At 35.5% G+C, this 72,089-nt stretch overlaps 6 protein-coding genes across 10 annotated transcripts in view; 2 read left to right on the plus strand and 4 right to left on the minus strand.

The window, feature by feature from the left end:
- LOC110111002 (nuclear transcription factor Y subunit A-9) overlaps positions 1-3,220 on the plus strand; it is an 8,167-nt gene extending 4,947 nt beyond the window's left edge. For all 5 annotated transcript variants that reach the window (XM_020842682.2, XM_028698746.1, XM_020842679.2 and 2 more), the window contains 2 exons: positions 84-248; positions 2,333-3,220. In XM_020842682.2, coding sequence (XP_020698341.1) covers positions 84-248; positions 2,333-2,725 — 558 coding nt within the window. In that variant the 3' untranslated portion in view covers positions 2,726-3,220. The remainder of the gene's footprint in view (positions 1-83; positions 249-2,332) is intronic.
- A 2,442-nt stretch (positions 3,221-5,662) lies between these two features.
- LOC110111045 lies at positions 5,663-17,058 on the minus strand. The gene is made up of 5 exons (XM_020842740.2): positions 16,812-17,058; positions 13,358-13,672; positions 11,579-11,780; positions 7,202-7,430; positions 5,663-5,983 (listed from the first exon to the last, which is right to left on the minus strand). The coding sequence occupies exons 1-5, from the start codon at positions 16,893-16,895 to the stop codon at positions 5,770-5,772; spliced, it is 1,044 nt and encodes a 347-aa protein (XP_020698399.1). The 5' UTR covers positions 16,896-17,058; the 3' UTR covers positions 5,663-5,769.
- A 3,934-nt stretch (positions 17,059-20,992) lies between these two features.
- Positions 20,993-22,748, minus strand: LOC110110999 (remorin 4.1-like). Its single transcript, XM_028698736.1, has 2 exons — positions 22,443-22,748; positions 20,993-21,321 (listed from the first exon to the last, which is right to left on the minus strand). Exons 1-2 carry the CDS (start codon positions 22,722-22,724, stop codon positions 21,124-21,126), a joined length of 480 nt encoding a protein of 159 aa, XP_028554569.1. The 5' UTR covers positions 22,725-22,748; the 3' UTR covers positions 20,993-21,123.
- Positions 22,749-32,180: 9,432 nt separating this feature from the next.
- LOC110111021 (chaperonin-like RbcX protein 2, chloroplastic) lies at positions 32,181-41,971 on the minus strand. The gene is made up of 5 exons (XM_020842705.2): positions 41,507-41,971; positions 33,050-33,141; positions 32,877-32,934; positions 32,619-32,684; positions 32,181-32,513 (listed from the first exon to the last, which is right to left on the minus strand). The coding sequence occupies exons 1-5, from the start codon at positions 41,774-41,776 to the stop codon at positions 32,388-32,390; spliced, it is 612 nt and encodes a 203-aa protein (XP_020698364.1). The 5' UTR covers positions 41,777-41,971; the 3' UTR covers positions 32,181-32,387.
- A 4,432-nt stretch (positions 41,972-46,403) lies between these two features.
- LOC110110998 (cation/H(+) antiporter 28-like) lies at positions 46,404-50,802 on the minus strand. Its single transcript, XM_020842675.2, has 2 exons — positions 49,297-50,802; positions 46,404-47,203 (listed from the first exon to the last, which is right to left on the minus strand). The coding sequence occupies exons 1-2, from the start codon at positions 50,800-50,802 to the stop codon at positions 46,478-46,480; spliced, it is 2,232 nt and encodes a 743-aa protein (XP_020698334.1). The 3' UTR covers positions 46,404-46,477.
- An 8,921-nt stretch (positions 50,803-59,723) lies between these two features.
- LOC110111038 (protein OBERON 3) lies at positions 59,724-71,484 on the plus strand. The gene is made up of 2 exons (XM_020842730.2): positions 59,724-63,163; positions 70,639-71,484. Exons 1-2 carry the CDS (start codon positions 60,049-60,051, stop codon positions 71,205-71,207), a joined length of 3,684 nt encoding a protein of 1,227 aa, XP_020698389.1. The 5' UTR covers positions 59,724-60,048; the 3' UTR covers positions 71,208-71,484.
- Positions 71,485-72,089: the final 605 nt, after the last annotated feature.

Genomic DNA, 72,089 nt, shown 5'->3' on the forward strand with positions numbered 1-72,089 from the left:
ACCACATAATACTCATATTAGTTGATTAATCATATTCCAGCCCAGTTCTTCTATTGCTAATAATTAAAGATGTGTTCCATCAGGTGCATCCTCAATTTCTTGGAATGCCACATGCTCGAATGCCTTTGCCCTTGGAAATGGCAGAGGAGCCTGTTTATGTAAATGCAAAGCAGTACCATGGAATTTTGAGGAGAAGGCAGTCACGTGCCAAGGCCGAACTTGAAAAGAAGACTGTAAAGTCAAGAAAGGTACCTTTCAGATTGTTAACTTTTAGAGAAGATGATGCAATGAAATGTTGACTAATTGATATTCTAATGAGCTGCTTTAAAACACCCATGATGTCATTCTAATACTCCAATTTTTACAACAACATCATCAAGCCTTTATCCCATACATGGGCTCGGTAACATGAATCCTTGTTTTTTTTTTTTTCTCTAATGTGTCCTATTAAAAGTCAAATTCTCATTTACTAGTTGATTTTCACTCTTCCCCTTGTGATGAATGATGTCCTAATGCAACTAGGATGGTGCAATGGATGCAAATGACATAAAGAAATTAGGATATATTGTTCAAAGACCATCTGATACTGATAAAACTCGCTTTCTTTAGATAAAACCTAGAAAATACAAGAACCTACATCAAAATGAGAATATACAAATGAATTAATCAAAAGAAATTAATGACAAATTTGAATGTTTGAAAATCAACTAGTAATCCAAATTAGACACCTCAAATGGAATCTTAATTGTTATTAATTTTATCAAAATCAAGAACTTTGGGGGTCACTACAAAATATCTGAAAGAACATAGGTAAAGGAGAAATTACGAAGATCCTAGCCTTACTGCAGTGCAATGAGATGATTTTATATAGAATTAGGTAGCTGCATGTGGACTGCATTTGAAGAAATCATACATCCAACAAACTTGCACAAGATTGAAAAGTGGAATATGAAATTGGATTGAATCAAACCTGGATACTTTAGATGCCTTAAAGAACTTTTTATAGATTTCGCAGCTCAGGTTAATAGATATGGTAGCATATAAAAGTAATTTAATTCGATTCCAGGTTATGCAAAATTCAATTCTTAGTTATCGTGTGTGAAAATATCTAAGCCAGGAGACAGATAAGTAAATTATGGAATATCTACGACTCGAAGGCTCTAGCCAAATCCGAAGTTGTTCCAGACGGTTATCTCGTAGCAGTAGGGTATTTTTTTTGGGAATCTTAGACTGGTAGTGATAATGTAAATAGAACCAAAAATAGTGGTAGCTGAAATGTAGCTAGGCATGCAAATTCAAAAATTTCTGCACCCAAAAGCCCATATCCTTTAACAATAAGCCCATAAAACTTCTACTCATGTTAAACGTGCTATCAACCAATCTTGCATGAAGTTATGCCAAACCACATAAACTTACCTAATATTTGAGAATTAAATCAATAAAGAACCCAATCCTTCTCATAGGCATGTTCAGTGATCAATAATATGAAAAAGTATAAAATAAATTATGAAATAATAGAATTATACTACAAGGGTGGTCAGATCATTTATTTGCCCGACGTTTTCAACTAATGTAAATTGCAAATCACCAGAAGTCTGGGATCTAGACAGACTCCAGCTTCCCCATTGCCTCATCTTTTGTTGGCTGCCCTAGCTCCTTCGATGTGGTTTTACCTTTTGGTCCATTGTTGTGGTTTAGCTCTTCTGTTATGATCTTCTTTTTGTTCTGTCGTTCTGATTAAATTAGTATGCATTGAAAGCCTAAATCCTAAAACAAACAACTAAACAAGTTAGCAAGTTTTACCTAGATCAAATAGATGTCATACCATACAATTTCACGATAGAAGTCACCTTCACGATTTTCTAAATCTAGATTTACAGGTTTAATTATTCCTGTGTCCAAACAGTTCCATAAAATTAGCTTTGGTTAAATGTTTGTACTATAATTTATTTTTTTAACATCTTTTATTTCTGTTTTTTCAAGTTTCTAACTTAGGTCTCATTTGGGATAGCTTTCTTAATGCTTCTTAAAACAACTTTTTTAGTAACACACAAAAAAACTTTATAATAGAACGCTGTTTTGCCGCTCAAAATGAAGTCTTATGCTTTGTTTGGGACGGCTTTTTTATTGCTTCTTAAAGCTGCTTTTTAGTTAAAAAATGAAAAAATTTGAACTAAAAAGCTGATTTAAGAAGCACCAAGAAAGCTGGGCCAAATGAAGTCTTAGATTCAAGTATTTACTTATCTGCTCTGCTGATAGCTTCAAATCTGATAGGACGCATAAGCGAATTGTGGCTTAACGTTTATAACTGGACATTGTTAATCCTCTGCAGCCATATCTTCACGAATCTCGTCACCTACATGCAATGAGGAGAGCGAGGGGTTGTGGTGGCCGTTTTCTCAACACAAAAAAGAACGAGGCAGATTCTTCCAACAGTAATCCTGAGACTGGGCTTGCTTCAGCTTCTGTTTCTTTTGGTTATGAATCCCTCCTCTCTGATACCTCAGCTAATCCAGATTCTGCACGCGCAAGGCCTGCTTTGCAAAGTGTGCTGAAACCACATAAATACACCAGCAACAGTGATGGCTATCAACACAGTTCTGGATTCCAGTTATCTCCGTTCCATCCAAAGCAAGGTGAAAGGATGGACGAAGGAGATTTCTCGGGTCAAAGGAGAGCTGATTTAATGGCGAACCAGCCCAAGAAGAGGGCTCTGGCTATCTAAAATCGAAGAGTCACAGTTCTGGCTTGTCAGGGAGAGAGCTTAGAGTTCACTGGTGAATACTTTGTTGAAGGCAATTCATTCTTGGCTGTCCTCTTTTTCTTTCTTTCTTTCTTTTTTTCCATGTTCTCAGTCAGGTGAAGGGAAGAGTAGCTGCTGCATTTTAATTTTGATCCAGAAATTTTAACTTTTAAGCCTTTGATGGATATGAAAACTGTTTCTGGTTGGCTTTCATAGGCTACATCTCTGCAGGCGCTCTTCCATTAGTATGAATCTCTAATCTCTAAAGTTCATGTCTTGCTATTTTTTTTTCCTTTTGAGAGTTCTCTGAAGTTGTAATCGTTGATGGTTTGGAAACACTTCGCACTGCTTAAGAGGTCAATGTTCTTTAATTTGTTGAAGGGACATTTCTTTGCAGGAAAGCAGTGTTGTACTATCTTTGTATTACTTCATATCTGTAATTTGTGATTTTCTCTAAAATTTTGAGTTCATTCGGAATCTGCTTAACGGATTTGTAGTCGATTTGCAAAACAGATTTTTTTAATTGAAAAGTTTTTTGAGCTTAGGGTTGCCTGCGCAACATATGATTAATTATATGTTTAGAGTTTATGAAAAAATTTATCTTAATTATCTCAAAAGTTCAAAGAAAAAAAAAACTTGACTTTACAAATGAAAATTAGCATACAATATAGAGAAAAAGATTATGAACTTGTTTGCTGATGAAAATGCATGCGTAGACTTAAAAAAACCTTTTAAAGATTGTAGACTCATGAATTTTAAAGTCATATGTTAAATTTTGCAGGAGAATATCATGAGATCATATATATATATATATATAACAACATCAGATGATATATGAATCTTTTGTTCATATATTGTTAAAAGTTAAATTTTTATTTAAATTTAATAAAAAATAATTTTTTAATATTTTATAACCAAATCTTTTTAGGTCTACCGCTACCTTTCTTAAATAAGTCAAATTTAATACATATACTCACTTAGTTAGGTCATCGAAAGGTCGCATGCAACCAAACTATTTAAGGTGACTAATCTTATCTTCCACTTGAGCTATTCAAATCGTCGGAGTTTCGCCGCACCACCATATCAAGGCCCGACATTCAAGCTCAACGTTCAGGCCCGACGTGCTACTGAAGGCTTGACATTCATGCCCAACGTTTTGCTCAAGGCCCGACTTTCAGGCCTGACGTCTTCATCAAAGGCCCTCACCATCACACGAGGCCTTCACATTCGTCAAAGGCCCTCACCAACACCTGAGGCTTTCACCTTCACATGAGGCCCTCACCTTCACCAAAGGCCCTCTCCTCCGCTAGATTACTACCTGACGCCGTTGCTTTGTTGGAACACCACCTGAGGCCTGAACTTCTGCTGGGCCACTACCTGACGTCCAGAGTTCTACCAAAGTACCTCCCTACTACGATCCATCCGACCTTCATCACCAGACAACGATCTTTCAGACCCCAGTCTCCTACCGACTACGATCCTTCAGGCCTTCGCCGCCTACTACGGTTCATCCGACCTCCATCACCAGACAACGGTCTTTCAGACCCCAGTCTTCTACCGACTACGGTCCTTCAGGCCTTCACCGCCTACTACGGTCCATCCGACCTCCATCACCAGACAACGATCTTTCAGACCCCAGTCTTCTACCGACTACGGTCCTTCAGGCCTTCGCCGCCTACTACGATCCATCCGACCTTCATCACCAGACAACGATCTTTCAGACCTCAGTCTCCTACCGACTGCGGTCCTTCAGGCCTTCGCCGCCTACTACGGTCCATCCGACCTCCATCAACAGACAATGGTCTTTCTAACCCCGGTCTCCTTCCGACTACGGTCCTTCCGACCAGACAAACATGTATATATAATTCCTACTATGTAATGCAATCTGTATGATGTACATTTGCTACATCAATCCAAGGCCTTCTCCCAAAGAAGAGCCTCATTTGTAACGACTACAAATACTAGTGGATTCATTCAAACTGGGCCAGACCCCGTGGTTTTTCCCCCTTTTTAGGGGTTTTCCACGTAAAAAACTCTGGTGTCTCTTATGAATGCTACACCCTATCAATTATCTGATTGTGTGCTGGATCTTCGTACAATGCTAAGACATTAAACTATATTTCTCTACCGCCGCGAATACTCCAGGACGCAACAGTTTGGCGCCGTCTGTGGGAATCGAACCCACGACCACATGGTATCTTCTTTAAGAGTAAAGCCGCTCATCCACCTGAGTATCCTCATCTTTGTAACACTTAACTTAATATTATGCTTCTCTTTTAATGGCTAACATTCTACACCATAAAACATAGTAGGTCTCACCATCATCTTATAGAATTTTTCCTAAAATTTGAAGGGACTTCTCTATCACACAAAAAACTCAGTGCCACTCTAAACAATAGACCAAAAATATCTAAAACATGTACTCTTATTAATGACTTGATCGTCCAAAATTGTCATCCCACATTAGGTTTATTACAACTAAAGTTACAATTCATATATTCAATTTTATATCTACTCAAACAAAAACCTTTAAGCTCATGATTGACCTCCATAATTCAAGTTTACCTTCAATTCCCTCTCTTGCCTTATCAACAAGAAAATATCAACAAAAAGCATACACTAGATACAACCCCTTGCAAATGTTTAGTGAGAACATCCATGACTAAAGAAAAAAGATATGAGATTAAGGTTGATCCTTGATGTAATTCAACTAAAATAGGTAAATACTTGGTCAAACCTCCTAATATTTTAACACAAGTACCACCTCCTACATACATATGCTTAATGACTATAAATATTATTATCTTTTTTTTTTTTTCTAGAACTCTTCATAGCACTTCTCTTGAAACCAATAAAAATCATATATAGATTCTCTTTATTCTCTCTATACTTCTCCATCAGACCTCTCATACTAAGCAATAAAAAAAGAACTCATGCAATTTAAAATTTAACAAAAAAAGAGCTATAAAATCATTCCAGTGAATATTATTCATCCAGGCACTAGTTTTTTGTAAAAATCATTCAATCTATGTGATATTCCCATCATCATCAACATCTTGGTTCTCAAATCCATCAGTTGTGTTCTGCTGATCGGCTGAGCCTGACCAACTCTCATTCACAGGAGGATTCTCCTCTGTAGCATTAACAATAGGCTGTTGCTTCTCCAACATTCCTGACAGTGCTAATTTGGGAGACCACTCAAGCATCTCATCAATAATATTTGAAACTTTTGATTGATACCTGAACAATTAACAAGAAAACAATCAATAGGTTAATATCAGGATTTTTTCTTTTTTAGAAAAATTTGAGTCCTGATAATAAATGTAATGAGTAATTTCTAGGTTAATATCAGATATAAGATAGTTAATAGGTGTAATTCTATGGGTAACTCTTCTTAGGAAGAATTAGAAAATGCAAACATGAATGAAGAAAAGAGCTTGCGCTCCTCTCTCTCTCTCCCTCATTGATGCCTGGAGCTATGAGCATTCTCTAATTACTTGTCTATTCTTTCGCCATTACTTCTAGGAGTTTAACACAAGCTCAAAGATGTCAAGTTTTCCTATCTTTCTATTTTCCCTATTGTTTGTAGCTTTATTAGATTTAAACGAGAATTTGATTTTTAGCAGGACACAATGGAGAAAAAGAAAAAGGATTCATGTAGCCGACCCCACAGTGGGACAAAGACTTGATGTTGTTGTTGTTGTGGTAGTGGTGGTTAGACCTGCAATGCTTTATGGCGCAGAATGTTGGCCATTAAAAGAGAAGCATAATATTAAGTTAAGTGTTGCAGAGATGAGGATACTCAGGTGGATGGGTGGATTTACTCTTAGAGAGGATACGAAATGAGCATATTCATGAAAATGTTGGAGTAGCTCCAGTGACAGATAAGATTAGAGAGAGTTGCCTTAGATGGTTTGGTCACATAAAACGGCAGCCTTCCGATGATCCAGTTAGGAGAGTAGATGTATTAGATTTGGCCTATGTTAAGAAAGTTAGAGGTAGATCTAAAAAGACTTGGTTAGAAAATATTAGAAATGACCTTTCTTTATTAGATCTAAATGAGAATTTAACTCTTAACATGCACAATAGAGAAAAATGATTCATGTAGCCAACCCCACATTGTGGGATAAAGGCTTGATGTTGTTGTTATTGTTGTATTGTTTGCAGCTTTATTTATTAGATTTGTAACAAATAGCTCGGACAAATTTCAATCAAGATGAACCTCAAAATTATTGGATTTATTTTGAGATGAATGTAAGATATGAGAGTCATCAAAATCTATTGCACTCATCTCAAATGAATCCAAGAATTTTCAAACTCATTCTGATAAAGAAATAGGTTTAGATATTCAGAGCCAATTTTTAACTTTTTTTCCCTCGAAGCATAGTGGAAGAAAGTTCTAACTTGTGAGATATTTGATCATTAGAGAAACATTAAAAAAAAAAATTGATGACTAACCTAGCTCTGGCAGCTTCATCAGGAGCATGGTGCCTAAGAACAAGTATGATCAGCACAGAGATGACCGCATAGAAGAGCCTTGATGTCCACTTAATGGGTTCACCCTCTTCTTTCTTGGGCCAAAAACGGACAAGCTCACTGAAGGTTGTCTCCTCCGCATTGATATTGGGAAAGAACCATATACGATTCCCAAGGATGATGTAGAATGCCCCAAATATTGCAGCTCTGACTGCATAATGAAGAAAAAGATCTTAGATGCAGCTTATGAATTTTGCAGTTCATGGGTGAAAAAACGAAATAAAACTAACCACTTCTCAACCAATAATATCGGTGGTAAATTGTGTTTGATTCAAAGGTTAGTAATAAAGTAAAATAAATTTACTTCGTAAGAAAAGCTAATCCCTAGTTGCTTCTCACTTCGGAACACAACAACCCTAGTTGCTTCGCTCTTCTGTGCTCCATCAAAAGAAATTCTAATCCCTCTACCGACCTCCCCATGCTCCCCTCTCCCTCCTTATACCAGTCACTTGGGTTACTTAATCATAAAGCAGGGATCAACTAGCCCATAGATACCCTAAACTAAGCCTTCCCTAACCACCCGTCCCTTTCCCCCACAAGAACACAGGATATTACCCTCTTCTTAAAGATCCTCCCACAACCACCACCATCATATTTGTATTAAGGCTTCAAGGGTGCATGTCAAGGCATCCAATGAATCCAGAAGACAAGATCAAAGGAGCTTGCAATGCAAACAAGGACTAAATAAACTAAGGCAAACATTGATGATATAATTTCCAAAGTTGATTAGTTTTAAATTTATACAAGTCATATTTTATCTTTGCAGCGAAAAAGTTGGAGTAGCTCCAATGATAGATAAGATTAAAGAGAGTCTCCTTAGATGATTTGGTCAAGTAAAATGACGACCTTGCGATGACCCTGTTAAGAGAGTAGATGTATTAGATTTGGCCTATGTTAAGAAAGATAGACATAGACCTAAGAAGACTTGGTTACAAAATATTAGAAATGACATTTATTTATTAGATTTAAATGAGAATTTGACTATTGAAATGACACAATGGAGAAAAAGGTCATGTAGCCGACCCCACGTAGTGGGATAAAGGCTTGATGATGTTGTTGTTGTTGTTATTGAGGCGCGCCTCAGCCCCTGTGAGGCGTACGCCTCTTGCAAGACCAAAATTGCGTAGGCTATGAGGCGTTTTTGGGAGGAATTGCGCAAAGGCGCGCCTCAAGGCGCGCCTCTCATTGCGCAATTTTAAACAGAGATACATGCTATGTAACAATTCTATGAAAATTTGGATGACCTCGAAGTATCGAACACCACATAAACCCTGGCTTTTCTCTATCTTGAAACCTATCACCTCACATACACTTCGAGAGATCCTATTATAATGAGTATGTTTTCTACTTTAAAATACTCTCGTAAACCTGTAGAATTATAGCATAAAATTATAAGAACTTGAATTATTTTGTCTTGTTAATATTTGATTCAATAGTATACACATGTTTTTATACGTTCATTGACATTTGTTAATTAATATAAGTTCTTTTCATATGGATTGCATTCATCATTACATCATGCCTCTCAATACATTAAGAATCTTAGAAAAAAGAAAAGAAAAGCGCAAGCACTTGCATTGCATTTTTGTGTTGATGTCATGTCTCCAAATGTTATACTACTATACATCAATTTGAAGGCCTACAAAAAATTGAAGAACATCGGTAAACTACAATTGGAAACTTAGCAATTAGGGCAACTGACATTGAAGATAAATTTGAACATTTACAACATATATTAGGAAAACTAAGACATTCAATGCATCAATATACTTACGCTACACCAACTATTGTCACCTACTTAAATGAAAATCATTAAAAAAAAAACATGTGAATAAATAATTTTCTGTTAAAAGACACTAATAAAGAACCAAAACTCACATTATGATGACCCATGTAGTAAATAAAATAGAAGCCCTAACTTTTAGACTGGCTGATCCAAATTATCAATTGCTAATTTGGCATAAATGGATGATTATCAAAGATTTAATTTTGCACGAAATTAAAAAAAAAAATCTTTATTTGGAGGGACTTTTTTACTGATTTTTTATTAGGGAAAATAACCGGAAAGAAATAATGTCCGTTTGGACGAAAAAAAGAGATATTTTCCCTAATTTTCTTAGAAGTTACATTAGAAAGCCTACTTTTGGGAAAGCATAATAGAAATTGTGGTTCAGAAAGTAATTTTTAGAAGCTTCTAAAACAAAAGTAGAAAAGCATAAATTGTGCAAAATGACCTAATTGGACATGCATAATTATTGAGTACCTAAACCCATTTAAGGATTTAAATGCTAGGGTCAATTGCACTGATAATAACTGATAATAACTGATAAATTACAAACAAATTTTTAACGGGCTTTAGGATTAAAATTATGAATGAAATTGAATTATTAGAATCATAAACCTTTGAAGGTTTTCATTATGCTAATAGAAAAAGCAAAAGAAATGGCTTTCTAACCCTAAAGAAAAAAGACCATCCATTCCTTCTTTCACTTCTAAATCTAAGGCTCGACATGTTGCTACATCCTTGAATCTTCTAGTGCTCCATACCCCAGGACTTCTACTAACACCAACAACAAAAAACACCAAGAACATAATTTTCTTTAATTTACTTATGACACCAAGAACATAATTTGCTTTAATTTACTTATGCCACCAAGAACATAATTTGCTTTAATTTTCATAAGTAATGCAAATTTAACGCAAAGCCCAAATTTTATTTTTGGAAGAAATTGATGACCCTGAAATTGATTTTAAGTAGGTTATAGATGACACACCATTATCTACTGAAAAATTCTTTGTTGCTGATGATGCTTGTTTAAGTGTCATAAGATGATTGTTTGTTACCAAACATGAATATAAAGATTGGCTGCGTAGAACCATTTTCCACATAAATGCCACCTGTAAAGACCAAAGGTGTAGATTAGCTATTGATGGTCAGTGCTATGAATGTCATGCGCACTGCGCTAACAAGAGATAAACTTGGCTAGGTTATTCGCACATCATTGCTTGTGACTACCAAATGCTGAGTTTTGATAAAATTAGATGGCTATAAAGATAAAATATGGTAAGATATTCTGCCCATGGACATTGCTCATTTTTTTTAGAAAGCCATGACTTTATAACATATATATGATACACAATGATCGTGATAAAAAGTATACTTTGAAACATAATGACAATGACATTAATGTAAATCGAATTCTGCATTAGAAAAGTCTCCCCAGCCTGCATAACATAAATCTAATTATGAAGTTAAACATATGTTCAGCAAGAAGACATGCAAGACTGTAAGTGATTGTGATTGGCCCCTTCCGCCTCTACTTCATCCCATTCTCAAGATCCTTTAAGCACATTATCTATTTAGTCTACCCAAACCATCTCTTTTATTTTTCCTGTCCATACTGAATTTGTAGGTTTTGATATCTTAAAGAAGAATTTTTATTTTTTACTTATTAACCATCCTTAAATTACATGTTAAGGATGTTACTCTCATCTTAAGACTGTCATTGCTTAGAAGTCCCTAATTTTTAAAGGAATTTTGTTACCTTTCCCAAAAAAAACTACCAAATAAACCTCCTCCCATGTGGGGCATCTTAAATGCTATAAATTTTATCCTTGTATAATAACTGCCAAAACTACACTATAGGATGAATCCCATGGAATGTACTAAATTGAAAAGGCAAGTTGATGATATTCTCCAGAAGGATCTTTCTAGAAAAAGCTTGAGCCTATATGTTAATTAGGAATTATAAATACTATTGAAAAGGTATTGATGTAGCAAATATTCATTCTAATTGACAAGCATTACGGCTACTGGCTATATCTTCATCTATCCTATACCAATATACTAGGGACTAGGGATCTTACCATAGGACAACTAGATATATTTGATTCATTGATTGTCTATCATTGCAGCTTTTTTGGTTTTTTTCACTCGTACAGATAGCATTCCCACAAATAGCACTTTAGATCTCCATTACACATTAGGAAATCAAGCCTGCTGATTTTTCATTCACCATCGTTCAGAAAATCATATTACAAAGACAACATGAAGTACCATTTCCATCACAGAAGCAAAGAGGAATACTAGAGAATATGAAGGATATTCAAGGATCAACGCTCAACACCTACGAACTATTAGTAAGCTATACAAGAATAATATATATTATTTGTTATCTACTTCTTAATGCATCATTCCATTATAGGACTTGTCTTCAATTTCTAAGTACAAGAATAATTATGTTTCAAATTCTAAAAGAATGCAAAAACAAACAAGAAGTTATGGTTTCCAAAACTTACTTAAGAGCAGGACTACAATAAAAAGCAGAGCTCCAGCACATGAGTACAGAACAACAATCTTGACTTGGTATGGGTACACAGGGAATAAGCACATTGCGAGAGCCACCAGCGGCCAAAGGAATGAAAGAATTGTCTGCCATAGAACCCTTCTTTTTATGAATGTCCAGGCAAAAAAAGCATCCTCTTTGGAGAAAACTTGCTCCTGCAATAGGAGAAAAGGTGATACTAGCATTGGATATGATGCAGGTGATTTAAAGTTAGAATTTCCCAATGCAACTAAAATCTTGCGTGATATGATTTCAAGCAAAATGAAATAAAGGATTCTTTTCATGTCACCAATTAATTCAACTTCTTTTAAATGTAAACATAGCATAAAAACCAACTCGAAATGAAATGTCAACAAGAAAATGAAGAAATATAAAATCAATGGACAAATTGAATTTAATTTTCATAAATTAGATTCCAATGCATCACTTTTAGATCAATTAAAAGCATTAAACAAATCAAAATAAATTTATGCTGAATAAATAACATAAGGAATGAAAATACCAAAATATAAAAAATCAGACCTCACACCAATAAAAGGAGAAGACTTCCATCAATTAGGTAGTTGCACTTGTGCCACGCTCTAATGAATCACATATCCAACTTGCACTTGTAAATTGAAACTATAAATTACTCAAGCCTGGGTCCAATTTCAATTGCTGATTTTTTGGAAACAAATGGTTTCCAACTGAAGTATGGGACAATCAAATAGCGCCAAAGTAGTTAAAGCAATTATACGCAGCGGAAAGGAAGATATATGAATGGCATATTAGCAGAGTACATGATGGCCTTCGCTTTACCCAAAATAGAGGCAGCTATTGGCTTGATCAGCCGCGTCAATTGGAATTTTGCAAAAAATTTAAACATCCTGAGTATATATACCTTAGTTCATCACAACCCGTGAACCAGCATTTGGATATATCCTGAGAAGCAAGATGTGAATGACATTTGCAAAATTACATTAATCCAGAAAATTCAAAGTCCACCACACCTCATATTTCCACGAGGCATTAAATAAAGCCAGACACTCAAAAACAGAGCCAACACATTGCAAATTGCAAAGTTTAATATTTCTGCTGCCAAGCTGAAACAAAAAACTCCTACAGCCAAATCTAAGATGTCGCCTATAAACTAGTAAATCACGTAACTCAAACCAAGGGTTTCTCAGATTATTTCTTCCCTCAGCCTTCCAAGTAATATAAACAAGTAAATCTCCATTAGATACTGCCTTGCACTCTGAAAAAGAATAACCGTTGTTTCCTTCGAGAAGATAAATCATTTAAAAATGATATAATATATCCAATATTTTTCAAAACTGAACATTGGAAGATGTAAAATAAACATCCAATACCCAAAAAATCATTTGAAGGAGTCTAATGACAATGAAAAATATATAAGGTAAAAGGAAAAATAATGATTCTAAAAAACAAATATGCACATTAAAAATGTGTGCCTAAATATGGAAGTAAATTAAGTCCTGCACTTCTGGACTGTTTTTCTATAATAGTAATGCTAATATCAAAATCTGATCAAAGGCAGGAGGTTAAACTTCAAAATTGACCTCAAGCCGCATTATGAATTCATAGAATAATTCAGACACAAGCCTAAACGAACGTGCCAATTTTGGTGTGCATTAAAAACAAAAATAGAAAATTTGAAATGCCGCTTCAAATAATTGAAAATATAGCATAAGCTCAACCAATTAGCATCTCATTAAAATCAAAATAGCCTTACATTATGTATTTCCAGATGCACAGGCCACGAGGACAACTTCTTCTTTCCGGGCCTTAAAGTTTTCACCACACGATCACATCTTACTATAAGGTTCTTTCGGAGTAAAGTATTGATGATTTCCTCTGCATCTAGATCTTTCTGTTGCCCTAATATTTCTTTAACCTCTAGATGATTTCTCAAGAAAACTGGAAAGTCCTTTCCTCTAAAATATTCTACCCTTGTTTCTTGCATTATTGCCCATTTAGATTTCAGTTGCTTGTTGTCCCTGACCTTCTCTGCAAAAACCTGGTATACGTCCTTTTTTGTGACAGGTTGCTGCAAATATCATGTATAGGAAAGAAATAAGTGTGTAAGAGCATTTTACATATGAATAAAATACTTGGCCAGTTGAAGTGAACCTTCTTTGGGCCCATCATTCTCAAAAAATGACCTTCATAAACAAATTACTAACAAAAATAAAAAAATAAAAATGAAAGTGAGGATTTCGCACATAGTTATATAAAAAAGTTGTGCTCCAACATAAACAGAAATGGCATTACAAATCAACAGGTTCCTTTTGAGCAAGAATATTTCAAGTTACATAATTTCCCACCATGTGAACACTGGAATATGATACTCTCTAAGTTTCTCTCTCGCAATGCTTTAGTTTGTTCTACAAGCATGCATACCTCCAACTCCACCCATATAGATGCCTAATACAGCATTCTTTAGCTCTAACTTTCAGGTGTTAATCTCATTGCTATCAATAGTATGTCTCGGTTATAATTGGTCTAGCTTTGCACACTTTTTGGACAAAGTCTGATGCCAGTTGAGCTGAGTAAAGCCTATATAACAGTCCTTCAAAAGATACTATAAGAATTTCAAAAGATTTGCAATCTTGTGAATCTAGATGATCATGCTTAGCTTAATAAAAGGCAAGCATAAAAGCAATCTCTGAAATGAGGTAAAAAAATGTTGTTGTTATCAAGTAAAATAAAACTCTGCCAGGTGATTAAACAGCTTCAGAAGCTATAACATCCACTAAAAATACTACAAGGTATGCAACTTTGATGGATGAATTTGTGAACAAAATTGCTAAAAGAGCAAGGCACGCCTAATGTAAAAGTGATACATACACCACATGTATCAAAAATAATTTGAATTATTATAGCATTTACTAGTTTGTTCTAGTATTTTTATATGATTTTTAATTTATTTACTGTTAAGAAAATGTTCTTTCTAAATTAGATGATAGAATTTTTAAAACTTTTCTATATTTAAATTTAAACTTAGTTTGAATTATCATAGAACTCAATTTTATAAATAGGGATCACAATGCTTGTAATTGAATTATCTTATTATGAATGATATTTGAAGCCAGAAACCCTCTTTTTCCTCCTAGATTTACTATTCTCTCTTTCTCCTCTCTTCACTCCTGCATGCTTTCTCTCTCTAACCTCTCTTATTGTAATTATTATTCAAGAAATCCAATTAAGCATAATACCCAAAAAAATAATTCTTCTCTCTAACTCTCCGCACAAAATTCCACTAATTCCAAGACTTCCCAATGGTATCGTTTTCTCTCCTGGCATAAAGCACAATTCTTCAGACATCTCTTGCCTTGAAATCATAACCGAATATCCATCTCTTGAGATTCTCTTCTTTTGGCCAATTTCTATTATTCTCTCTCTAAAAGCCTAATTCATACCTTGACATTAAAGGTGAATTCCGAGGAAAAAACATTAAAAAGCAATTTGTAGGATGAAATAAGAAGAACACCAAACAAGGGGAACATCATCAAGGCCCATCATCACCTAGTCATCGCAATTCAAATAGTGTCAAACAGGTTTTAAAAAGTTTAATTATTACACAAATGAATTGAGACACACAAAGTGCCATACACTCAGAGTTCAAACTAAATGATAAAAATTGAAAAGTGCTTAACAAGTATTCTAAGACAATAGAATACCATGGAGACTTAAAAGGTAAGTTTTAAGAAAATGCAATTAGATTGGTTATACTATAATGATATAAATGCTAGAAACAATGATGTAGCTGCATAAAGTAAAAAAGATGTGTGATAAAACAGTGAAAAATAAGGTGAGAAATGATTATATTAGAGAGCCGGTGAAAATAAGAAATAACACCATTTGAAGATAAAGAAGTGCAAAATAGACTCAAATAACTTAAGAATATATAACATTTCATAAGAGATGCATTAATAAAGAAAATAGTTATGATGAATGTACAGCACAAAACAGGACTAAATAGTGCAAACCAAGCTAGAGCAAAATAAAATTAACATCATATAGAGAAAGAGAATTTATAAAGAAAACCACAAATTGTTGGGTTAAAGGCAACATGATGAGAAAATATAACCATATACCCGTGATCCAACAGACAACAAAATACCAACCAAAACAATTAGTTCATCACAGTATATATTTTGAGTTTTATGCATGAATGAAGGAGGACAAGGATCTTCGTATTCTTGGACATTTGATTAGCGTGTAGCTATCATTTTAGCATATAAGCAATTCCTATCTCACTAAAAAGTGATGTTGTGCATGTAAGTGTTGTTGTTCTACTGCACTATCATGCCCAAGTGTTGAACTAACATGGAAGAAGCTAGCACAATACCATATGAGAGATTAGCACACATACCATAACAAAAAAAAAAATCACTCAAGATGTCCTAAGGAAAATTTACGTGAGGAATTCAATAAATGTCATGCGTGAGAAGCTATTTGTTGTTTCCAAAATTAGGTAGATAACCACTAAACAACATGGATCATCAAATAATTCGTCATAGATCATGAAGGGTACTCTCTTCCAACTGTCGCCATAAAATTACTACTTTGAAACTAAGAAAAATTACTCCAGATGGTTTGGCAGCTGGCAATAGCATCACGAGGTAGCACATTACAGGATCAAGTTGAAGAAGCATTAAATTAATTGACACAGTAATTTCTAGGAACGAAGCCTCTTTTTAAGGAATACTATTTTTACCACAAAACAGAGCGAAATATTTCATTTCCAAGTGAAATCCAACCAGGTATAAACTTCAAAACAGAGCTGCCATTCCACTTGATGGGACAACTTTACAACATGAGGACATAGCTCCGCTTGGAACCAATTTACTGCTTCGTCTGTATATTGAGCAAAGCTCCAATCGCCAGATCCTACTAGTCCCAACCAAAACATTCCACACAACAACATCCATTACATTCGCACCATATAAATCACCAATGCAGTCAACAAAAACCAAACGAATACCATCTCAAAACGACAAACGAACAGTCACTGCAACGAGATCCCCATGTCATTTATTACATCCAACCAAACCCCTCACAGTTCCGACGAATCCATCATACATAGTACCATGGATACGCGAACTGAAGGCTTAAAATGCCCTAAAGTCAGAACAAAAGTAGTACCAAAGAAGACGAAAGAAAAGCGACGGGGAAAAACGAACCTTCGGCTGGCTATCTGAAAGATCTCTGCTGGTGCCCGACGGTGCACGCCGAACCCTTTTCTTCTCCGTCGCCGATTTCGTCATCAAGCTGACGGAGTTTCTCGTCCTCTCTTCGCCGGCCGCTTGGTTTTATGAACGGAAAGCCAAGAAGCCGTGATGCAGGTACCCGTGTATGCTTATATGAAGGAGTTTCTCCACGTGGGCTGTGGACCTTAGAAATGGAGATCAGCTGCGTTGCCTGGTACGAACTACGAAGCCTGATTAAATACCGTGCACATAGGACAGGTAGTAGCTGGAATATTTCTGAAGAAATTAATAGCTTACTCAAAATAAGTAGGGCTAAGTAGGGCTGCAAACGAACCGGATCGAGTCGAGTATGTGAGTGTTCATGTTTGAGTTTATTTATCATTAGCTTGTTCAAGTTCGGTTCACGTTTGATTCGAGTTTTATTGTTTGTGTTCATGTTTGGTTCGTTTAATTCAAGGGTGTTCATGTTTGGTTCATGTTCGATTCGTTTAATACTTATCGAGCTTTAAACAAACAAGCCTTAATGAGCTATGTTCATGAACTTATTTAACAAACAAACATTAAATTTGTTCATGAACATCTTAAACAAACAACCTAGCAAACATAGACAAATGTGAAATGTCTTTTGTTTATAAAATTAAATTTATAATAAAAGCAGCTGTCTATTTAAAATGAAAATATGATTAATTTATATGAATATATTCTTAAATGAAGCTTACCTATTGCATTTCTCTCCATTCGAGCTTTTTATTGAGCTTAATGTCAAGCTTGTTCACAAACTTCAAATGAAGTTGTTCGTGAACATAAATGAACCGAACACATTAGTGTTCAAGCTTGTTTATTTAAGGATCGAGCATTTAAAATGTTGTTCATGTTTGTTTGTTTAGTTAATTAAACGATCACAAACGAGTTTTAATCGAACAGAGCATCGAGTAGCTCATTGAACGCTTGATTCGCTTGCAGCCCTAAAAATAAAATCAATATATAAAGAATATGTATATTTTAAATTTTAATGAATATAAACAAATCATTTTGTGCGGGATCAAAATCAAATGAATTCCCAAAAAAAAATCAAATGAATTTCAACTACAAGACTATTTAGAGTCAACTTATATAAGTTTAGCCCTATTTTTCGTATGCATCCGATTGACTCAAGATTGAATCATTTTCACCCCTACATAATAATTGATCTTATTTTTATATCTATTCGTAATGTTCGTGGCTTAGAAAAAATTATTTGGAATTTTTCTCGATAATGAATAGATTAATTAGTTGTGATATAACGTCAAAAAATTATCTAGATTGGGCATGAATCTCAAGGCAAAATCAAGTTTGAAACTTCCGAAATTAAATTTGGACCATCCTAACTTCAATTTTAGTAAATTTACAGTTAAATTGAAAGTCTCAAAAATATGAATCCAACGACATCAAATTCGCTCAATCCGAGCTCAAATGAATCCAAATTGAAGACTCTTAGCACATTTAAAACATTCAAACCATAAATTGAATGACCAGACGATTTCCAAAAGTGGCAGGCTTATAATCGAATCGAGCGGCTCAACCAGACGAGTCCACCGAGCCCAAGATTGTCAAATTATAATATCATCAAGTCATTCAAATGCCCAGTAAACGGTCTACGATCAAGGAGATCAACATCGGCCGTCCATTCGAACCATTCCTAACTTATAATTGATGTCAGACTTCTGCCCGGTCACTAATTGATGTCAGACTTTTGTCCGGTCAACGACTAACGCTTGACTTCTGTCCGGTCACCGACTAACGCTGGACTATTGTTCGGTTATCGACTGATGTCGGACTTTCGCCTGGTCACCAACTAACATTGGACTTTTGCACCATCACCGACTAATACTGGACTTTCGCCCATTCACCGACTGATGTTGGACTTCTGTCCGGCCGCCAACTAACACCGAATTTCCACCTGATCTCTGAATGTCTCCAGATTTCCGTCTGATCTCTACTCATCACTAGATTTCAACATGACAGTTGATTGTTGTAATTTGTTCGTCCTCAATAGGATGGATCAGCCATTTGTAATCTATTGCAAACACTAGTGAAATCATTTCAACTGGGCATGACCCCGCGGTTTTTTCTTTTTCAGGGTTCTCCATATAAAAAGTCTTGTATTTCTGAATTCCTTGTTTGTGTGCTGAATATTCGTACAACATTGAGACGAAAAATTCTAGCTCTATCGCCGCATATATTCTAGCCCGCCACAAGTTGAACATTCAATCACTCATTAATCATTCAATAAAATATTTGATTGATCAATCCAACTCATTAGTCATCCAATAAGATATTTGACTAAACAATCCAACAAAATCATCTTAGATTTGTTTTAGTGGTGCATATTGTATGGTAAGATTGACAATTTTTTTTTTCGTGTTGGCTAATATTGGAATCAAATCAATTTTATTTATGTTGATGATCAATGATATTCGATCATTATGGAGTTCAAATAGAAGTTAACAAGCTTGTTCATGAGTCAATTCAAAGTCAAATTAAAGTTGAATTGAATAGAGCGAGCTATTTATATTGTTTTATTTATATCTAATGACTAATGATATGAGATTTTGTATTAGAATATCCTAATGCAGAATTGATCATTAAGTATATGGGTGTGAATTCGATCATTGCAGATGAAGTGGCTGATGAATTTATAAAATCAATAACACTGAATCAGATTATAGGCAAAATCAAGCAGGCCAAATAATAGGTATATATAATCCAAACTTAAGTATAATATAGTTCGCTTTATTCGCTTTGATTTTGATTTACCAGCATGGGCGGATCCCAATGGTAGTGAGGGGGGGCAAATGCCCACCCAAAATTTTTTTTTTATAATTTTAGAGGGTATTTTTTTGAATATTTTGAGTATTTTGGGTATTTTGCCCCCTCTCAAAAAAAAAATTTTGCCCTAATTTTATCAATCCTAATCATTTTTGCCCATCCCCTACTAAATTTTTTTTTTTCCCACCCTAAAAAAAGATGCTGGATCCGCCTCTGTTTACCAGCATTTGAAAGTTAAATAAAAGCATATTAATGGAGGAATAAAAACCCTAAACGCTAGATGACTGTAGCTGCAATCTATGAAGCCATAGGTAAAACCGTGAAGATATATACCTTGGACAGCTACCTTAGAGTCGGAGAAAGAATATGATTGGGAATTAAAAAAAGATAAAGATTACATTCTCAATAGTCATGCATAAGTGTAGGGGTGTCAAAAATTGACACAATTCGAAATCCGACTCGGACCTGATCCTGAAAAATTTGGATTCGGGTCAACACGTTTGTGAAACAGGTCGGGTTCGGCTTGACCCGGAAACCCGCGAGTCGCTTCTCCGCGACTGTCGCTTCTAGTGTCTGCGTCATGCCAACAGTCTTTCCGCTCGCGAAGGCTACGCCGCTACGGCCTACGGGCAGGTCGCAACGGCAGGAATCTACATTCGCGGGGCTGGTCTCAACTCACAACGACGGTCCACGTCTAGAATCTACATTCACCTCAGGCCCTCAACAGACTTGTCAAGTACTCGAGTCGTCGCTTCCCGCAACACAACATCTCTGCCAGTTCGAACATGATCGGCCTCACCGATGGTCCAATCTCGTCGGCCTCACCGGTCATCGTTCTGCCTCATTGCATGAGCCTAATCGGGTTTGCGGGTTGGGTCAGGCCAACCCAGTAACCCACGCGGGTCAGGTCCTGGTTGAAAATCCTGACCCATTTCACTGGCTGAGTCAAGTTCGGGTCAACCAGTTTATGCCCGTGTCAACTCGGGTTGGACCCGAACCCAACCCGTTGACCCGAATTGACACCCCAACATAAGTGGAGCGAGAAGTGGTGGTGGAAGCTTGGAAGGAGATACAACAGGAACATTAAATCTGGTCATCTTAGGATCTCCACCTCTCCTTCCCAAGTCATTGGCCCGATCAAAAGCCTTCTCAAGTGAGCTCTTCTTACAACTTCCTTAATTGCTCGCGATCGAAGGGAGGTGGAAGCATAAGCTACCCTAAAAGAAAATTAATTTTGATATTTTACAAAACATTTCTTAATTAAAATTTTGATCAAAATACTCTAATTAACTATTTTTTCCCAAGTAAAAAAGCCATCAGAGCTTAATTACCCAATTGAAAAATAGTAACATTAATGATCACTCATAATGAACCTTAATCCTTCATTACAAAACTAATTAACATTAATGATCACTCAGAATAAACCATACATATCATTAATGGCAAAAAATAGCCAGAAATTAACGAATATCTAATTTTATGGCTTAAAGAAGCTTCGCTTTGAGGGAACTCTGCCAAAAACTTTGAAAATACTTGCGATCTCCATCACCTTCCCACCCTTCTCTTTTCTCCGGCCTTCTGCTTCTGCCCTCCTCTCCTCTGCCTTCTGCTTTGCAACAGCCACCTCATTGCGCATTCTCTCAGCTGCCCTTGCTCTCTTCTCTTCCAACTTTCTCTGATCCACAACATTTATAACAAAGAAATGAATAGTAATTAACAAAATGAAAGAAATTGTAGAAGTCTTTAGAGAAACAATTGAGCTTTTCAAGAAAAAAAATCATTTATTTTCATGCTTCTGCTTTGCAACAGCCACCTCATTGCGCATTCTCTCAGCTGCCCTTGCTCTCTTCTCTTCCAACTTTCTCTGATCCACAACATTTATAACAAAGAAATGAATAGTAATTAACAAAATGAAAGAAATTGTAGAAGTCTTTAGAGAAACGATTGAGCTTTTCAAGAAAAAAAATTCAGCTATTTTAATGCAAATTTCAAGCATATAAGCATAGGCAATGTGGGCATTGTATGTATTAGTAGAAAAAAGGAAGGAAAAAAAAACTTAATTTTATATAGGATTTGTTGTTTGGGATAGATTTTTTATTGTTTTAATTTTCAAATCTTAATCACAATTCTGCTTGGTCACTATTTTTTTCTGTTTTTAAAATTTTAAATTATTTCTTTAATGTTTTAAAAATTTTAAAAAAAAATTATCTTAATATAATATAATTCTTTTATTCCATCTCTGTCAATTAAAATTCAAAATTTATCCTAAGCTAATTAGCTCGGAGATTTTAATACAACAATTCTTTTAGGCTTCGTTTGGGAGATTTTTTTATTGCTTCTTAATTAAATCATCTTTTTAGTACAAAATTTTAATTTTTGTACTAAAAATTTACTTTAAAAAGTAATAAAAAAGTCGTCCAAAACGAAACTTTTATTTAATGCCTGATTTTAGCTTTAAGAGTTTGTGAGACTCATTTAATGAATTTCTATTGTGTGACAATAAATAATTAGATATGGTATGCTTAAATAATTTCAAATTTTGATATTTTAACTTGGAAAATACTCAAAAAATATATATATTTCTTTCAAAAGTTATCCTATTAAATAAAATAATTTGCAAATTACATATCTCATCATAACTCATCAACTATATTTGAAATTGTGCAAAAATTTTATGCAAAACTATATATTTGAAAGTGCATCTAACATAAAAAATAAAAAAAATAAAAAAATTTTGCTATGTATATATTAAAAAATAAAATAGTATTTCTTTTTTAAATATCAGTGAATAATTACCTCGACCTTCTTCAACCAAGCGTTAGCCTTCTCCACCTGCTCTATCTCCCATCCGTCTATAATAGCCTTCTGCCTCTGCAACCTGCTTGTTATTCTGGCCACCTCCTCCGCCTCCCACGCCGCTATTTTCGACTCCACCTCCCCCCTCCTCGTCGTCACCGCCGTCGCCGGTGGTGGCTCCTCGCTTGGAACGATAGCCAGACGATCAACCACCGTTGACTCACCGTCCTCTTCGCTGATTGCAACACTGGTGGAAGCCATGGTTAACTTTTTGGCGAACATTGGATTCTACAGAGCAGTGAAGGGTCTTTGTTCCGACACACAGTCCTTCAGATAATGATCATACGAGGAATTATTTATATAAACAATAATAGGAAAGAGAAAGGCTCCTTCTTATATGGGAAATACCATTTTTTAATATAAATGTGAGCACAGCTGTTAGTAGAGACAATGAGTGCTGACCAGTTAGGAATTATTTATATGAGCGATTATTGTTAAGGAATAATTTCTTAGAGTTAGCGTGTCAATAAAAGAATTGATTCAGATGAAAATTTTCAGTTCAGGTTGATCCATTTAATAGATAGATCAGGTTCAAGTTATGCATTTCAGTCTGTTTATTAAAGAAAATAGGTTCGAGTTGACCCACTAATTCTATTTTGACTCGAAACAAATCGGTTTAATATTTTTATTATTAATTATTTTTGTCATAATCTTCTCATTTCTTAATAATTAACTTAAAATCTATGATTAAGAAGTTAATAAAAATATTTTTTTTAATTAAAACCGGTTATCGAGTTAGGTTGGAGTTCTTAGCATGGCAGGTTAGGATTGATCTTTTTGACTGTTTTATTAAAAAAAGTCATAAAGGCTTGATGTTGTTGTTGTATTAAAAAAAGTCATAATTGAGTTATTTCAATTTCAAGTCGTACTTGAACCTGATATGCTGACTCATTTTGACACTCCTACTTATTGAATGTCATTAAGTATTTTAAAGTTGATTTATGGAATACTAATTAATATTTTGATATGATTTGTTAAAAAAATTATTAAATTTATTTAACATCACTATAATATTGCTTAATAAATTAAAAAATATATATCAAAATATTCTGATATATATATATATATATATATATATATATATGAAGTGTGAAAGGGACAACCACAATTAGAGGCATGAATATTAGGTAGTTAGGAGATGCATGAATGGAGGTTTGGCTTTTATTTTTTTAATTAATTAAGCTTGAAAATTTATTACTATTTTTTTTTAGAGGGTGCTCAATAATGCAATCATAAATATAGATATTTTGTAGTGTGTGATTTTTATTTTTATAGTATGAAGATTTGGTAGTTCATATTGCGTTTAAGATTTTTTATATTTTTTGTGTTTTTGTTGTCATGAATTTATAAGAACTAATTTTAAATAATAATCTTTATTTTCTTTTCTTAAAAATAGCTCTCCGAAGGCTTAGATTGATAACATTTTTTTTTTATTTCTAAAGCAGCTTTTTAATAAAAATATTTTTGATTTAAAAATTTGTGTACTTAAAAGCTGCTTTAGAAATCAATAAAAAAACTACCTCAAACGAATCATAAGAAAGCTGTCACAAACAAAATTTTAAGCTTCGTTTGACACTTTAAAAAGCAGTAGGAAAGTTGTCTAAAATGAAGTCGAAATTCCTAGAAAAATTAATACTTTATTTGAGACAGTTGTCATACTATTTTTTAAAACAATATTTTAGTACAAAAATTTTTTAAACAATAAATTTTTGTACCGAAAAATGCTTTAAAAATAATAAGAAGACTGTCCCAAACAAAACCTTAATTGGATTATTGCAGCTATTTGGAAAAAAATATTGTAGAATAACTATGATGAAAGTAAATTTTCTTAAAACTATTATGAGTATTATGGATTTTGTTTTAAAAAAATTGCACATTAGCTTCTTAAAATTATCTCAGTTTAATAGATTTAATTATAAGTGATACGTCATGCAAAAATTATCTTGATCGGACACGAATCTCGAGGCAAAAATCAAGTTGGAAACTTCAAAAATTAAATCCGAGAGCATCTGAACTCTGATTTCTGCAAACTTACAGTCAAACTAAGCATCTCAAAAATGCGAATGTAACGACACCAAATTCAACTCAATCCGAGCCCAAATGAGCCCAAATCGAGCACCCGAAGTGCTGTTGGAAAGTTTGTATCACAATTTGAGTTACCAAACGGTCTCTGAATTTGACGAACTTATAGTCGAATCGAGCGGCTCGACGAGAAGAATCCAACGAGCCCAAGATCTCTGAATTCTGACATCATTAAGACCTTCAAATATCTGACGAACGGTGTATGATCAAGGGATTCAATATCAGCCGTCCATTCGACCACTCCCTATTTGACCCTGATCTCACTCCTATTTACGAGATATGCCACTCAAGAAAATCTATAAATATAACTCTCATTCTTCACAAGGGAGGGGGCAAGCAAAGAGAAGAGAAGAAGAAGAAAAGATGAAGAAGAGAAGGGGAAGGAGAATCAGCTCCTCCTCGACCACCGCCGGAGTTCTTCCCACCGCTCCAACACGTCGGGATTCTGCGGGATATTCAGGAGAACGCCGGAATTTTGCCCAACTTCTACGTGATGCTGATCGAAATTCTTCCCAATTAACGACAGAGTTCCCTCCTGACGCCGAAACTCTGCTCAAGTGATGTCGGAGTTCTCCACGTCCACCAACAGACGTCGGACTCCTACCCAACGCCGGACCTTCACTCTTCGCCAAGTTTCTACTCTACACCAGACTTCTACCAGTTATCGAACTTTTGCTGGACGTTTATTCTAAGATGAATTTCTTCCCATTGTTAGACTTCTCCTTGACGCCGTCCTTCTGACCTTCTTCGTCAGACACAGTCCTTTCAACCTCCGTCGCCAGTCGACTATGGTTCTCCTAACTTACGTCGCCCGCCGACTACAGTCCTTCAGACCTCCGTCGCTAGCTAACTACGGTTTTTCTGACTTACATCGTCCGCCGACTACAGTCCTTCCAACAAAGTATACGTCAACAGTGACTCTTTATATTCCCAACATGTAATGTACTTCATATAATGTACATCAAACTCATGCCTTCCTCAAAGCAAGGGCATCATTTGTAATTGACTACAATACTAATGGATTCATTCAAACTGGGCCAGGCCCCATGGTTTTTTCCCTTTTCAGGGGTTTTCCACGTAAAAATCTTGGTGTCTCATGTGAATGTTACACACTCTCTCTTATTTGATTGCGTGCCGAATCTTTGTACAATGCTAAGACATTAATTTTATATTTCTCTACCGCCGCGAATACTCCTGGACGCAACAATAAGGAATTATTTGTAAGCAACAAATAGGGTTCTCAAAGAAGGAAAAAATTATACTATAAGCGTGTGTTTGGGACAGCTATCTCACTGCTTCGCTCTTTAATTGGCAATTACAATTTTATTTGACTAATGATTTCCTATTATTTTTAAAAACTTGAGTAGTGAGGAAAGTAATTTAACTTTGATTATTATTTTATAAAACTAATTAACATTTTTTTTTCTTTTACAACAAATCGGATAATAATTAAATTTCTGGAAATTATCATATTTTAGCATACATAATTATGGAAAATTTATTCACACGTAATTTTTTTAGAAATAAAAAATTATTATTATTTTCATTTAAAATACTATTTTCAGATCTCCTCAGATTGTAGAGCATGGCCTTAAATGATGCTTTTTTTTCCCACGTGTCCATTAATATATAATGTCTCAGTCATTAATTACATAAATACAAAGATTAAGTGATCTAAGCCTACTCGTGTGCCAACTTTATTGGCTTTTACTCCATAAATTCGGAGCGCTAAGCATATGAGTACAAATGAATCAATCATTTGATAAGCTACTCGTTTTTTTTTTTTTTTTTTTAATAAAAATTTTATTGAATAACAAGAAGGGATCCAAAGTCAAAAACACAACAGCAAGGGAAACAAGCAGCCAAAAAGTATGAAGCAGGGCAAAAAGAAATAACTAAAGAGGTGGGGGGACTAAGGAACGGAGGCCCCCAGAACCAGCCTGGTGGCCAAGCACGGACTATCCATAGGTACGTTGCAGAAATCGAAAAACCAACCAAGGTACCTAGGTTGCCAGTCAGCAAAACCACGAAGGGGCAGTAGGGGCCTCCACATAATCGTCCATAACACCATCAAAATCCACAACGATAGATCAAAGAGCCAAATCTGAATATACCAACGATGATAGCAAACCAAAATCATCCCAAAAGCAACAGAATTCAGTGCTTCCTTCTTCGCTACTCGCAATTCAACTTGATTAGTGCTAGTTTATGATAATTTATTTAAATAATCAAATAAATTTGAATATATTTTAAAATACTTTGCTGTTAAAAAGACAAATTTGAACAACTATATTCGATTTATTTATTTTCATGAATAATATCAATTAAAGGTTATGAACAAAATCGATAATAAGCTCAATATAAAGCTCGTAACGAAGCTTGATTAATAATTAATACATAGCTTTATAGTTAGATCATTAGGAATCGATTAAGTCTTATTATTGCTGCGGGCTAGAATATATGCGACGATAGACTTTGAATTTCTTATCTCAGCGTTGTACGGATATCTAGCATACAAACAGAAAAGATATAAGACACAAAGAATTTTACGTGGAAACCCTAGAAAGGGAAAAACCAAGGGATCACACCCAATTGAGAGAATTCTACTAGTGTTTACTTGAGGTACAAGAAACTGACTCGTCATTAAAGTTTAGGATGATAAGATTATAATGATCCACTCCCAGATTAAAATTCAGTTACCCAGATTAAAATTCAGTTACAAACAACAACTTAATTGATATTCGATGATGTTGTGTATTGAAGCTGAATCCCATAATCATTTGGAGATCGGACAGAGTTTCGGCGTCACTTGGAGATCGGGCGGAGTTTCGGCATCACTTGAAAGTCGGGAGGAAGTCCGGCATCACTTGAAAGTCGGGCAAAATTTCGTCGTCACTTCAAAGTCGGGCAGAACTCCAGCGTTACTTGAAAATCAGGCGGAACTCTAGCGATGGTCGAGGAGGGGCTTTTTCCCTCTTCTCTTCTTCTTCTTTCCTTCTCTCTTTGCTTGGGTCGTCTCTTAAGAGAAACAAGGGGCTATTAATAGTTTTTTTAGGATGGCATGACATGTAAATAGGAGGAAGATCAAAGGAAAATGGGAAATGGTTTGGATGGACGACCGATATTGAATCCCTTTATCGTGGATAATTCATCAGATATTTAAAGGTCCTAATGATATCGAAATTTGGAGATCTTGGGCTCGTTGGAATCCTCTCATCGAGCCGCTCGATTTGACTATAAGCATGTCATGTTTAGAAACTATTTGGTAATCCAAATTGTGGTTTTAACCTTCTAACAGTGCTTCGGGTCCTTGATTTGTACTCATCTGGGCTCGGATTGAGTCGAATTTGGTGTCATTGGGTTCGTATTTCCGAGGCATTCAGTTTGACTATAAGTTTGCTAAAATCAAAGTTCGAATAGTCCGAATTTTAATTTTGTAAGTTTCCAACTTGATTTTGCATCGAGATTTGTGCTCGATCAATATAATTTTTTGACGACGTATCAATTATATTATTTAGTAATTGCGATCATCTATTACTCAATCACATATATTTTTTTATTATAAGTGTTTGTATTAACAAAATAAAAGTACCTAATTATTTATTCCGTATAAATCGTATAAAATTCAATAACTTTTATTTTACCTAGTAAAATTTAATAATATTACAGTCAAAATACTAATCTTATCGATATCCATCACATACCAAAAGTTATGCTATGAAAGTTTACTAAACATCAATATATCATAATTTTTACAAGTTTTGACCAAATTAAAATGCATGATATAAAATGTATAAAACCATTGAATCAAAAAAAGGGCAATGTTTCCTTATAATGAGATGAGCAAATTTCCCAATATGGACAACTAACAAAAATTATTTTACGGCCTTCAAATCTTAAGATTTATTTTCTCTCTCCTCACTTTTCCCTCTTATTTTCTCTCTAATTTAAAACAAATGAAGGGAATGAAATGGCCATGCAAAGTTTTATAAGTAGAGAAATATATTTATAATAAAGTAATAAAAGAGTATTTTGATAATTATGTCAATTATTCAATTTTTAGTGTAAAATTCATATAAAATTTTTTAATTATTCAATTTTTAGTGTAAAATTCATATAAAAATTTTTATATCTTTAAATTCAAAGCTTTTAAAATTATAAAAAAAAATCCATAAAATAGCTTATATATATATGTTTAAAAAGCTTTGATAAAATTAGTTTACAAAAAAGAACCTTGAAGGTCTAAAAAACCCCACTTGTAACAACATGTGTCAATTTCTTAAGGAGTTAAAATACCCCAAAATTAGAGAAAAAAATATTATAACTAGAGCATAATAATATATATGTTCTGGAGAAAACAATTTGTAATTTAGACTTGATACGTCACAACATCATACGCGAATAATGAAGAATATTCAAGTTAGAAACTTTCAAAATTAAATTCAAGACCATATGAACTTCAATTTCAATAAACTTATAGTAAAACTAAACATCTCAAAGAAACGAACCAAATGACACCAAAATTGTTCCAATCCGAGCCCAAATGGGTCCAAATTAGGGACTTGAAGCTTATTTAGAATGTTCAATGCCTAAATTGGATGAACAAATGACATTCAAATATGACATTTTTATAGTTAAATCAAGCAGCTTGATAACAAAAATCCAAGGAGTCTAAGATCACTTAATTCTAACAACATTAAGATATCTAAACACTCGAAAAATAATCAATGATAGAGGGATCAATATGGGTCGTTCGATGGAGCACTCCAAATTTGCCTCAAATCTTCTCTATATTTACGAGGTGTGACACTTACAAAAGTTTATAAATAGACCTTCACTCTTTACAAGAAAAGAACATTTGGCTATAGATTGGAGAGAGCTCTGAATCTTCAATAGCTCCATCACTATCGCTAACAAACCTCCGTCGATCGTCGCCAGACCACCACCAGACCGCGAATCACCTTCAGACTTCGACCCGGTAGCCGACAGTCACCGGACTTCCACTCGACCATCGTCGGACCACTGCTTAACTGCTGCCAGACTTCCACCCTATTATCAACTGCCTTCATACTTCCATTCAGCCACCGACCAACCGTCGGACTTCCACCCGACCATCGTCAGACCACCGCCCAACTTTCTGTCGTCGACTGCCGACCACTGTAGGACTTCCACCCGACCATCGTCAGACCACCACCTAGCTGTCAACCTCTGTTGGACTTCCACCTGTCTGTTAACTGCCATTGAACTTCCACCTGATCATCGTCGGACCAGCGACTGTTGTTGGACTTCCACCCGGCCATCGACTGTGGTCGAATATCTGCTCGACAATTGTAGAACCACCTCTGGCAACCGACATCAGCAGAATTTTCACCCGGTCGTTGACCACTACCGAACTTTCGCCAGACCATCATCAGACCACCGCTTGACCATCATCAAACTTTCGGCCGACCGCTGATTGCTGTCAGACTTCCACTATCGCCCGCTGGCTAAGGTCCCTCTGACCACCGTCGCCTGCCGACTACGGTGCCTCCAACCTCCGTCGCTCGCCAACTACGTTCACTCCGACCTTTGCTGTCCGTCGAATACAATCCTTTCAACCTCTATCGCCCGTCGACTGTGATCCCTACGACCATCATTGCCCGCCAAAGTAAGTATGCTTTACCCTTTTTGTGTTTACTTTACACTAAATCTAGTAACTATACTTTAATATCAACTTTGCAATATGAAATATTAAAAAATGCATATATTAATCGATCACATCTCTTACAAAATGCACCCCTAATATATATAACAAATCACTTGCAAAAACATATTGAAAATATATGAACATTAAGGCTTCATTCATAACTATTTTTTACTACTACTTTTTTTATTATTTTTATGAAAATTTTGTACTAAAAAGTTGTTGCATAAAGTAAAAAAGAAAACTGCCTCGAATGAAGCATAAGATTATCTTTTGAGGATTTTGCCTCATTTTATTTGTGAAGGCTGATGGTTGTTTTTTTTAATATTTGTGAAGGCCAATGCTCATTAGCATTGGATCCATAAACAATTAGGGTTTCCAATAATTGATATAATGGGATGAATTTTAGCTCAATTTGTTAATTGACTCAATGTAATCTAACGTTTATATCCTTGTTGAAAATTAAATTTGATTAAACCCAAATTAAGCACATGATCAAGTGACAGAACTTTATATTGTCAATAGAAATAAAGGGTTTTTACATCCGTACCACTTTATAACATCTATTTTACATATTTGACATCCTAAACATTAATATTTCATATTTACCACCTAAACACAATTCTATCATCATATATACCACTCCGTCCATTCCACAACTTACGACGTTATCTAATAAGCTATAATTGATAATATTTTTGAAAATCACTTGCCACTAAGGCTTCATTTGGGACAGCTTTAAACAGCTATTTTTTCCATACTTTTAATATATTTTTGTCCTAAAAAATAACTTTACATAGCAGTAAAAAAATCATCACAAACAAAGCCTAAATTTTGTAAGAGGGCGATCTTATAAATGGGTTAAGAAGCATTGGGTTGAGGACCATACAAATAGTGGCTCATGTATCTTCAAAGATGACAATCTTCGATGAGAAAATGAGGCATGGTCGAGCCAAATACATAACGAAAGAGGAGGAAATGTCAATAAGTTAAATGAGTAAAACTTTAAGCCAAATATAACAAAATATCTTTTTGTATAACATATTAAATTTCATTGAAACTCCATTGCTTGTTATAGAGCATTTTTAGGATGATTGATCTTTTTAAGGTATAGTTGAAGTCTTAGGTTGACCTATGACCAATTTAGCTATTCTTACCATGCCAATGCTGCCAATGCTCTAAGTAAAATAGATTAGTCCATTTCAGGGCCTATATATTGCAATATTGTATTTCCTTTTGATCTCCTAACCTACTCGAAAGTACATTTCTTCTCATATTCTTCTATATACTCTTTGGCTTCATTTGGGATAACTTTCTTATTGCTTTTTAAATAATTTTTTTGGTACCAAAATTTTAATTTTTCTTAAAGAGGTCGTCCCAAACAAAGCCCTGTCTCATGATATATCCAAGGCCATGCCACACTCTCAAGAAATTATTTTGTGCGAACACCTGACGGTCCGGAGACCAACTAAAATGCGCCACGTCACCCGATACCGAGCAGTACCAAGCAAAAAAGTGACATGGCACATTCTAGTTGGTCTTCGAACGCCGTCCGGGCTTGCACAGAATAATTTTTCCACGCTCTCACCCATTAGACTAGTTTGGATTCATTATGAACTCATTCCCAATAGATAAAAGGGTTTGCTTTTGATTAATTTTGAATTTCCTAATTACAAGGAGTACACCAATGTATTCTATTTAAAAATTTAAAAAACAAGTAAAAACAAAATCTTAATTACAAGAAGTACACCAAATCATTTTGAAACAATCTCTGATGAATTAGCATCATATCATTAATAGTGACACTTGTTTCTAAATTCCACCATAACCACCAACAACAATACAAATTGATAAATTAAATAAAACCAAGCTTCTTAGCTTCCAAGCTACAAAGGGATCAATCAAGAACAAAATTAGGTAATAATAAACAATGCTGTATTGGGCAATTGCCTTTGGTAATAATAACTTCTTCAACTATATAGTAGTATACAATAAAGGCATTTTTCATTCTTTTGAACTGAAAATATCCACATGAACTGTTAATCAAGCTAACGTTAAGTATAGAAACAACACCACCAACAAGACAACTTAATACAAGTAAACTAACCCATTTCTGCAATTTATGAGTCAAGGTTCTCTGCATTTGGGTCCTCAGATGGCCATATTACAGTTTCCATTAGCCTCTCACGCATCAACTTCAGATTTTCATCAGAAATTCGCTGATACATCATTGCATGATCACATTTCTGCTCAAATATCAGAAGAGAATCAAGTTTTTTATGGTAGATTAGAAGAAAAAGACAAATGATAGTACTGAAATGCCATGTTAGAAAACTAGTTCATAAGTATACCTTAATCCATTTACCATAGAGGTGCAGGCGAGTTACCATCACTCTTTCTGCTAATTCTTGATGCTCCTAATGATGAAAAAGAATATGGTTAACAGAATCTAATCATGCTTGTTTACAAATGTTGTTCCGAAACTAAGGCTTCTTTCTTACTGCTATTTAAAGAAGCTTTTTGGTATAAAAATTTTAATTTTTAAACTAGAAAGTTGTTTAAAAAAACAGTTAAAAAGTCGTCCCTAACAAAGCCTAAATGAATGTTACCTTTCCGAGGGAGCGGAGGAATCGTGCGCCGTCTTTTACTTGATTGTTTGAGACAAAGCTAACAAAAGAAACAAACTATTTACATAGAAGCGAGGCACTCTAGTAGCTCATGCATAGCAGCAACATTGTATGATTCTATGTGTAAAGAATATTAGTAACATGTAAAGGCTTACTTGTAGAACCAAATATACTTCGGTGGATTCATTTCATAGAGCTGATGAAGAACGGTCCTTACAGCTTTATAAGTGAAGAAATTAATAAGTTGCTGCAAAAATTTAAAAAAAAAAAGTCTTAATAAGAGAACACGGAGGGGTTGTATGTCAGAACACTTTCATTTCTTGCAGAATAACCAAATTAGTTTGAAGAATAAACATTAAGTAACTTATGATATATAAAAAAAGGTCAAAATGACCTCTTAACTCTTTATGAAGGACAAAATGATTCCAACTATATTAAATGATCAATTTTATCCCTCAGATCTTTGAAAAAAATCCAAAATAGTCTCATAATGAGAATTTGTATTCCTCTTTAAGAAATTGAGGGACAAAATTTATTATTTAGTATAGTTGGAGACTATTTTGATCTTTCATAAAGGGTCAACGGACTATTTAATCAAAGACAATATAATACTTCCATGGTCAAGTAGCGTTTAAAAATATGTAATATTTTAAAATGATTCAGTTTTATTATTTGTAATGGCTAGATAAAGACCCGAGTGATCAATAAATGGGATGTCGATTGATACAATTGGTTCACAAATAGGAAAAGGAGTGGGAAGCGATTTAGTTCAAAATTTCGCAATAGGGTTGAGTTGTAGAGTTAGTTTCTTTCTTGATGGAGACATATTTTTGGGCATCAATATATTTTATTGAATCCTACAATTATACAATCAAATTGTTAAGCATGGCCTACCAACATGGCAAACCAATCTACAACCATAAAGGAGGAAGAAGGAACCAAAATATTCCACATTGACATTACAACAACAATATATGTTGGACAAATAAAATAGTTTAACCCAATTGGTCTATGCATATGTAATAAGCACTAGTTTATTTCTTTTACTCTATGTTGAAACTTGGTCTATTCACGTATTATAAATACATCTCTTATTATAAGAAAAGGTTATGGAATGAAAGATTTATGGTTTCTACCTTTGTAGTCTCTCTTCTTCCCTTCTTTTTTCTTAAGGAATCCACACCTACTCAAAAGATGCATTCCCCTTCTTGATGTAGATCAAGAAGCATAACAAATGATAATCTTGTTGCACTAAACTCACCTTTCCATCTCATTCTTCAGCCGGCCAGGCTCCTCCACCACCGCCTACCTCTATTTCAGCCACCAAGATATTGTTTCTCCACCGGAAAATACTCCGCCGCAGCCTTCAGGTTCTACTGCTGTTCTGCTCTCCATTTTGTGCAGTTTGCCAATTTCCTGTAGTCCGTTGTAGTTCAGACAGGCTGACAGCTGCAAGATCCTGCCACCAAAGGCTGTTCCTGCCCTCTTCTTGTTGTGTTGTTTAGCACACCAGCCTTCACATTCATTCCCAGCCTCTTCTTGGACTGATTTTATTTCAGTTCTCCGCCTCCGGCACATGTCCTATGGCTGTTTTTCATTTTGGCTCAATAGACTTGCCTACCCGCATCTTCAGAAATTTAAGAAGCAACAATAACTGTTTCCAGCATCAAGAACAGCTTTGGAAATCAACATCACGAACCTCTTTCATCACAGAACTCTACAGAAAAGCCTACATCAGATTTTTTTCATACTTCAACCGCAAGAATTTCAAGACCAGAAGCTTCACAACATCTGCGGCCAGCCTTCTCTGTTGTTCTTGATGCCTTTCCAGTACAACCGTAGCCTTCTTTTGCTGATTTCAGCCGCAGAAGCCCTTGTTAAAAACCCCAGATTCCATCTGAATACCTCCACAGCTGAGAACAACTTCACCGAGTTCTCCCTACCCGCAAGATTCATCCACAGGATTCAACACCTGCAACCAAGTTTCAATAACTGCTTCTACCACTTCCATCATCCACAAATATCGAATCAATATGAAGAACACATATTTGGTGGAAGCTCTAATCAAGAATTACACTTCTTTGAAATCCAAAAAATTTTATATCAAGTCGATGTTCAATTTGCTTACATTGGCTCATCCAACATATCTATTCTTTCATGAATTCCATAGACAAGAAACATGATAGTTTGTGTATTGACCATTCATTTACTCCACTTCATCAAGATACTTCCTCTTCCGCTAGCATTCTTGGTTCCACCGGCTGAATCCCTTATCCACAAAAGTCATCTTCTCCAACAGGTTTTTTTTCTTACACATCATCTACCATAATCCAATTCTACCTTACTCAAACAATCTCAACCTTTGTTTCAGCCACCACTAGGTTTACCTCAATCTAGTATCATTGACCATTGTATTCATCTTCCATCCTTATCTCAAACAGTTAACATATGTCATTTTCATTCTCCATATTTTCAAAATGATGCTATGGAACAATTAATTTCTGAAATTCTTCACTCCAGTATTATTTGTCATAATCCCACATATTTTTCTATTCTAATTAGTGCTTGATCAAAAACATGATGGAACTTGGCATTTTTGTATTAATTCTAGAGCTCTTAATATACTCACCATTCAAGATAAATCTCATATTCAATAGTACATGAAATTTTAAATAAATTCCATAGAGTTTTCTTCTCCAAATTTCCTTTTCGTTCTGCTGCTCAGCAAGTTAGGAGAAATCTTAAAAATTTTCATAAAACTATTAATGATGGTCAGTATGAATTTCTTCTTATGTCTTTTCTCCTTATACTTTTTTATAGCTTTGTGGTCAAGTTTTGTTGCAATGGGAAATCAAATTATCAAATGTATCAAGTTTTGCTGCAATGGTTGCAACCCTCTCTTCGTTTTTTCCTTCTCTTAACCTTGAGGACAAGGTTGCTTTCCATGGCGATGGGAGTGTTAGACATCAATATATTATATTGGATCCTAAAATTATCCTATCAAATTGTGCAGCATGGGCTACAAACAAGACAAACCAACCTACAAGCATAAAAGAAGAAGGAACCAAAACATTCTAGATTGACACTAAAATAATAATATATCTTGAACAAATAAAATAGTTTAACCCAATTGATCTATGCATATGTAATAAGCATCAGTTTATTTCTTTTAATCTACTTTTTAGTTTATTTTAGGCAGACCGGTTCTATACTTCTATGTTGAACACTTGGTTTACACAAGTAGTATAAATATCTCTCCTATTGTAATCAAATACTCATGGAATGAATAATTTCTCGTTTTCTCTATTTCTCTCTAGTTCTCTTATTTCTCTAGAAATTTTACACGTACTCAAAAGTTGCTAAAGCTTCTTGGATCACCAAGAAGCACAACACATATATTTGTTCAAAATGAGCAGAACAAAACATAAGAAAAAGAATAAAATAGAGAGAACACGACATATTTATTATAGGAGGAAGTACAAAGATATTTCCACTATAAAGATAAGGAAGTATCAAGTCGCTCATTTACAAAACTCTCTTTTTTTTTACAACCCAAGATATCATCAAAATGAGCTTGAGCCCTCTAACCAGAGTCCTCAAAAGAGGGTGTATTTATAGGTGATACAGGGGTAGGATGTGATCCCCAAATGGATGGAGAAAAACTAGAGAGAGGAGATCAGCTATGGGACGACAATCATAATGGGACACAACAAATTGAAAAGAAGCATGGTGCCACATGGAGAGCATCTTATGGTCATTTGATTTATATTCTTGAGGGCAATGATGATCCATGTCAGAGAGATGTTACCGTGTTCCGAAGAATCTTTAGGGCATAGTTATTAGGCTGTACATGAGGAGGCCAGATGTCTGATGAGTCCAAACTGATACCACTGATATGCCAACGATGATATTTTTAGTCTAAGTAAGATGAAAACTCTAATTTTCAATGACCTGACCCCGTTGTATCCGGTCAAATAAAATCGTGAGTAGATCGTTCTTCTTTACCCGAGTGTAGTTGATCTACAAAAGATGGTGACTTCCCTCTTATCTAGATGACCACATATTGGATCGAGCCGAACGATCATAAGGCATGCGAACGACTCATTACACTTCCCTTTCTCTCTAAAATCCACCAAGTATTTTGAGTGATGGCTAACACATTTATGTCAACCTCCATCAACTTTCCTCTCCATCTTTTGAGAGCTTCTCATAGATGGCTTTGACAAGGTATGTCAATGATTTCACAACAATTATACAAAAGTTAAGGGGGTAATTAGAGGATGCGGGGGAAACAACAATATCAAAAGTGGAAATGATGGTGGCAACGACTGTGCCATTTACCAGGTCAAGGTTGTTAGTGGTAGCACCAATGCTGAAAAAGGCTTAGGCTCTAGGACCGCAATGATGAGAAATTCCTCCAACCCTTCGAGAAGATGTTGGAACAAAGTCCTAGGTAGATCTTTAGAAGTCACCAAGCCACCACCTAACAGAACTAATCCAAGCTTTGGCACCAAATTGGTGAGTGAGCCATGTAGGCTTGATCTATCACGACTTAACCCAACTTAACTCGTACTCCTAATGGACTAATTTGGATTGGATGTGGGATAGTAGATCTATCTAAGATCTAAGCGGAAAGAATTGCAATTTTTTTTCATATTAATCACCCTGGGCCACTAATTATCATATAAAAATAAAGCAGTGCAAAATAATATTACAATTTATTTCATAAACATCAAGAGATACATCTCTACCTCTCTCACAAAAATTCATATATATTAGCCAGAAGTACATTTGGTCATATTATTCTATTCAAATATATTCTCAGCTACAAAAATGACGACAACAACAACAACAACAACCTCAAGCCACTACGTGGGGTCGGCACAAAAATGACAAACAAAATAAAATATTTATCTCAACGACCTTGATCAACCTCACTTCATTGGGTCCCTATCCCTTCTTAAAAACTTGTAAACCACATATAATAAGACAATAGCTCAATAGATTATATGAACCTACAACTGCAATTAATGCAAAGTAATGAAACCAATATGCATGTAATCATTCATTGCATCAATATGAGCATGTAACAATAAGTATAAATAGTAGAAGTAAATAAATCAGTGATCAGTGTTCAATGACCATAAAAACGATCAGTATATTCTGACTTTTCAGTACCTGTATCAAGTATAATGCGTTAGGTGAAATTTTGAATATACACATTGTTTACATCTTATACTTTTATTCTATTTTATGTCATGGCATACACATCAATATACTTGTCATATCATAATAAATGTCCTATATCTATTCTATGTATGTTGTATGGAATCAGTACATATGTATCATGTTCTATATCATGCATAAATATAATGTATCATGTATAATATCAATATCATATATTCTTGTACCAGCCTTGTCATATGTTTGCATCATCAATCATATATTGTACCTTGTTCATATAATATCATATCATCTATGCAATTATCATGCCATGCACTATTTCATCAATACATATGCAATTCTATCATATTTGCATGTCTTAATTTAAGCAAAGCAAGACATGTGGCTATTGTGGAATTTTTCTTGTATCAAGTCTTGTAGGTCAACCTACATGAATCAGTCTCAATCATATAAGTCATATAAACAGGAATCAATCATATCATTTTCAATAAAAAGTCAAGAGTCCTCATGTAAGAAGTCGTCACTTCCTATCCGTCATCGCATCATATGTATAAGTAAATCTTCTTATGTCTCCCTTATTCATGTATTTTAGGATCACACTACAAACTGTATTTAAAGGAAAGCTCATTAGCTCACCCTCCTGTACAGGATAACATATATGCGGCCAGCTTAAATTAGTCAATTATTTTCAGCCAGTCTTTCTTGCTTTTATAAATATATCATATCAAGTATATTATAATAGAAATCATCATACACACATTAAATGTAATTATCATAGCATGTAAATCTATCTAATGTGCTCATAAGTATGTATATATTATACCAAAAAATGTGTTAAGCCAAATGAATAGTAACTTTATGCGTATCATTATTTTATATCAAGATTTAGTATGTTGTCTCATAATCATTTTATTTTTATTATTACTCTAGTTATTTTAATTAAAATGATATATATATAAAATTAATCGGTGAAATTTTAATATAAGCTTATCAAAGCACTTAGGATAATGATATATACAATATATCAAAAATCACACGATGGAAATGATCTATATTAGAAGATAAAGCATAAGTTGATTTGAGAGGGAGAAAATCATTAAAAACTGACGTAGAATAAAGGTTATATATGTAACAACCCATAATTTTAAAATGAAAACTTGAATTCCTATTACTTATACATATGATAAAATGAACTACGCACCGGTGATGTGCCTTTGAGCGTTACGGCGCTAGGTTGAGGGTGCAGCAGCGTCAGAAAATGTCGCCACGGCATTAGAGCCTCTATTCTACAGTAATTCTGGATTCAGCATGCAGCGCTATGGTGCTGGGTGATGAAGGGGCTGCAGCGCTAAGCACTAAAAATTGTTTTTATATATATTTTATCTCTACTCAACTGCTTGCCTCACCCACCAACATCGACTTGCGTGAGAAGAAATGGGAGAGGGGGGAGAGAGGAAGGAAAAATTTTGAATTTTGGTTGTCGATCCGCTCCACCGCTTATACAAAAAGGAAGGAAATGTTTATCCTATCTTTATTTTTAAATATTTTGATTTTGACCGTCTGATTTCTTCTGAATTGATTTTTATTGCATTTCCCCTAAATTTATCGAGCTTTGATCGTACAAATTTTTATATGTTATAGTACTAAATATTCTGAACTATTTAACTGGTTGATTTGAGATTTCTTCGGGTAAAATAAAAATTATGCTATTTTATTCGATTTACTCATAATAGAATTTTAATATTTGAACAAAACATGTTAATGCAAGCATTGAAAATAAAAATATGTATGTGAATGAGTAATAGCAACCTACTACTTTTATAATAATGTGTGTGTGAAACAAGTAAATATTGGTTAAGCCATTAGTTGAATATTGATAGACCTGTACATAATAGTAGGCCGATGGAATTCCTTTAAACACAAAGTTGTGTTATCTTCTAGTGATTCACGTGATATAATGATTGGAGTTATAAGGAGTTATTACTGTGCCGATGGGCAAGGAGTGATGACTCCATCTACCGAGACAACGGTTACCGACTACCGATTATTATGATTATTAAATACTGAAAAAACACCGTGATGGCCATAACTCCTTGTTGAATAATGTTGAATATAATTACTAAAATGCATATTAATGATTTATTGTTCATGTTCAACCTGATAGTTACTGCATTGATTTACTATTTCCACATTGCTTCACAGGACTATTTTACTATTATACTGTTTAATGTTGTTGGCACCGGTTTACTGATATTGATGTTGTTATTGTTATATATTCATTGTCATTGTTGATACTATTGATTCACTATTTACTGATCTATTGATAATGAGCATGTGATTCCTATACTGAGTAATTGATATTGAGTGCTGTGATATAAAATATTGATTGGATATTGTAATATAAGATACTAGTTAATGGTGGGACTTCATGTGTATGATAATTTGATTGTACTGCAAAGTTATGGATTCTTACAATTTTTTAGATATGTCTGGTTATTGATTTACACAATTTCCTCATTGTTTATTTGATTCAATCTCCGTACTAAGTTATTGATTTATTAGCTTAGCAATTTACTTATTTACTTATACCGACTCTACTGATTTTCATACCAAATTATTCTATTGTTTCAAAATTTATTTATATATTGCACAGATTCATGATCATAATGATTGATACTATTATGAATTGACTGATGACATGCATATTACTTCTTTACCATGTTTTGAGCTCAATTGCAGAATTTAGTTGCATGTTGGCCTTTTAGCTTATTATATGTGATTTCAATGAAATTTTCAAGTCAGGGCAAAAAATCAAGAGTGTAAGATTGATCAGGATTTCTCAGGTTTTGCTTCCACATATAGGCACAACAACAAAGCAAGCAAGACGTCAACGTGGCTCACGGATTATCATACAAAAAAAGGTAGCAAGGGTTTCAGTTGGGTATATCAAGCTATCTTAAAAAAAAATTGTAATGAAAAATATACTCACCATGTCCTCTACTATGTATTTCCTCTCTTCTTCCTCTTCTACTATTCACCAGAACAGTGATTTCTACTCGAGTTGATGGCAACCTTGAATTACCGATTACATTGCAACATCCTAACGTTTACCAAACAGTAAATATTTCTCTTGTTAATTATATTAGCTATCTGTACAAGTAATCAAACTTAATTTCTAATCCTAATCCACCTTCCCTCCTGATTAGAACTAACTCTGTGGAGAAGGTCTTCAAATAAACCTCCTTCCACCTCTTACCAAGATATTAAACTAAACTTAAATCTTTTGCATACCAACTACCACTAAAGTATTAGCCTAATCCTTCAAAATCATTTAAAAATTTTGGATTATAAATCTTAGCTTGAGTTAACCAATAAAAGATTGGATTATAGACAAAATTAACACAAAAGAAGAGCAATATTCAACTAACCCCATGGATATCTTCAAAGCTCTCTTCATACTGTCCCGCAATCTCATCCACTATAAATCTGTTCCTCTCCCTCCTCTTTTTCGACCTCACCGCCTGCCGCTTCCGATCGCCCCAGCCTCCGACAAAGGAACTGCACAACCCCGTCCGACTCGGGCTCGCCGCAGGCCGCCGGCTAGTGGGCCCGCTGCATAACCCTAAATCGCAGCTGCTGCTCCGAGGGCAGAAGCCGGATGGAATAGGCCCGATCACCATCGTCTGAGTTCCGGCCATCCTCACCAAGATCGAATCTTTCTTCGACCGGCGGGGATCTCGGAGCGAGAATCGTAAATTTTACAAAGGAAAAATGGAAAAAGAACTGCTTTATATGGAAATCTAGGTTTTTAGGTGTGGGTAGACAAACGGGAAAGGTCTGAGCTTTGGCTTTCTTCTTCGGGTTGTGAAGTGTTTCGAATTCAAACACGGAAAACGGGCAGGGGGAGGAATGGAAGTCATGGTTGACGTCCTTCAATCTCAGCCAAACAAATTTCTGAGGTTGAAATGCCTAGTTTTTGGAATCGTGAAAAATATGATTTTTATTTAATTTTCTGCGTTCGAAAGAGTTTTATGTGGCGGGGTTGTGTTGGATGATTCGAGATTCTAATGGGGCATGAAGATTCTAATTGGAAAGCTTGGCGGTGCGACACTTTGATTTTTGTTCTATTTGCATGTGGCTTAAAATATATATATATATATAATGCATATAACAAATTTTTATAGATAAGTATATTGATAACAATATATCACTTTAATACACTTTAATATGTATTAGTTTTATTATCCGTGCATTAAATACAAATAAATTTCACATTAAAATTTTTTATATTATATTATCATTATTTTAAAAAAAAGTAATAACTTTAAATTATTATTGATGTATCATCAATAAATTATATTGATCGAGCACAAATCTCGAGGCAAAATTAAACAAGTAATTTCAAAAATTAAATCCGGGATCACTTGAACCCCGATTTCAGTAAACTTACAGTCAAACTGAGCGTCTCGGAAATACGAACCCAACGACACCAAATTCAACTCAATTCGAGCCCAAATAAGTCCAAATCAAAGACCGGAAGCACTGTTAAAAAGTTTGTACAACAATTTGAGTTATTAAACAGTCTCCGAACTTGATGAGCTTATGGTTGAATCGAGCGGCTCAACGAGATGAATCCAACGAGCTCAAGATTGCCAAATTTCGAAGTCATTAAGACCTTCAAATACTTGATAAACAGTCCACGATCGAATGATTCAATATCGGTCGTTCATCTGAACCACTCCATATTTGCCCCTGATCTCTCATCTATTTATGGGTCATGCCACTTTAGAAAGTCTATAAATAGACCCCTCATTTCTCTTGAGAGGGGCCTTAAGCCAGAAGAAGAAAAGGAGGAGAAGAGAAGAGAAGAAGGATAGGAGGGAAGAAACTCCTCATCGACCACCGCCGTCAGAATTCTGCCCAAGTGACGCTAGAATTCTGCCCGAATTCCACGATATGCTGGAATTCTGCCCATGTGACGCTGGAATTTCGCCTGACCTCCAAGTGACACCGAAGTTCTGCCCGAATACCATCCAACGCTTGAGTTCTCCTCAGCCGTCAACTAACATCAGACTTCTACCTGACGCCACACCTTCGCTCGTCGCCAAGCTTCTTCTCAACGCTGGACTTCTGCCCGTTGTCGGAGTTTTGTTGGACATCTATCCGATGTTAAATTTCTATCCATTGATGGACTTTTAACTAACGTCGTCCTTCTGACCTCCGCCGTTAGACGGCAGTCCTTCCAACCTCCGTCGCCCGCCAACTACGGTCCTTCTGACTTACATTGCCCACCGACTACAATCCCTTCGACCTCTGTCGCATGCCGACTACAATCCTTCTGACTTATGTCGCCCATAGACTATAGTCCTTCCGATCTCCGTCGCCCACCGACTACAGTCCTTCCGACCTCCGTCGCTCGCCGACTACGATCCTTCTGATGCACGTCGCCTACTAACTCACGTCGCCTACTGACTATAGTCTTTCAGATCAAACAAACACATCAACAGTGATTCTTTATATTCTCATAATGTAATGTACTCTATAAGATGTACATCAAGCTAAGGCCTTCCCCCAAGGAATGGCCTCATTTGTAATCAACTACAAGACTAGTGAATTCATTCAAACTGGGCTATGCCCCGTGGTTTTTCCCTCTTTTTTAGGGGTTTTCCACGTAGAAATCTTGATCTCTCATAAATATTGCACCCTCTCTCTTATCTGATTGCGTAATTGGATCTTCGTACAATGCTGAGACGTTAAACTTTATATTTCCCTACCACCATGAATACTCCAAGACGCAACAATTATAATTATTAATTTAACTATAACTAATAATATTTTTTAATTAAACTATAACTAATAAATATATTACAATAACTATTATTAATTTCAAGTTAATTTTATGAATTATCATTCATCATTCATTCCATTGCAACTAGAGAATTAAATGATAATGAAAAAAGGAGTGATGGTGTGATTGAAGCTTAGTAATGCTATCATTATCTTTGTTTCTATGATAATTTTACTAAAACATTTAAAATTACTCTGTTTATAAAAAAATGTATGATAAAAAATCTAATATTTGACATAATAAAATGTTTGTTGATATTGATTTGGAGTTCATTTTAAAACTAAGTCTCTTATTTGGCCAAGAATTTAATCTCTTAATCAAATTTATCTTATATTTATTCTAAAAAAAAAGCATCACTCATAGTCATTTGATTTCTAATTATCTAGTTAATATTCAATATGTTACAAATGGTTAATTGTCTTTAACATTAACATCCTAATGCACAAAATTCAAAAAAATATAACAACACAAAAGATATTATAAATACTATATTATATGCAAAAAATAACATATTCTTGAGTGCAATATAATTAATGGTCAATTTCATACTTTAATCATACACAAAATTTTAGATATACCACTAAAAAATCATCTAAACGTAACAGCACTTTCATCCAATTCTTATATCTTTAAGCACCTGAAAATAAAATTTTTTGCATCCAAAATCTCTCCAATACAAATTTAGTTAAAATGATTTAAGAACTTCAATACAAACAACAAGTATAATAATAACAGAGAAAAATAAATGTCATTAGTAATCAATGTAAATAGAAACCGATAAAGTGATGCTTTTGTGCCATAGCAAATCAAATATAGAAGAAGCTCAAGTTCTTCTTATGGAATTCCATAAATATTTGGAAAGTGATCCAACAAATTCATCCTCTATACTTTAAAAAAAATTAAGTGAAAATTTAGTTGGAATGAACATAATTTCAAAACATAATAGCAAGAAAACTAATACTTTTAAAAAACTTCAGCCAATGAAAAAAATTCCATTCCAAAATGTACATCCATGAAGAAATAAATCACATCTTTATTTCATTCATCTATATATTTCAAAAACTATTTTACAATAATACAAAATTCATATAATATAAAAGGTAGATCACAGTGTCAGGTAAGTGTAGTTTCAAAAAATAACCAATTATTATAAATATTAAAATTCCATATGCTTCAAATAACCAAACAAATTTAAAACAATTATAAGAAGAACAACACAAAATTAGCTAAAATAATTATACTATAACAAAAAACTTCATTATCTTAATAACTATAAAATTTATGCCATAATTCCATTGCAGAACATCCAGTCATCTATTAAAAAATCAATAACTGCTATTATATTATTGAAACAATACCTTCGTTCCAAAGAGTTCCACACATACATTGTGCTCTACGTCTACCATTAAAATTGTTAGTAAGTTCAGACAAAAAGATCATTTGCATAGTAAAATTTATAACCAAAGATTTACTTGTTTACAATCATAGTTAACCACCCAATCACCACATTAATAACAACATATTGAACATCCAAAATCAACCAAAAAAAAAATCCTACTATCATAATTACTAAAGGATAACAATACATTTTCGTCGCTTGTTAGATGTAAAAACTGCAACAACATCAATTGAAGTTATGCATTCAAAAAATATGATTACTATCTTCTTCTACATTATTTATGGTTGACATGTCACAAAATAAAATTATATTGTAAAGTTTTTTTTTTTAACTTTTTGTTTGATATTCAAAGTCCAAACAAGAATACAAGAAATGCAAATGAGCAATAGCTGCAAGAAAACAGATAAAAAAAAAAAGATTCAATAATTGCCACCCTTTGAATGCATGGTAATTAAATAAGCTAAAACACCTGACTTAATCAATGGAAATTATTTCTACAGAAAAAAACCAGCTAATTAACAACAATGATCCCAAAATGTCATCAAATAAATTATGCAGTACTAATAATACAACAAAATTCCATGCTCCTTGTTTGATAGACAATAACAAGAACAATCAGTTCATGAATGAATAAACAATTAAACCAAGGAAACAATCCTGGAAAGACAAAGGAAAGCCAAGAAAAAATCTAATTTCATAGGGAATAAATAATTATAGTGAAAAATAATGAGGGAATCGTCCGTAACGGTGGACATAACATCATCAGTCTTAGCCGCCTTGCAAGACCTCCTCTCACCGTCACGACGTGGATCTCTCTTGATCATTGAATCTCTCTTGATCATTGGATCTCTCAGAGAAGAGTGATCACCCATAAAACCCAAAATCCTAAACTCTAAACAAATAAATAACTCCTAACAAAATAATGAAATACTCACAAGTCTCATATAGACATGAGATCTAAAATTTGAGAGTTTTTTTTTTTTTGAATAGTGTCCGAACTAACACATACACTAATCTAAAATTAATGATTACAGCCGAGCGGAGTGCCTATAGAAAATCATATTTAATAGGGATCCCCCATTTTCTTGGAAGCTAGATCACCATCCCCTTCACGATTCAATCTCTCCTACTGATAAAATAACTACATGGCCACTAAACTGGAAGAAACTCCTCGTCGATAACGTCGCATCTCCTGGCAACATTACAGTGCTGTATAACAAGCACAGATGCCGTCAAGGAGAAGTCTGGAGCCGCAAGTATGTCCCCTATCGGCCCAAGCTCCGGGCACTCCGCCCACTCACTCATCCCCGCCGTCAGCACCGAATTCCTCTCCTTTCCTTTCCCCACCACAAACAACTCGTACTGCCCTTCCAACGCTCTCAACGTCGCCACCGTCTCCGCCCCACTCCCCACATGCTTCTCCATATACCCGACCCCGTTCCCTCCCGCAACATACCTCTCGTAGAATCCGGCGAAGTGCTCGTCGTCCGCCTTCATTTCCATCTCTTGCTTTCCCACTGAGGTTAGAATTCTTCTTCCTGGTCCTGATACTCTGCCATTAGCGGCGGCGTCGGGGAGGAATCTTACGACTGTGAGTCTGACGCCGGGGTGCTGGGCGACTCTGCTGGCGTAGGCGAGGGCCTCGCGGTCGTCGGCCCCGCCGATGAAGACGACGCAGATGTTTTGAGATGCGAATGAGAAAGATATTTGGGAGGCAGAGCGTTTGAGTCCGCGGTTGACGAGGATTGCGACTGAGCAAGGGGATTGTTGGAGTACCCTTTGGTTGAGGAGTCTGTGGCCTGGGTGGCCTGAGTCCATTGAGCCGTCGACTCTCTGCCGACGGTGGAAGGGAAGCACCACCAGTGCCGCCAAGCAATCCTGAGTTATGGTGAAAATTAATGAGCAGAGAATAATAACAGGAGAAAAAGAGCTGATTTTAATCAATAAAAATAACATTAATTTGTTTGCTTATAAATTGTAGCCATCTTGTACAGTGAGTTTATTAAGAATGCCATGAGAAAAGGATCATTTTTTTTTTTTTAATATTTTAAGTTATTCGTTGCAGTTGATAATAAAGTCTATCAATCTATGTGATGTGGAAAAATCTTCAAGACTACTTTGCATATTTTTATGAGGACTCCTCTAAGTGCCTATCATAGTAGAATTCAAAGTCTCAGAGATTAGAAGGTATTACTAAGTGGTCACCAATTGGAATGACTTTTGAAACGACGTGGAGATGAGTAGAAATCAAAATGTTTCAGTTGATGCAGCTCTTCTTGATCAGTTGATTGGGTGTTTTTGCTACTAATTAAGAGGTATTGAGTTTAATCATGTATATGTGTTGTGTGTGTGATTTCAGGCGTTGTTCCTTCAAGTCAGTATCACTAGCACAATTATTGCTATGTTCATCTTACTACATGAACCAACAAGAGCACAACAAGAATTTAATCTTGATCAGAATATTCAAATGAAACATATCTTTGTAGGCTATATCATGAATCTGATTCTTATTGTACGTACTAACATGATGAAAATAATGAGAGGGTGGTCTTTTTTTCAAATCATGCATTTCTTTTGCACAAGAGGATGATTTGCAAACTCAATGAATGTGCACAATGAAGAATATGTTGCTATGGTATTTCATATGCTTAGGTATAAAGTGTGTAATATGGTAATTCAATTCAACTTTCAACATTCAGGATAAACTAAGAGTAAGTATTTAAATGTTGTATGCTATAGGAGAGGTATGATGTGTAAAGTCTGCAATGATTCAAATTTTTTTATAAAATATAATTGAATTATATATCTTTTTTTTTTTTTTACAACAATAATGTCCAATATAAGTTTAATAATTATCTTACTTAACATAGTTTATCAAATGATCAGAATTATAGTGAAATTATTGATAAAACACACATTAAAGTTAGGGTCCCTAAGTACCAACTGACAACTAAGCATGAAGTGCCTTTCACGATGAGCAAAATAAAAGCCCTAACATAAGAAATTTTAATTAATTTTCATATTTCAATATTATGTGAAACATTCTTCATGAAAAGGGGCACAAATGTGGTGGTTATTCCATATAAAGATAGTATTTATTGTATATATTGAATCACATATATTTAAAATATTATAAATTAATTGTTACTCATGTTGGCCCATCTAATAATAAAGTTGAAATATATTTTTGTGTTAGTTTTGATTGTAATCTAATTATGTTGATTAATCGGGTTGTACTGCTACCTTGGACCTCAATTCTATCGATCGAGCTTATTTGGGGGGGGGGGGGGGGGTCCCTTGCTTGAGTTTGGGTGCTTTGTGCAAGAAGCTTTTTTCCGTTCAACAGTACATCGATGCAACACTATGTATCCGAGTTGAGGCACTATATAGTTTGCATGAAAACAAACATATAACAGAGTGTTGCGGTGCTCCAAATCACGACGTTGCGACACTCTCATAGAGCACCGTGTCACTCCAAACCCAACGTTGCAGTGTTGTTAGTCAGACTAGAGACAAATATTTGAGTATCGTGAAGCTTCAATCTTAGCGAGACGGGCTAGGCAGTTCTTTTGTTGTTCTTCATGAAATGTTTTGTTCTATGATGGTTTTAGTATGTGCAAGAGAGACGATAGTGAAAGAGAAAGAAATATGTACAAATTCCTCTCAATTTTATAATGAATTTTTTTTTTTTGTGTGTGATGTGATTTTGTTATTTTCTCTCTATTTCATTTTTTTTTTCATATTATTGTTATTATTTTCTTATTTGTATTCGATGTATCGTTCTACTTCGTGAGTATGTTAAATTTTGGCTCATTGGGGATAGAGTCAAACTCAAGCCTTATATTAACCAAACGAATACTGTTTCCGTTCTTTCCGTTAAATAAAATAAAATAACAAAGTTATTAGTAATGTGTCTTTTTTTTTTTGTGTGGAAAATTCTTATTATAATGTGTCAGGTCGTCTATCTTTACCTGAGCGATGCCGCAGATGTCCTGATGCATACAGTCGTACGACGACACGGCGAGCATCCTCCGCACCCTCAACCCTTCCCCACCATCCTCCTTATACGCCTCCAATGCCGACCCAATCTGCTCCCTCATCTCCACAATCTCCTCATCTCTCACCGTCACCGCCTCCAACCCCTCTCCATGCACCAGCGACGCCGCCGTCTTATCCGTCATCTCCACCATATCCACCACGTAAGCCATCAATCTCCCCTCCTCCCCCTGCCCTTTCCCCCTCATCGCCTCCATCACATTCACCGCCATCCCCACATCATGAACCCCATGCAATCCAATCAAAATCCTCGCCTCTCCTCCCACATTACAATATTGCAACCCCATCGGACTGCCCCCCTGTTCCCTCGCCCTCGCTCGTCGCACAATGAACGCCACCACCAACGGCGTCGGAATGATCGTCCCGATCGTCACCAGGAGCATCACCATCATCATGTCAGGTTCGATCAGCTGCATTGACGAGGTGGTGTATGCGCAGAAGATGTGGAAGTAACCCTTTACGTTTAAGAGAAGTCCGAGAGCGATGGCCTCAGGCCATAGAAGGCCGCAACGGATGCTGCAAACTACAGTCCCCATCAGCTTTCCGACCACCCCAATGGATCCAAGGATCAAGAGTCTGTAAACGGTGCGGCTCGGTTGCGTGACCCATGCTTTGTAATCGGTGGAAAAGCCGACGAGGACGACGTAGAGCGGTAGGATGAATGTGGTGAGGGCGAAATTGATTCGGCTGATGAGGAAATTCGACATTCGGCCATCGCGAGGAAAGAAGAGACCAACGACAAAGGCGTTGAAATTGGGGTCGAAGCCATAGAGAAGAGAGCTGAAACAAAGTACGGCAGATATGAGGGAGACGATCAGCATGTCGATGCCGCGGATGGGTTTTCCTTCAGGGTTCCGATCGTTTAAGACTCCAAGAAAGGGGTTTATGATTTTGAAGATGAAGCAAACCTCGATGGTAAGAAAAAGGATGTTGAGAATGGCGTTGATGATTTTGGTTGAAAGAGAATCGTCGAGAATCCGGATCTGGGATCCGTAGATGAGAACACCGACGCACATGATGGATGTGCAGATCATGTCGTTGGCGAGACCGGTGCGGACGGCGAGGCGGCCGATCTCCGATTTGCCGATCTTGAGCTCGGTGATGAGGCGGGTGAGGATGGGAGAAGAGGTCGCGGCGAGGCCGATTGCGAGAGCGCAGATCATTTGGTACGAATTGATTCTGGCGACTTCGAGGCCGCTGAAGTTTATGACAGTGTAGCATAAGAGGGTTACTCCGATGGTGGAGATGATGCCAGAGTATGCGAGCTTCGTTGCCGGGCCGGACCAATCTATAATGTTCCTAGGATCCATCTCGAGGCCGAGGGCGAAGAGGTAGAATGTGAAGGAGACTGAACCCATGCGGACGATGGCGATGATGACATGGTCCTCGACGGTGAACCGCAACGCTTCGACGTTGCCCATTAGAACGCCGATCTGCGAAGGAAAAGGGATTAGAATTCCGATTGGAGAGAAATCAAAGAAACGATCGACGGGTTATGATCGATGTGTTTGAGTAATTACTATGAAATCGGAGATCATGCGGTGCTGGCCGAGGTGGCGGAGGAAGGAGTGAACGATCTTACAACTAATGAGGATCATGAGGATGTTGAGGATGAATACGGAGAACGAAGCGGACATGGAAGAGGTTTGGAGGCGGCAGCGTGTTTTGCTTATGTTCCCGACCTCGTTATTACCTTCGCCGGCGCCGGCGCCGGAAGCCGCAGTAGCCGTCGTGTTATTCTGAGACATTGTGGAGGAGAGGTTCGTCTACACCGTTTCCGGGAGAGCAACGAGACCGGAGGAGAAGAGTTCAAGCTTCAAGCCTTTTGATGGGAGACGGGAATTCTGTTTTCTGGGTAGAGTAAATTGGAGAGCGGGGTTTCTAAAAATCTAACAAATTTGAAGCTAGCAAAAACCGCCAACACAGCATTGCATCGTTGAGATGTGCGGCGGTTCCTCTAGCAACGGATGGCAGATTTGTTCGAGCTTCTCTTGTGAAATGTCTGTTAATCTGGAGAAATTATGAAGTGCCGGAGTCCGGACTATCCGATTTTGTGAGCATATATATCCAGCAAAATTTTAGTAAAAGACTTTTTTAAAAGAAAATTTTGTATTAAAATTTATTTTTTAAAAATAAAAAATCTATTGTAAACAAAACTTTCAATGTTTTTTTCTGGATTTATATAAATATTATTTTATATCATATTATTTACATATATAACACTTTAAATTTAAAATTTTGATGCATAATATTTATAAACAATTTTAATATAAAATATGTCACTCATATATTTCATTTCTACCGGCCATATCATACCGGCCATATCATCCGATAAACTTTTAATATTTCATTCATTTTTCTTAAATTTGATCATATGTGATAGGCATTAAATATTAAAATTTTAGATGTTAAATATGTAAATTTTATGGTGCAAAATGATATGCATGTAAATCCCATTTTTTCCTCTTTAACTGGGAATATTATTTCTGGAGAAAAAATATAGCTCAAATATTCTCATAAAAAATTTTATATAATATATTTCAATATAAAAAAAAATTAATTTTTTATTTTAATTAACTCTTCAGAACTGTTTTCTCAAACTATTAATTGGGCTTTAGATTTCATCAGCGCAGAAAGGCCCAATTAACTAGATTGGCATGATAATTGGGCTTTCATCGGATAGATTTGGATTTTGTTTATTTAATACCCAACTTTTGGAGGGATGCATTTCAAGGGGTTGCATTTCTAGGGAGGTTTCGTATGGGGTAGTTTTTTTTGCTTCTTTCTAAAGTAGTGTTTTAGGAGTCATTTGGAAAGGCTTTCTTATTGCTTTTTAAACAATTTTTTAGTGCAAAAATAAATTTTTGTACTAAAAAGTTGCTTTCAAAGACAGTAAAAAAACCGTCTAAAATGAAACCTTAGTATAAAAAAAAAAAAAAATTTATGTGAAAAAATTATTTAAAAAAAGGTAAGAAAGCTCTATCAAACAAAATCTAATTTATCTTAGTGGACTTTATGACTTTATGCCAACCTCCTCAATTTTATTGTTCATATATTCATGTTCTAGTAGGTTGATGGGTTTGATTGTTTGATTAGCCTTTTGCATCCGAAGAATTATTACGTCCTCCGACCGGATGCAGAGGAACATCCGGTTGTAGGCAACCGAGTTTTTCAAAAAAACTCGGTACACCTCGGTATAGGCGGGATTTTGCCTACAACCGGATGTTCCTCTGCATCCTTACACCGGACCAAATAAAAGTTCTTTGCATCCCCAACTAATTGTTTGATTAGGTTTGATGGTTTTTGGCTGGCTTAACAAATTGGATTGATGGAACTTACATCCTTGCGGGAAATGTTTATATAATTATTGTTTGTTAATATCGATAGCTTTATGACAAATCAATTAGTGAGTATTATGGAATATATTCCTGGAGATAAAATTTTAAGCAAATTAATTAAATTAAATAGTAAGTAGTATTTAGTATTTATGTGTAGTTGGCTAGCTGGATTTTTGTGGCTTGTATGCTTTGATAAATTATTAGCCCAAATTATCGTGATTATTTCATTAAGGAAATCCGATGAGAGTTGATGGATGGGTGGAAGTCTGGCATCTATGGAAGTCCGGCATCAGTTGGTGGCGAGGAGGTGGTCAAGGAGGAGTCTAGTGGCAGGAGAACTCTTATTTCTCTTTATTTCCTCTCTTCCTTGATTGGTTTCCCCTTCATGAAGAATGAGGTGCTAATTTATATTTTTTTTTTGAACAACATAACCAATAATTTGGGAGAAGATTAATGACACGTTGGGAGTGGTCTAAATAGACGAGCAATATTGATTTCCTTTGATTATGGACTGTTTATTGAGTATTTGAGAGTCTTAATGATGTCAGAATTTGATGATCTTGGGCTTATTGGATTCGTATCATTGAGCCACTCGATTCGACTATAAGCATTTAATATTTAGATTGAACCTTCCAAATGCTTTTCGGGTCCTCGATTTTGGGTTCATCTTTTTAAGACATTCAGTTCGACTATAAGTTTGCTGAAATTAGAGCACATATGATTTCAGATTTAATTTTAGAAGTTTCCAATTCAAAAATGCCTCAAGTTTCGTGCTTGATCAAGAAAAATTTTAGATGTTATATCAATATTTAAAATTTTGAGGGTTGTCCAATCCTCCTTTAGAATTATCCTTCAATATACTTTATTATTATCAATTTAAATGAATAGCAATAGTTAATCATTGGGCAAAATCGGGCAATTTGGTGATCATTGAAGGAGGATGTGTTTAATGTACTTTCACGACTGAATTCAACAGGGGGACATAGTGAACAATTATTACGTCCTCCGACCGGATGCAGAGAAGCATCCGGTCGTAGGCAAAAAAAACTCGGTACCGTGGTGTACCGAGTTTTTTGAAAAACTCGGTACCGTGGTGTACCGAGTTTTTTGAAAAACTCGGTATCCGGGCGTAGGAAAAAAAAAAAAAAACTCGGTACCGTGGTGTACCGAGTTTTTTGAAAAACTCGGTACCGTGGTGTACCGAGTTTTTTGAAAAACTCGGTACACCTCGGTACCGCGTTTTTTTTGCCTACGACCAGATGCTTCTTGCATCCGGTCAACCGAACCAAATAAAAACTCGGGACATAGTAGATGGTTATGCATAGCAAACTTTTTGAGGAGAGTCTGCCAAACCCCGATTCTCAAAAAAGGTTGAGTTTATTAAGGACACGATGAGTTCAACTTTTGATATCTAATTGGTTGAACCCACAATAAATGGATAAGGATGTTATAGGAGTTTTATAATTCTCGCTTAATGTCATGTATACTTCTCCTAAACTCGATCAACTAAATGATAGACTAATAAAATCATAACTTAAGTTTATTTCTAATATGCTTATATATTTAAAGAAATGTAGAGTTATATCCACTCATTTGAAGCTAAAAATAAATAAATTTTATGTGAATTTTATGCTTTTATTTTATCATATGATTGTACCAATAATTATTAATTTTGCTCTCTTCTTGAAGAAGTATATTTAAATTCATGAGATTTTTTTTTTGCTCAATATATACTCAATCATTAAAATATATATATATATATTAATTTTAAATACAAATCAACTTTATTATTCAATATTCCCTTAATTTTCGCATTGGGGCCTAAACTATTTCATAAATGTAATTATATTGAATAAATTATTGCTGACGACGTCAACTTATTGCCCATTGTGGCATTATAGTAATTATTAAGTATTAAATAATTAAACTAAAATATTTAAATTGGAAAAGAAGAGGATTTGTCATCTTTGAATTCTCCTCTGACATTCCGATCCGCTGTTTTGCATACTGCATAAACGATCCTTTTTGTCAAGTAATTATAAGCCATTTATGTGAAAATTTTCTTACGGCCATCCAAATGAGCTTTGAATTTTGCACTGGGTGTTTAGGATTGAACACCTGATTCCCCATTAGATCTCGTCTTTCTGTCTTCAACGCAACAGTCATCGTCAACCAGAATCTTCCCAAAACAAACCCACGTGTAAGCCACCATTTCTTTCCACGTGGCAAAGGGACCCACTGAGGTATAGAAATTTTGTTATTGTTTGGTTTACTGTTAATCTGTTGTTAAACCAAGTTTAAGCTGAATTACCGAAATAGTTTAAAAAAATTTGATGAAGATATTGCTATAATTTTTTATTGAATTGAATGTAATAAAGCTAATTATTATTTTGGTTTATATTTTCATTTTGGGTGTAAACGTCTAGTCGAGTTTGAGTCATCTCTGACTTAAACTTAATTAATTAATTGAGTTTCATGTTAAGCTTGAGCTTTATTCTACAAGTTCGAGCCATGATTTAAGTAATTATTATAGCAAAAGAAAAAAAAAGTAATGAGACATTAAAAGAAAATTAAAAAAAATCAGTTAAGATAAGATAGTAAAATATATCTTTTTAATATTTTAGTCTTTCATTTTAAGAGACGACTGCAGAACGAGGACAAATGCCTGTGGGGTTACAATGAGGATGAGACTCTTGATCATGTGATAGCTAGGCGGTGTCATATTAGCCAGATGCTATAGGACTGGATGTATCAACGGGCATCATTGTAGAGGGGGATAACATCAATGTCATCAAGCTTATGCAGGAATATATGGACAACGGGTGTTGGACTTTGCAGCCATAACTTGGAGTCGAACTCAACTGGTTGCAACTCTTTCACAATATTATTTTTCAGCATACCCCTCGGGCTTTCAATGGGGACACCCACTATTATGCCCAATGAGATTTACATTGTAATTTTGTTTGACATTTTGTGGATAGGGATACTATTCCTCGAGAATTTTTAGATATCACGATGGAGGATATGAGCACACATGTACACATCTAGGGCCCCTTCTTTGCCCTTTTTTGTAACTTTCCTATTTTAGTTTAATGTTGTATACAAAATTTCATGCATAAATGAGCTAAGAATTTTTCCTAGTCCAACAAATTTAGTTCTAAAATTATTTAAAAGCATAGGTGTTTAAGAGTTATTTGGCATCACTTTTATTTCCTATTTTTATTTTATTTATTTTTTACATAAAATAAAAATATATTTAATATTTTCATAATATAATATTTTTATTTTTCATCCAAATTAAATAAATTAATTTATGCGACAATGGTAATAGTCTTGGTGTTGCATAGTGGCCAATAGAGGTTGGCAACAAGATTTGGAAGTAGTTGGAGGCAGTAGCCGACTGCAGTGGCAATGGTGGGCAAATGTGGTAGCAGTGGACAAATATGGGGGCTGACAGTAGCCCAATGGTGATGATTATTATTTTTAAATGCATTCATCACCTCAACAAGTCTTAGATTGATTCATTTGATTTTTATTCTTATTATTTTATATTGTGAACAAAGTTTTTTTTTTTTTTTTCATGTGTAGCTTCATGTATTGTCGTGTATATTGCCACTTTTTTTAAAATATAAATTACGTAATATTTGATATATTTAAGTTTAAATAAAAACATATTATTTTAATTATTTTTTCACACAAAAAACTAAAAAATGTTGAAAAATACAAAGTAATAGGCAGCGCCGCGGCGCTAGAGGAAACAACGTCAACGTGATGCATTCAACACCCCCAAAGCATCACTTTTGGACATTACAACACCATTCTCCCTGTTTGTGAGCATTGCAACAACATCATAGTCAACAACAGTGTTTGAGGCACCGAAGCGTGGGAAAATTGGCTTGGCAGCGCCACATTCCTAATAAAATGAATGTCGCAATGCCATGCATTTCAACGCCTAAGTGCCGTTTCATCAACTCAAGCACCGCAACGCTCTAATTTTCACAGCTTTGTGGTGTTGCAGTTATAACTTTCAAGAGACGCATCACTAAAGTGGAAAGATGCTTATGCTCAGTTGATAACTATTCCACGTCATCAAGTGTCATAATAGAGTAAGCATTTCCGTGTTGAGGTGCTAGTTGACTTTCGAGCGTCACAGTGCTAGACACTTGTGTAACTAGTTATTTTGTTATGTTTGTGAATTAGTTTAGTCACTTGTGTAAAACTTAGTACTTTTTAGTGTGCATCTTTAGTACCATCTTATAGTATAATATAATGGAGGTTAGGTAATTACATGATACAATCTATCAGAGAATTTAGCACGCGTTTATTGAACCAACTCTGTAAGTGAAGGAATGATTATAGAAGATATATTTTGATCCTACATGGTGATAACTTTCCATTATTTCTCTTTTATTCTGGTTTTTCTATGAATACATTAAAAATGAGTTTTATTGTCATGTATTCTATGTCTAGCTAGATCTCTTATTTTAGATTGATGATATAAAAAATATATTAAATACTAATAAAGACTCTTGTACTTTAAAAATTTAATGATGTTCTCAATTAACTAATGTTCTTCATTTAATGTACATTATGATCATGTGTGTAGTTAAAATATAGTTGATATATAACCTCTTTGGAGGAATGTAAGAATAATCATAAAATTTTAGATAGAATGTTGATATGCCTAGATATAAGATGTTTAAATATTTTAGGTTCTAAAGAAGATATTATAACTATAGGAGGCCACCTGATATCTCACCCCTCTAAGTGTAATAACCCATATTTTAACCAAGTTAAATGATTTTTTTAAGTCATTATAAGTCTAAATCACAAATTGTCGTTATTATAGCATATATATTATAGTATTTTAATTACATTATTATTTTTTATATATTTTTTCATTGTCGCAAACCCTTAAGAAATTGACAATTGTCTATACAAGTGAGGATTTTAGAAAGTCATGTGTCCGTTTTGCAAACTGATTTCAACAAAAATATTTAAATAAAATGAACTATTCTATAGATTTTTTTTTTAAGTCCCAAAAGGATTTATATGAAATTTATAATAAAACTGAATTTAAATATATAATGAAATACTTTATATTTATTTTATTATTAAATATCTAATTCCATTTACTTAAAACATTAAATTCCATTTGCCTTTCTTCAAATCGGCTAATAGAGAGTAATTAATTTGAGAAATTTAGAGAGAAATATGAGGAGAGAGAGAGAAAAAAATCTATTGATATATTAAACCCAATTATATTTTATTTACTGCAATACATTGAGAATATGTGTATATGATTTATTGGTCATTATTACTATTATAATATTGTAATAATAAAGTGTGTGAAGAAAAATAAGTAAAGACTGTATATTAAAAGAAAAATAAAGACTATATATTCACTAACATTGGATATTCATCAACGAACTTTCCTTTAAATAAGTGATTTGATATTATACTCGATTGATTCATGTGATATATTGATTAGGAGTTATAAAAAGATATACCGACGAGCAAAGAGTGATGACTCTGTTTACCGTGTCAATTATTAGTGATTGAATTTAAAACTCACTTAAATTAGTTGAAATGAAAATATTTAAAAGAATATCGAGTAAATTTTAGCCCTCGACCCAAACGGCCTGTTTCATTTTCCCTTTTGCTCATCTCTCACGACTTCGAGTACGACTTTCATTTTCCCTTTCGCTCCTCTCTCACTCCCAAACGGAGACCGCCCGTGACAGATATTTATGTCTTCTAAGCTCTAAAAGTCATGTTATTTGCATTTTTATTTTTGATTTTACATCTCATATGACTCTAGTAATAAGACGACAAACATAACTATTTTTAATTTAGGCCCCCCCCCCCCCCCCCCCCCCCCCCCCCCACTCCCCCCCCCCCCCCCCCCCTAAATAAAATTTCTTGCTTCGCCATTGATTGATATACTGATCATGTGATATGTATAGAGCAAGTACCCTAGACACTAACACTGAGTTGACAATGATATGATATTTATGAGCATGTGATATACATATACAATTATTTTTATATGAATTTATTGCATTGACATTATATCGACAATATTTATATATATTTTTATTTGATGTTTATATGATTTCTTTGCTAATTATAGCATTGATATGATGATTTATTTAGTTATTTGACACATATATTAGTTTACTGATTTCTTTATTGTATTGTCCTATGATCATATATGTGTGCTACTATTATGATTTGACTGTTGACATGCATATTGCTATTTTGTCGTGCTTTGAGATCAATTATTTGATTTTATTACTTGTTGAGCTCATTATATGTGATTAAATGATTTTAGGTTATGATAATAAAGTACAAATGTGATATTTATTAAGATTCTTTTATGTTTAGGTTATTTTTATTTTAACTGTTCTTTTTTACTCATTATAGAGTATTTGTAATATGATTATATGGATCATGAGTAATGTACATAATTTTTTGAGAAATGATTATAGATGTATATTGATGTTTTAAATTATAGAAATTATTTTCATTCTTTATACTAGTATATGATATTAGATTGCTCTAATTTTCATATATTAATAGATAAAAAAATAATTCTTCCAAATTAGATTTTGGATAGATTTTTTGCAAAAATATTAAGAAACCTTATTTTTTAGATTTTTTTAAATAAAATTAATATTTATTACGTTATTCAATTCAATCTTGATTGGTCCCCGATCAAAACATCGAATTTTGAATCTTTCATTCTTCCAATTTGTTATCCGATCTGATTTTCATCACTTGATCAAAGTCTTAATTAGATAATAAGCTTTATTTTTAGCTTTTATAAATATTTAATAATTAGAAATAAAAAATTGAAATTCAAAATGGAATCCTAAAATCAATAAAATTATCAGAAAAATGGAATATTGACTGCCAGCATGGCAGTTGAACAAGACAAGTTCGAGTGGGTCCTGCCGTGCCTCGCCTTAATGAACCGTAATTATGAGAGCTGGCGCTTTCACTCTGGAGTCCGGCTTAGCGACAAGTTGCGTTGACTGGAAGGAAGTAAAGAAAGCGGAGGTGAGCAAAGCCCTTTTCTCCACTAGCTTTGTCCGCTTGCCCGCTCTCCTCCTCCGATGCGATTTTCCGGTGGCTCGGCCGCTTTTATTGCCGGAAATCAGCCCCCATCAGTCGTCTCCTTCGATACTCTTCATCCGATCAAACTGTCTTACAGGGTTTCCGGCTCGCCCCTTCCTGCCGCCGTTCCGCGACGAAAACTAGGGTTGCAGTGAGGTAGTTTCGGTAAAACTTGTTTCGTGCAGTCGAAGTAGATTTTCATTTCTCTCGATGAAGAGGCTGAGATCCTACGGCGAGGATCTGGACGATGTCGCCGGAAAGGAATGGGAGAGGCGGGAGATCGAGCCCGATAGGTCGTCGTCGCGCCGCAGGTTCTATATGAAGTCTGAGGGCCTCCGAAGATCCTCTTCTTCGCTGTACGATAGATCGATCGATGACGAGCGGGAGGCCATGCGGCCTCCACGGAAGCGATTCGAGCACGAGTTGGACGGGTTTGATAGGAGGAAGATCTTCGATCGCTATCGAGATGGAGGCGGCGGCGGAGGGGTAGATCGGACTCCGCATGTTTCGTCGCCTCGAGGTTCGTATGGGAGCGAGCGGTTGCACCGGTCGGAGAGCTTTTCGGCTATAAGGAGGGATTTTCCGAAGGGTTTTAGATCGGAGAGGGATCGTTCCCGGCGGGAAGTCTGTGGGGGTTTGTCGTGGAGGAGATTGAACTGTGGGAAGGAGGCTGCTGATGAGGAGAAGAGATCCCCGGCTAGGGATTCGGAAGATAGGGGCAAGACTCGGTCGATGGATTCATCCAGTGGGGAGCAGGCTAAAGACGTTGAGGCTGTCAAAGCAGACATGGATAAGGTTCGGAGGGAGAGCTGCAGCAGTAGTGAGATGGAAGAAGGGGAGCTTGAACCTGATCCATTACCTGAGCCTTCCATACATAGTAGAGGGCAGGCTGAGCGGGACTCTCAAAACATTAAAGATAAAGAGGGTGTGATTAAGACTGTTTCCGAAACCAGTTCAGAGAACAAAGGCGTGCAATTGAGTATGAAGAGGTCGGATAATGTTGATGGTACTTCTGATGGGGAGAGATCAATGGAGATAGAAGTGGATCAGATAACAAGAAATATCTCATTGCAGGAAGAACAAATCCGAATTGCTAAGAAACTGAATGAGGAAATCATAGTGGAAGGGGAGGGTTTTGTTGAATTGAGAGGGCAAAGAGAAAGTTTGAGTGAAAGTCAAGGGGAAGCAAAGGATTTGGCTGAAGATACTTGCGAAGAGGGAAAGCTTGAAGATACTTCTAGTGGAGAGAAGAAAGACTTGGCTGAAGCTTGTGAAGAGGAAAAGCTTGAAGAGACTTCTTGCAGTGAGAAGAAAGAAAGAATTAGTGACAAAAGCTCTTATTTACCTTCCCAATTTCCTAATCTTGAAATTAATAATAGGCTTGAAGAGCCTGTGGTCAAGGATGATGAGCTGCGCAATGTTTATACTGCTTCGCGACAAGGAAACTTAGAAGAGATTGTAAGAGAAGGGCATTTTAGTGAGGTTGAGATGGATATTGAAAAGAAAGATGAGACATGTATTAACCTTGGAGTTGTGCAGAGGAAAGACAAAGGTATTGATCAAGTTGATTTTGAAGCAGAGCAGAGGAAAGGAAAAGGTATTGATCTTCAAGTTGCAACTGTCGGTGAAGCTGGCTATTGCAATTCAGTTAAGGAAATTAAATGTGAGAACAACCTGACATTGAAGCCTATGGCAGAGAATCCAAGAGACAAGGGCAAACGCATTGCACGTCCTTTTTCTAACATGACAGATTCAGCAGAGGATGAGGATGCTGTGGAAGGTCCCAGTCGCAGGGGCTTTGAGCTTGTATTTCAAGATCATATAATTCAACCAGATAAGGCTAACAGTTGTGGGCTTTTTGGTGGAAGGATCAAGAAAGAAAAACTTAAATTGGAACCACTGGACCTCTCTCTTGGATTACCTGGTGTTCTAACAGACCAGAGTTCTAAGCCTCCTAACTCAAACCCAAACTCCCCTGGTGGTACTAGGAGCGTTCAGTCGTTTCCATCTTCATTCCGGACAATCTCTGATGGATTCACAAACTCAATGTCGTTATCAAGCTCTCAACCATTTGTACACAATCCTAGCTGTTCTCTCACACAGAACTCGATGGACAACTTTGAGCAGTCAGTTGGTAGCCGTCCTGTATTTCAGGGGGTAGATCAGGTTTCCAGTGGCACCATAAGGCAATCTCACACATCAATTGAGCCCAGACGAAAGGGAGGAGCTGGGGCACTCTTCCATAGAGTACTTCTGAATGGTAATCATTCCCAGAACTCGATTCCAGGTATGAATGGGCTCCATAATTTGAACTCAAATGCATTATTGCGGCAACAAAGTTTCCCGAGACACCCTTCCCCTCCTCAGAGTGTCGGATCCCATGACACGCTGTCTGAACACAGCAAGGATAAGAGGATGTTGACAAGAGAGAGAAGCTTTAACAGTCTATCTCGGACCGAGCATCGGGAAAGCGAACAGATCGTTGTTAATGCGCCGAGTTTTGTTGAGAGGATCATCACCAGGATAGTCTCAGAACCCTTGCAAGTAATGGAGAGGATGCTTCAAGATATGTCTGAGCATTCTATGGATTATCTGAAGGATTCTATTTGCAAGATGCTTGCTAATACAGATAAACGTGGGCAAATACATGCATTACAGGGTACACTCCAAGGAAGATCTGACTTGACTTCAGAAACTATGACGAGGTGCCCCCAGACTCTGTTGGAGATATTGGTGGCTTTGAAGACGGGTCTTCCAGATTTCATTCAGAGACCCAATAATGTTTCATCATCTGATCTAGTTGAGATATATCACAAATTGAGGTGTCGCAATATTGCATGTAGGAACATGTTGCCTGTTGATGATTGTGATTGCAAAATTTGCTCTCAAAAGAATGGTTTCTGTAGTGCCTGCATGTGTCTCGTTTGTTCCAAGTTTGACATGGCATCTAATACTTGCAGCTGGGTTGGCTGCGATGTGTGTCTACATTGGTGCCATACAGATTGTGGATTACGAGGTTCTCACATTAGAAATGGTCGAAGTTCTTCAGTTGCACTTGGAGCCACTGAAATGCAGTTTCATTGTGTTGCATGCGGTCATCCTTCAGAGATGTTTGGCTTTGTGAAGGAAGTTTTCAAGATGTGTTCCAAGGACTGGAAAGTTGAAAATCTTGCTAAGGAACTTCAATATGTGAGGAGAATATTCTGTGCTAGTAATGATATGAGGGGTAAAAGTTTGTACCAAGTTGCTGGTCAGATGCTGGTGAAACTGGAAGATAAGAAGAAGCATTCTGAAGTAATAAAAAATATCATGTCATTTCTTTCAGGTGAGTTACTCTTTTTGCTCGTCTTAGTATTTGTTTGTTTTGAATATAAGCATGTTATTCTCAACAAGAAGGCCTGTATTGTTATTTTCTTGTGTCACTTGAAAAGTAACTATCTTTCTCTTTTCCATTTATAGTTTATTTGTGGACACATTTTTGACTGTCCTGATATGAACTCAGAAAGAGCATTTGCATTGCTTTGATGAATGCTGATTTTTAACACTTCAATTTATTGTGATGATCTAAGCAAAGGGAGTTGAAATTCACTTTTGCTTTCATGCTCTTCATTTGTCAACTTTAGTGGATTAAGAATGACAAACTTAAAAATTTTCCCCTTGTTTTTTTGCTGTCTCATAGTGGCCATCTCTCATGGATTTCTCTATTTGTCACTTCTATCTTTATTAGATAATATTTTTGGTGGCACCAGATGAACATCATGTCCATCATATTTTGTCTGTGGGCCCCAAGTTTATCATCTTTGTCTGTGATGATCAATGGCCCAGTTGGGACAGCTGCAATTGTCTGTTTTGAGTTAATTGTGATTCTACTATAGAAAAAGATGTTGCCGAAAGCTATATGGTTGAAGCAATTGAAATTATTTGTGTGATCTAGCTGTTCATAAATTATAGTTTATTATTTTGTTTTGTTTTGTTGATGTGCAACTAAAAGTCTTTAGTTTAGATTAACTAGGAGCCTCTATTCATGGCAGAGCTTATAATAAGAGAAAATTCTTATTGATCAAAGAAAATTAAAAAAATATAATTAAGTGTCAAAATATTGTTGCTCACAAAATATCATAATAGATATTTCATGAAAGTAACTCAACATAAACATAAACATAAACCAATAGACAACGTTACTTGCTCACATAAAATTTTCAGTTTAAATTCCAATTACTAAACAGAGCAAACACATGAGGGAAAATCATTTTATTTGGTATTACAACATTGTTAATAATTGAGACGACTTTTATTTGAGCATTTTGTGGTGCTCCTTGTTGACATTGGTAGTAGTCAACCGTAGGTTTCATGTTTGTGTTTGCAATAATATCAACTAGAGGAGAAATGTGATGTCTCGGTTGTCACTTACATTGATATTTCTTAAACAGTGCATTTCCTTCATCAAGGCTTCTTACAAATCAATAAACGACACTGATGAAAGAAATAATTATGGACTGACATTCCTTTCTCTCTTACAAACCTTGACGCCTCCCAACAAAAATAAAACAAACATAACAATAACCAACGCAACAACAACAATTTTAAGTCTTTATACCACTACGTGGGGTCGACTACAAGAATCATTTTTCTCAATTGTGTCATGTTAAGAGTCAAATTCTCATTTAAATATAATAAAAATGTTATTTCTAATATTTTCTAACAATCTTTTTAGGTAACCTTAGCCTTTCTTTATATAGGTCAATCTAATACATCTACTCTCCTAATCAGGTCATAAAAAACTGACATTTTATGTGATCAAACCATCTAAGACGATTCTTTCTATTCTTATATGCCCATGGAGCTTCTTCAACATTTTCACGTATATACTCGTTTCACATTCTATCTATAAGAGTGAAGTCACTCATCCACCTAAGCATACTCATCTATGCATACTCGCTTCTCTTTTAATGGCCAATATTCTACTTCATAAAGAATTGTAGGTCTCACCACCTAGAATTTTCCCTTATGTTTGAAGCTATGTTGCACCGATACAGATATGGCGACACGGATACGACATGATACGGATACGGGACACATCAATTCTTAAAATTACAGGATGCATATACGACATTATAATATATAAATCATGCATAAAAATTAAGAAAGTAATCAAAGCGTAATATTTGAAATGACAAAAAAGAAAAAGAAAAAGAATTGGTCTCTGATAGACCATCATCAGGCCCAATTCTTACAACCACTATAGCTTATTATCCTACGAAGATCGACACTAATAAAACCACATGAATTTGAAACATAAAATTTTTTAAGTAAAAGTGTAGATATGTCGCAGATATGTTGGGGGTCAGGTCGCGAGGTCAAGGGGCAGCGCCCCTGCGGGGGTTTCTGGTGGCAGCGCCCCCGGAACAATTTTTTATTATAAGAGTTGTTTTAAAGCTTTCTCTAGCTTCTCGCTGCCCTTGGTTCTATTCTGTTCCCCTCGACATCAAGCAGTACCTAGCATTGATACTGAGCATGGTACCGAGCGTTGCAGAGAGATTTTGAACGGTACCGAGTTTCGGTACCAAGCAGTGCCAAGCGGTACCGAGCGGTACTGAATTCCAGTACCATTTGTTTTCTTTTTTTTAATAGGACACGCGTATTTGATTTGCGTGTTCGGTCAAATTTAAATAATATTTTAATTGGACACGACAAAGCCATATCCGACACGTACCCGTGTCGTATCAGAGGCGTTTCCGTATTCTACACATGTCTGATACATCATGCCTTGTAAATAGGGGTATCCGTGCTACATAGGTTTGAAGGGTACTTTCCTATCACACAACAGGACAGATGCATTTCTCCACTTCAACCATCCAACTTGAATTTTATTAATAATATCACCATCATTTTGAACAATAGACTTGAGATATCTAAAGCGTATACTTTTATTAATGACTTAATTCCTTAAAATATCAATCTCCCACTAGATCTATTACTATTAAAATTATACTCAAATTTTAGGCTTTAGATCTACTCAAATGAAAATTTGTGGACTCTAAGGTTGACCTCTATAATTTAAGTTTACCTTCAGCTTCCTCTCTAGTCTTATCAACAAGAAAAATATCATCAACAAAAAGCATACATTAAGGTATATCCTCTTTCAAATGCTTTTTTTAAAACACTCTAGAGCACTTCTCTAAATCAATAAGTATCATATGAAGATCCTCCTTATTCTTTCTAGACTTCTCCATCAAACCTCTCAATAAATGTATAGCTTCTACAGGAGATCTACCCGACATGAATCCAAATCAATTTTGAGAAACATTAGTATTACAAAACACAAGATCTCTATATATAGGTCTCGATAATAAAGAAAAGAAAAAGACTCAAATGCCCTCAGGGCTACAATAAGAACTCATTACCCATAGGGGTAAACTAGGAAAACTGAAATGCAAAATAAATAAAACATGAAATACATCAAAAGTAAAGACTCTGAAATGTAGCCGTCGATCTACGATTCCATCGATGGTACACATGTCGAAATTGTCCTCATCATTCACTCTCCTATAGAATACAAGGTGCAATGTAGCTCTAGTATTCCCAACATTCTTTTTGTGTGCAACAACTTTACTTCTACTTTTATATTTATTATCATTGTCTATGATTATTTTTATGTCCAATCAAACAATTGTCTCATAGCATTGAATGCACTATCCCCTGAATTAATGATACATAAATTGGAATGCAGTATACCTGATGTAGGACTAAATGTTTAAAATGAATGTAAAAGAATTTGCACGATTTCTTGGTAAGGGCAATTAGGATTAGAGCTATTAGCAAATTAAACGATCAAATAAAACATAAGAGCGGCCACTTCCGTTTAGGCTAAGTTGCACACTAAGCACTTGGATTATCAAAACAACATAGAAACTCAAGTCATGCAAATAGAATAGCCTTCAACAGAAATCCCTAACCTAACAATAAGATTAGAAGCAAATAAAGTTCACTCAACCCTACGTTTACTAAGCTTTTGGCAATGACGAAACAAAATCCTACGTTTACTAAGCTTAGGCAAAGGTGAAGCTCGGCTCCTTGTGAATCTCCATCACCTATAAGATTACAGGGATTAGAGAAGTAAATAAAAAGGGGAAGAAGTTCATCCTTATCAAAATCCGAAGACGATTAGGCGATGTGTTGACGAAGTCAATAACGTAGTTTCCCGTGAAGGTTCAATTGGAAGAGAAGAGATCTCTTCCAAGCGTCGAAGTGTTGAGTGTATTGATCCTTTGCTCGCATTGAAGAACCCTTCAAGAGAGAGGGGCTTCCTTCAACAATTCAATTAGGAGAAGGCAATAAAAGGTGGTCGGCCAAGAGGGAAGAGGTTTGGGGAAATTAGGTTCAGATTTTGGGAATTAAAGTGGTGTCAAAAGGCTTCCAATCACTTCCCTAATTAATCTCTAGGATTGGAATTAATGGGAGTGAGGAGGTGGCTATGGGTGGCGGCAAGAGGAGGGGTCTAGGGATTTGTTTCCAAAACTCAATAAAAGATTTTGGAAAGAAATAAGGAGGTGTGAGAGCTTTGGAAAATTCGGCCAATGAAGACTTTGAAAGTTTGATAATAATTCCAAAAGGAGAGATGAAATCTAATTTAGGAAAGAATTGATAGCAAGTGGGTAAGTAGGGAGGGGCCAAAGAAGGCCGGCGGCTTATAGAGGAAGGAAGGAATTTAATGAGATAATTAATTCTTACTTAATTAATAAATCAAGATTGAAAAGAAATATTTCATCATCTCTTAATGTAAAATTTAAATAAGAATTGATTTAATAGGTTTCCTAAAATAAGATTTATAATTTAAGTAACTATTTGAAATTCAAATTGATTTGAATTTCTTCAAATAATAGTTACCAAATTTATGAAATCTAATTTAGGAAAGAATTGATAGCAAGTGGGGAAGTAGGGAGGGGCCAAAGAAGGCCGGCGGCAAGGTGGAGGGGCCGTGGGGTGGGGTGGCCGGATCTAGCCGTCGGGTGAAGGTGTAAGGGGAATTAAGTTCAACCAATGGAGAGGGGGAAGTTGTATGGTGGCCGGCGACTTCAGCCAATGGGGAAGAGCTCTAGGCCGGCGGCTAGTTGAGGGAGGAAAGAGGGCAGAAGAATATAGAGAATGTAGAACCACGAACCCGGCCGTCTCCAAGGTTGGTGGGTGATCCGATTTTCCCTCTCCTAGGGATTCCTCCAAAGCTCTCTGCCTCTCTCCAAGAACTCACAATCGCTCTCAAAACACACAAGTGCAAGAAGTTTTCATAATATTCAGTCATTCCCTTTTGAAGAGCAACATGAGGGTTATAAATAGCCTCGTACAAAAAGGACACAAAATAAGAAAGACGACAATGCCCTTAGGGTTTACATACGACATCCTTTTAAGTAAGAGGTAAAAACAGAAAAAACAATTACAACATAACTAATAATAAAAGACAAATAACATAATAAAACAAATACATAAAATAACTCAAAATACATCGATGCGATCGTGGCCGTATGCGATCGTGGTCATAGATCGTTGGCCACGCCTCTGATATCCGATTCATGCTCTGATGTCCCCATCAATACCACTTGAGTAGCAGTGAGGACCTTTCATTTAACTTTTCAGTATGGTCCCAGTTGGAAAACACAAATAGTTCATCTGTGTTTTCTAGGTATGAGTGCCAGGTGTATATAATTCTCTTCTTCACTATCTTCTTCTTCTCTGTATTATGTATATTATCATTGTCATCCGAGCTTTCTTGCCCAATGACACTGCTATTATTCTCTTGATAATCAGAGTTTATTTGTTTGCGGAGCTCCGCATGTCCAATTTAATTTCTTCTTTTGTCGGTAACAATAGCTCCTCTTCATTTCACAATGGTATTGATTTACCTCAATCTTTTAGTATTTTGATATTTAACGTCAAAAACTTATAACAAATATACTCACATATGATAATCATCCGATATGGAGGTCACAAGTTAAAAGTTTTTCGCTTAAATTTTTTCGAAGGTCATCGAGATGGATCTATTGTTCTCATTTCTACAGACTGTATTCTGGTTGAAGATGGTCTTCTTCTTCCAAATCCGTAATACCCAGCTTTATGTTGTTAGATCAAAATCTTGCAGCAATTATATTTTCCACTGTATTTAGTAGTCTTTTACTATATGTTCTTAATCTTAGCACCTACACACAAATCTGGTGTACCGTTAAAAATTTGATGCAGCCCTCAAATCTTTCTTGCCTCTTTAACTGAAGAATGAATTTCATAACATTTTTATGAAGGATAACATAATGATCGAGTATTTTTTCTCTTATGAAGGCCTAAGTGGATTCTCTCACTCCTACAGGTGCTGTCTTAATCTTGAGGTCATCATTCTCTATACCCTTAATGGGTTCCCTTTTACTCACATTGCCTTCAAAACTACAATCAGAATTCAGCTTTATCCTTTTAGCCTTTATGACCTTTACTTCCTGTGATGTAGTAAAGAGAAAAATATCGCCGCCAGGCTATCGAAGGACTTCTGAATATTCATCTCACATACACAAATTGGGACATATCTGTAACTCTTTCTATCACTCGTGGTTGTGGTTGTGGGTGTGGTCGGTTTTCACGAAGGCATAGCATCCTTGAGTTTCCACAAACCAGGATGAAAATTTTCCTCCACTGTAAATGATTCCTAATTTATATCTCAATCTATGCAAGGTCAAATTTATGGCTAACTTAGGAATTACGCATTGAAATGCTAACATCTCATCCATCTTAACTACAGTCCCACTTCTTCACTTCATGTTATGTTTGGTTCAAATGTCGAGTGGTATCTTGACTCGAGTGCTAATACTCATCTCACTTTAATTCCTCTCAATTCTTCAATTCTTTGCCTTATTAAGGAGAATGACAGATTTCCCTTAACTATGGTTAAATTATACCAATTTCCATTATCGATATCAGTATTTTACCCACTTAGTATCGTAAGCTTCTTCTACCCCATATCTTCCATGCCTCACAACTTTCCTACAATCTACTATACATAAATTGCTTGGCTGCCTACAATTCTTTGTTCATTTCATTTCAGCTTTTGATTATCAAATAAAGGATCTTTGGACCAATCAAATCAGTTCTCTGGGCTCATCTCACTATGGTCTGTATTCAGCCCGTCCCATTCAAATGCATCGATCACCAACTTCTCAAGTGGCTCTAACCTCCATATTCGATTTCTTGACAATCTAACGTCAACGGCTTGGTAATCTTGCCAAGTCCACGTTACTTGCTTTCGCCAAACGCTACTCCTTTATATGTGCTCCTTCCCTTTCATTCTCTCGTACTCACTGCAACAACAATAACAATAACAATATTTTATCCTACTATATGTGGGTTTGGCTATATATGAATTTTTTTCTTCATTGTGTGTTGCTTAGAGTCAAATCCTTATTTAAATCTAATTAAAAATGCTATTTATAATTTTTTTTCTAACCAAGTCTTTTAGGTCTATCTCTACCTTTTTTTAACACAAGTTAAATCAAATACATTTACTCTCCTAACAAGGTCATCAAAGGCCGACATTTTATGTGACCAAATAACCCAAGTCTGACTCTCTCTAAGCTTCATAGGATCACATTGTGGATATATTTATCAAAGTCTCTGTACATATCAATTTTGGCAATAATATGTCAAGCTTATTTTAGAATATATTTATTTAGTAATGTAAACTTTCATCATTGACACCCTTTATTATCCTACTGAAGACTTTCATCATATTATATATAACTGTTCTTTTTGTCATTGCACTTTCAGAAAGTGAATCGACAATCAGCAATTCTGCTCTATATTCCCCTACAGAACCATCCGGAAATAACGATCAAAGAGGCAATGCGGTAGCTTTCCCAATTGAAGAAACTGCATGGTTGACTCCTGTTCCTTCAAGCCAAGTATCTCGCATACTACACAAAAGTGCTTCTCCCACCGTCGATGATGATCAGATGTGCAGGCAAAGGAAGGATTCTTCTCTATTACAAATGAGTTTTGAAAAGAAACCGGTAGTTGATGAACTGGAGAGTGTTGTTGAGTACAAACAGGCTGAGGCCAATTTATACCAGGAACGTGCTGACAATGCAAGAAGAGAAGCAGATGGCCTGAAACGAATTGCAGCAGCTAAAACTGGAAAGATTGATGATGAATACAGCACTAAAATGGCGAGATTACAGCTGCAAGAGGCCGAGGAAAAACGTCGGCAGAAGCTCCAAGAACTACAAGCAATGGAAAGGGCTCATCAGGATTTCATAAATTTGAAAGCAAGGATGGAAGCCGAGATTAAAGATCTGCTTCTGAAAATGGAAGATACTAGGCGGAATTTCAATGCCTGAACAAGGATTTTACCTTCAGCAGGAGCAGATAAGTTAAATTGCTTTAGATAGGTTACTCTCAGATGAATTTCTTCTCTAGATTGTAATGAGCAAATCTCAGTTTTTTTTTTTCTTTTAATTATTGTTCTTCATTTTGCTGTATGTTGTAGGTTAGTTAAGTAGATTTTAATGCTTCGTATTTTATTAAGCTAACTAGATTCTGTACAGGAAAGTGCTTTATGGATAAATGGAAAGTAAGTGGATTCTTAAAATGAGCAACTCCCGGTTTACTCTGCTCTTTCTTCTCTCTGATTGTGATCTTCACGATAGCTGTATTCTCTTTCTCTTGGCTCAGGATTTAAGGATTTACTGTTAAGGCTTATAATTCCACTATTATTTTGTCCTTTGTGTAATTGATTGTTAGTGGGAGATTAGACGATCGGGCCAGCTTTTTGTCGAGTTGAATGTGAAACGAGAGGGCCAGGAAAGCAAGTGGGCCCGATACTTTTGGGTGATCTTTATGTTGAGGGATTAGTTATACCATAAAGTGCTTCTTTTGGAGTGGCAGCGGGCAGATATTTCTTTAAAAAAAATTGCAAAATGATTTTCTGCATTCCATTGAATGTGAAAAATAATTTTCCGCATTCTATGTATCTGAAAAATTATTTTACTGTAGGGGTGTCAATATTTGGCCTGACCCGAAACGGACCCGAAAATTTCGGGTTCAGGTTAGGGATTTTGACCTGTTTGTAAAACCGGGTCGAGTTCGGGTTGACCCGAAAACTCGAAATCAACCCAATTTGACCCGTTTTTAATTAATTTAGGAGGATTTTAATGGATTTTTATGAAATAAGTAAATGATATTTAAAAAAATTATAAACATTATTGTCTAAACTCAAACCC

Source organism: Dendrobium catenatum, unplaced genomic scaffold (genome assembly GCF_001605985.2).
Source record: "Dendrobium catenatum unplaced genomic scaffold, ASM160598v2 fragScaff_scaffold_1132, whole genome shotgun sequence".
NCBI lineage: Eukaryota > Viridiplantae > Streptophyta > Magnoliopsida > Asparagales > Orchidaceae > Dendrobium > Dendrobium catenatum.

Bases quoted from the DNA above. Each gene is read 5' to 3' on its own strand.
- LOC110110998 (XM_020842675.2), bottom strand. From the start codon at position 50,802: ATGGGCAACGTCGAAGCGTTGCGGTTCACCGTCGAGGACCATGTCATC. The intron at 47,204-49,296 runs GTAAAGATAGAC...ACCATAACTCAG, and splicing joins ACATCTGCGGCATCGCTCAG to GATTGCTTGGCGGCACTGGT.
- LOC110111021 (XM_020842705.2), bottom strand. From the start codon at position 41,776: ATGGCCGGAACTCAGACGATGGTGATCGGGCCTATTCCATCCGGCTTC. The intron at 33,142-41,506 runs GTTAGTTGAATA...AAATTTTTGCAG, and splicing joins GCTTTGAAGATATCCATGGG to CAACTTATTAATTTCTTCAC. The intron at 32,685-32,876 runs GTAACATTCATT...TTTCATCATTAG, and splicing joins TCCTCCGCTCCCTCGGAAAG to GAGCATCAAGAATTAGCAGA.
- LOC110111038 (XM_020842730.2), top strand. From the start codon at position 60,049: ATGAAGAGGCTGAGATCCTACGGCGAGGATCTGGACGATGTCGCCGGA. The intron at 63,164-70,638 runs GTGAGTTACTCT...TTGCACTTTCAG, and splicing joins TATCATGTCATTTCTTTCAG to AAAGTGAATCGACAATCAGC.
- LOC110111045 (XM_020842740.2), bottom strand. From the start codon at position 16,895: ATGACGAAATCGGCGACGGAGAAGAAAAGGGTTCGGCGTGCACCGTCG. The intron at 7,431-11,578 runs GTAAGTTTTGGA...TTCATTATGCAG, and splicing joins TATTGTAGTCCTGCTCTTAA to TCAGAGCTGCAATATTTGGG. The intron at 5,984-7,201 runs GTTAGTCATCAA...TTAATTGTTCAG, and splicing joins GATGAAGCTGCCAGAGCTAG to GTATCAATCAAAAGTTTCAA.
- LOC110110999 (XM_028698736.1), bottom strand. From the start codon at position 22,724: ATGTTCGCCAAAAAGTTAACCATGGCTTCCACCAGTGTTGCAATCAGC. The intron at 21,322-22,442 runs GTAATTATTCAC...GTTGTGGATCAG, and splicing joins CTTGGTTGAAGAAGGTCGAG to AGAAAGTTGGAAGAGAAGAG.